At 37.3% G+C, this 72089-nt stretch overlaps 4 protein-coding genes and 1 long non-coding RNA gene across 7 annotated transcripts in view; 3 read left to right on the top strand and 2 right to left on the bottom strand.

The window, feature by feature from the left end:
- Positions 1-3282, top strand: part of LOC140837840 (uncharacterized) — a 3817-nt gene extending 535 nt beyond the window's left edge. Inside the window, exons 3-6 of one of the 3 annotated variants that reach the window (XM_073203935.1) lie at positions 433-522; positions 608-664; positions 811-2139; positions 2503-3282. In XM_073203935.1, the coding sequence (XP_073060036.1) occupies positions 1077-2135 (1059 nt within the window). In that variant the 5' untranslated portion in view covers positions 433-522; positions 608-664; positions 811-1076 and the 3' untranslated portion in view covers positions 2136-2139; positions 2503-3282. Of the gene's footprint in view, positions 1-432; positions 529-607; positions 665-810; positions 2140-2502 lie in introns of all 3 variants that reach the window. The other 2 variants (XM_073203934.1, XM_073203936.1) reach the window with 2 other exon arrangements.
- LOC140839094 (uncharacterized) lies at positions 2244-2666 on the top strand. The gene has a single exon (XM_073205728.1). The coding sequence runs from the start codon at positions 2244-2246 to the stop codon at positions 2664-2666; it is 423 nt and encodes a 140-aa protein (XP_073061829.1).
- Positions 3283-24236: 20954 nt separating the features above from the next.
- LOC140839339 (glucan endo-1,3-beta-glucosidase 12-like) lies at positions 24237-32890 on the bottom strand. The gene is made up of 3 exons (XM_073205976.1): positions 32607-32890; positions 24925-26154; positions 24237-24509 (listed from the first exon to the last, which is right to left on the bottom strand). Exons 1-3 carry the CDS (start codon positions 32770-32772, stop codon positions 24475-24477), a joined length of 1431 nt encoding a protein of 476 aa, XP_073062077.1. The 5' UTR covers positions 32773-32890; the 3' UTR covers positions 24237-24474.
- Positions 32891-36257: 3367 nt separating this feature from the next.
- Positions 36258-36731, top strand: LOC140837839 (uncharacterized). The gene is made up of 2 exons (XR_012119478.1): positions 36258-36301; positions 36375-36731. It is a non-coding gene; the product is annotated as an uncharacterized lncRNA (long non-coding RNA).
- A 14456-nt stretch (positions 36732-51187) lies between these two features.
- Positions 51188-51943, bottom strand: LOC140839093 (uncharacterized). The gene is made up of 2 exons (XM_073205727.1): positions 51707-51943; positions 51188-51526 (listed from the first exon to the last, which is right to left on the bottom strand). The coding sequence occupies exons 1-2, from the start codon at positions 51941-51943 to the stop codon at positions 51188-51190; spliced, it is 576 nt and encodes a 191-aa protein (XP_073061828.1).
- Between the last annotated feature and the right edge of the window lie 20146 nt (positions 51944-72089).

Here is a 72089-nt window from a genome sequence, read left to right as displayed (position 1 = left end):
AATTAAATTAATTTAATATAAGAATGAGTTAATATTATTGTACATAATACTAATGAAATTATAAATTATTTTGTTATGTTTTTTTAAAAAATTTATATATGAAATAGTGTTTAGTTACTCTTTAACTTTGGACACTTTAATATAATTTATATAATATTATTAAAAAAAAATTGTTGATGCAAAGTAATATAAGAAATTGATAATTCTAATTAAAATATTTTTATCCAACTATATATTTTGAAATAAGTTACTTAAAAGTTTAATATAAGTAACTTATATTAATTTTTGTTGTCATATATTAATTTTTTTTCACTCCGTTGTATTTTTTGTTAGGTATAAAGAATCTGTGATTCTTCTCCCTTTATAATTTGCGTCGATCGTGTAATTATTTGAATTCCTAATTTGACTTGATATTTTTCTGTTGAATCTTAGAATTTTAGAGAATTGCGCCGAGTATCAGTAATTCAGAATTTGATTTCGGAGAATTGTGCTGAGTAACAGAATTTGGGAGAATTGCGCCGAGTCTAAGTCGAATCTATATTTTTTCTTCCTATATTGAATTGTTTTTTTTTATATTGTATCTTATTTTTTTTTTAATTAATTGCAGATATTAAACTCCGGTAGCTCATTTCATTACAAATTCCGTACAACGACATTTGAAAAGGTAATTTCAATAATTTCTTATATTTTAATTGTATTATTTATGTTGTATTAATGTAATTATAATTTTTTTCAGTTGCATTTATTATTTTATATAATTTTGTTATATTTTATATTTTTAATATTAATTATGTTTTATATTTCTCACAGACATGGATACTGTCAGGGCCTTACTTTACGTAGGTGGGTATGTCATTATTGAATATGGTAGGGTTGGATATAGTATTCCCGTGACCAGGCCCATTAAAATCCCTCGCTCTACTACATTTTCCCAATTGGTGAATTATGTGCATCGGAAGCTGGAGATCGACCCATCAAAATTCTGCATCAAATTGTCATCGAAATATTGTTACAGCTCGTTGTCTCGTTACATTGAATAGCATGTCTTTATCACAGATGATGATAGTCTACAATTTATGTTTGAGTTGCCGACACTGGACTGCATGTACTTGTATGTTGATTCATCGCCAGTGTTACAGAACGTAAGTGATTACGATTTTGATGCATTCATGCCTGTAATAACGCAAGGTTTGGGAACAGTAGGTTTGAATGAAGCGGGACCTTCTATGTATCATGTCGATGAACAGTCAGCTCAGACCTACTCTGGGATCGACACTGGTCCTTGGGATCACCATATCACCACTCACACTGAAGAAGACTATGCATGGGGGATGAATAGAACTCGAGAATTGGATTTTTCCTCAGGGGGTTGGGATCATCATATCACGGGTCCATCAGTAGTTGATGTCGCATGGGGTTATAGTAGAACAGGTCAATTGGATGCAAATATTCCCGCCCAAATTACAGAACACATGCCTGAGCATGATGATTTATTCGGGGATAGTTCGCATCATGTCATGAATAGCGATGATGATTTGTATGCTACATCAAGTGACGGAGAAGATGATCATCATGTTGACAATGCAAATGAAGGGACATCGGCGCGTGTGTTAATGTCTGGAGCAACAATGACAGAGAACATTCCTATTGCACCGGAGCAACATTTACGTGAAATTCCTCAATTTTTCAATGAAGTCTATCATGAGCAAATTCCAGATTCATTTGGTAATCCTTCTGCATCACGAACAAACTTTTACAATCATGAAAGGCCAGAGCTCGGTGTAAAAATGGTTTTTAATAGCAAAGGTGAGTTAATAGCGTCTGTGAAGGATTTTTCTGTTCGGGTTTTGAGACGTGAATATATCGTTGTCGAAAGTTCTCCGACAATTTGGAAGGTCAAATCCAAGAACTGGTCCGAAGGTGGCAATTGTGGGTGGGGACTTCGAGCATCATTCAAAAAAAGTTTAGGCTACTTCATGATCACAAAATATGGCGGTGATCACACATGCATGTCTACCCAAGTCGGTATAGATCACCACAACCTTGACGTAAACATGATAGCCAATACACTTTTGGGAATCGTACGTTGTGATCCTGCATACGAAATCAAATATGTGCGAGAAAGTATTAAATAAAAATGTGGTTATGATATATTGTATGCTAAGGCAAGGCAGAGTTTGAAACGCGCGGTGGAGTTAGTCTATGGCATATGAGAAAGCTCTGTAACTTTGCTTCCTAAATATATGGGAGCTTTGTCGAAGTACAATCCAGGAACTGTCGTAGAATGGAAGCATCTTCGACCGTATGACCATCCACATAAAGTTTTGAACTTTGTGTTTTGGGCATTCAGACCATGTATAGATGGTTTCCGACATTGTCGCAACGTAATCAGTGTAGACGGTACCCATATGTACACCAAATATAGGCACAAACTACTCATAGCAGTAACATTGGATGCCAATAACCAGGTTTTTCCGCTAGCATTTGCGCTTGTTGACGAAGAAAATTATGAGTCTTGGCATTGGTTCCTCAGTAATGTTGCACGACATGTTACCAGAGGTTGTAGTGGTGTGTGCCTTATATCTGATAGACATGCGGGTATAACAAGTGCAGTTCAAGATCTCCTGACTTCAAGCCTCCTCTTGGTGTTCATCGTTTCTGTTTGAGGCATGTTTGCTCTAATTTCAACAGCAGGTTCAAAAACATTCATTTAAAAGACTTATGTTGGGAAGCAGGGATACAACACCAAGTTGCAAAATTTAATGCGACAATGGAGGCAATTAAAAAAAATAATGCAGCAGCTTTCACGTATTTGTCAAACATTCCAAAAGAAAAATGGTCATTGGCTCATGACGGTGGATGGCGCCGAGGGATAATGACGACGAATATGTCTGAGTGTATTAATGGTGTGTTGAAAGGGGCGTGTCGTCTTCCAATAACTGCGATAGTTGAGATGAGCTTTCAGCGTTGCGTGCATTATTTCATTGAACGGCGAGCTCGAAGTGATAAGATGCTGGAAAAAAATCAACCATGGACCGACTATGCATACTCTAAATTTGATATGTGGTCAAAAAAGTCAATTGAACATCGAGTTGTAAGATTTGACCAAAGGGATAAAACAGCATCCGTCGCGACAGGAGGAAGACCAGGTCGTCAACATCACGTACAAGCTGTGAACATTTCTACGCGTGATTGCACCTGTGGTAAATTCACAATATTTGGAATACCTTGTTCACATGTTATATGTGCAGCGAAATGGTTTGGTTTGAATCCCGCACAACTTGTACACCGCTCTGGTCTATGCATCTCAACGATATGAAAATTGTCGAAGTTAGTAACAGGTGGCGGAATACCCTGACGCATTCCGAACTGTCGGCTGGTCTATGCATCTCAACGATATGAAAATTAATCAATGCGCATGCCGACCGACATAGATGAATGCTATTTTCATCCAGAATTCTGCCAACCTCCAGAGACGCCATATCATAAACTGTTCATAGAAACTGAAGCAAATAAAATGAAAAAAGATTAGCAATTTCATAATATATAAATAATATTAAAATTGTAAAAAAATTTCAAATTCTAAACAAATAATTTATATATCTACCTGCCTTTTTTCCATCCTGTCAAGCATATCTCTCATTATACGGGCCGAATGATGGGCCGTGTGTGTCCAAGAAAATCCGCGTCCCCACCTGTAATTTAAAAAAGTACACAATATTTTCATTAAAAAAAAGAAGAAATAATAATATTAAATTTTAACTATTTTTTATTAGTACTGTGCGCCGTATGGTGGGAATGGTAGACCCTGCATCACATCCGCAGCCTGCTCTGCTGAAATAGATACTTGTTCAGCTCTATCAGGGCAAAGAAGAATAATCCTAGACCACACCCAAATCTGCAATAACATACAACAAAAATAGTCAAATCTTAAGAAAAAAAAGTACAAAAAACATAATGACCGTATAAATGCACAAATACCTGCAATATCTGAACTGGGCCACACAAATCGCCATTCAAACTCATTGATGTGTCGCACAACTCTCTATAAAGATATGCCAACACAGCAGAACCCCAGCTGTACATATTCACTAATTCTATGTCCTCAAGGAACTGCAAATACATAAGTTTCACAACAGCACCTTCCGAGTCCGGAAACATACATCCACCAATGATCATTAATGCAACACAACGAGAATATTGTGTCACCTCCTCTTCAGTGCTTTCGTCATTAACCATATTTGTAATGCCCGAGAATTTAATTACCGTAATCTGAAATGATTTGGATACGATTACCGTAATCTGAGATTAATCTGAAATGACTTATTGAATTAATCGCGATAATTATAGACGGAACGGATCGGACTAGAACACATGAGAAAGGCGTAAATGTGTGTGCCAAGAAAGAGCCCCGCGCACATGCGCTGTATGGATGGGCGCACATGCGCGGAGCTGGCCGAGGCTTGCGCGCACATGCGCGAGATAATGCGCGCACATGCGCGGCAAGGCCAGAACCAGTGGCGCATATGCGCGAAGATGTTGGCGCATATGCGCGGGAGGGCCAGTAGGGGTGGCGCATATGCGCGGAAATATTGGCGCATATGCGCGAGAAGGAAATTGCTAGTTCGAAGGAACTGGCGCATATGCGCGACTTTGTGCGCGCATATGCGCGAAACGTGCAAGACATGCACCTTGCCACTTGCCTTGCATGCATGAAATGTATATATATATGTATGTAAGAATCGAATTCTCCTCAGATTTCATTCAGAAATCGAGAGGTTAGGGGGAAAGCGTTGTTCTTCATTTTAAAATTTGATTTATGAGCGATTCGTCTATCTGAATTGAAATCCGACTTCGGTACTGTGTTTGTATCAACACAGGCTACAACTGGACGTAATTTTTGTTACGTTTAAACAAGATTTGAGTTTATGATATTGTCAGATTTGAATATGATTCAGATATGGTGTTTCTGCTACCGTAGACATTATAGAATTGAAGTCAGATTAAAGAACAGACTGTTTCTGTAATTGTTATGATTTTTGAAAGATATTGACTGAGATTTTATATCAGAATTGTGTTACTATTCAGAGTATGAATTATGTTGACACAGATTATGAATTCCAGTATTATATTTGTGATGTTCAGATTGACGGGGTTATTCAGATTGTATTGCTATGCCGTCGAAACATCAGTTGATTTAGATTAATCAGATTTCGATATGATTCAGATTGTATTGTGATAGCGATGATATGAATCAGATTATATCTTGTTCAGATATTGATCAGACTATATACTGAGTTGGGTATTGATCAGAACAGATTGTATATTGAGTTATTCACTAATACAGCGTATTCGATATTGTCATTTCAGATTCGAGATGGACAGATTTGAATACAGGACTTCGTCTTCATCAGACGGGGACGACAAAGGTATAATTCATGTGATATTCGGGAAGAAACAACTCAATCGAGATCATCCTTGAGTTGCCCAATAAATCACATACTATATTCTTGTTTATGTTTTATCTAATTATGCTTTATTTACAGATCATGTTGCATTGCATTAAGATGATTATGCTTGTTTACAGATTGTGTATTCATGCATTAAGATAGGAAAGTCTGCGAGATCATCCAGACTTCTAGATGTTCGGCGATATCACAGCTTAGGGGAAGATCACCGCCCCTATTGTAGATGCGGATACAGATCAGGCCGAAGTCTAGGAATAAGACGGACAGCACCTCGATTGGGAGGGTAGGTGACAGACAGTGCCGTCTTATTCACCCCGGGATCCCTAGAGTTATAGATCGAGTCAAGTCTAGACATGATTTGATTAGGACTTCATGCTTATATGGATGTGGCTCCTAGATCATGGGACCCATCGTTGTTGCTTTCAGTTGTACTAGCATGTTTTATGATTTAGATTGGTTATATGCATGTTTATCTGATTTGAACTGCATGCTTAATTTCATAGATTATGAAATATATTGTGCTTATACATGATCGCATGTTTTATGAATTAGTTGTTTATATACATGCTTACCATGTTTTAAACTGGGAATTATTCTCACCGGAGTTATCCGGCTGTTGTCTTGTTTTGTATGTGTGCATGACAACAGGTGGGGCTGGATCAGGGTCGAGATGACGATAAGAGAAGACGAGTTAGCGTGGTGATTCCGGACTTGTAGCAGACTTGGGTTATTACTTGAATTTAGTAATTGAACCTTAGACTTAGGTTGTACAGTATTGTACTTTTCTACTGAACTGTAGTTTTTATACAGATATGTATATTATATAGATGTCATTACCTTCCGCACTTTCTTTTAAAAAGAAAAATTTTTAGACCCTGTTTTATCAGAACTGATAATGAAATCCCAAAGATGATTAATAAGAAGATGATTAGCGTCCGGGTCCCCACAACAGGTGGTATCAGATCTGATAGTTCCTTTAGTGATAGATTCTTTTAGATATAGATCTTTTAGATTGAGATAGTCAGAACTGATAGATCTTTTAGATTGAGTTAGACTGAGATAGAAGAGAATGAGCGGGGTAGATTGAATTTTCTTTCCTTGCATGTGATTGCTAGCATGAGATTTATTTCAATGTTGACTACATTGTGGGTGCTAGCATGATTTATTGCTTTCCCTATTACATGTTGCTTGTTATCTGAGTTGATTGCAGCATGTAATTACTAAGCCTGGATCAGAACCGAGTCTGGATCAGAGGTATATGATCAGAGGAGGGCTGAGACCGATTGTATAGATTGTGTACTAATCTGTTTGATATTCAGATATACCGCCTCGAAGAATTTCAGAAAAGGGCAGTACTTCGTCTGAGCAGAGAGATGTATCAGAAACTCAGTTAGAAGAAAAGATGAAAGAATTTGAGTTATTACAGCCGCCGATTCTGAGTGGTACCGAGACATCTGAAGACTGTCAGAACTGGTTTGATGATATAGAAATCTTTTTTGATTTAATTGATTGTACAGATGAACAGAGGGTTAAAATGGTGCCTTACCAGTTACGAGAAGCCGCCAGGAGTTGGTGGATTACTAGTACAAGAATGTGGGCACAGAGAGGTACAGTAATTTCGTGGGAAATATTCAGAACTGAATTCTATCAAAGATTTTTCTCAGCTTCGTACCGAGAGGACAAGAAATTGGAGTTTGAGAATTTGAGCCAAGGACAGCTAAATATTGATGAATATATTGCTAAATTCTCGACTCTAATGCGTTTTGCTCCTCATCTAGCTGGAAATGATGAAGCTTTAGTAAATCAGTTCATCAGAGGGTTGAACTCAGAGGTAGTTGCATTTATGAATTTGCAACGACCTTATCATTTCGCTGATATCTTGAGTAGAGCAAAGAGAGCGGAGGCGAGTCTGATTAGACAATTGACAAGGTTGTGTGTGAAGCAACCCCAGACACAGCAATCCCCTCTTCGATATAATCACGGTGGTACGAGTGGAAAGCAAGATTTGCTGAAAGCTCAAAGGAAGCCATTCAAGAAGTTAGGAAGTGGATCCTCGAGTTCCAGTAGTTCTAGTCCGAGCTATACTGGAGTGTATTGAAGGAATTGCAGAGGAAGACATCCCACGGAGCTATGCCAGGGAGTTGCTGGTAGTTGTCGTATCTGTCGACAGCCGGGGCACTTTGCTAGAGTTTGTCCCCAGAGAGGTTTCCGAAAATTTCAGGGAGCAGGACCATCTGGATATGGTGATCGAAGAACAGCCCCAGGAGACACTTGATGATATAGTGACTGGTACTGTTACTCTATGATTATGTTGCATATGTATTGATGTATACTAATGCATTCATTACGAGTATCTTTGAAAGAACTGCATTGATATATGCTGTACCTGTTAAGTCTGGTTGTACTGTAGTATTGATTCCTGTATTCTGGGAAAAGAAAGATAGATATCAGAGATTTCTGTGACATGTTATATACTACAGTGAAATGAACCCGAGATTGGGTTAGATTATGATGTACTTGTGTTATATGATTTTGATTTCATTATTGACATGTAATGCTAAACAAGTACAGAAATATTGTGGAAGGTGTTCCAGAAATGGTAAGATTAAGATCAGATCTAGTTGAGAAATGAGGATTCTAGATCCAGAATTCCTTAGATCATTGTACTGTTATGACTCGATTATCACAGAAAGGAACAGATGGTATCCTTATGTGTTTGGTAGATATACTGAAATCGAGTCTAACGGTGACAGATTTGCCAGTGATAGATGAGTTGACTGATGTTTGTCAGATCAGATTTTAGATTTGCTTTCTATCAGAAAGGTAGATTTCAGAATTGAATCGATACCAGGTAATGGTTATATATTAGAATTCAGTACAGAATGATATTGAAGATTAAGAGAAGGGTACAGATTGCTAACTCTTAAATTCAGAGATATTCTGATGATTTTATGCTTGTTATATCTATGATATTTGATATGTTAACAGCATCTGATTGATTAAATGGAATATTTGAAGATTTTATTGAATATTCAGAGAACAATGATTATTGTATACAGAAATTAGTCAGGTATGAATCATAATTGAAACAGATTTTATTCAGAATATGTGATATCTGCAGTGGTATACCGAATTTTTTGCACAGTTGAGACAGAAATCAGCGACTGTAAACGACACAGGTAACAGATATATCAGAATTAGTAGAAATGTCAGAAAGTCAGAATTGCTGAGTTTTACAGATTTTCTTATTCTCTTATTCCCTTATTATGTTATATCTGCTTGCGTATTGTGATTGATCTAAATCAGTATTTGAGACATCTTATATTGTTGGGGAGCATATTTTAATTGCAGATGAGATATGGCAGATGATTTGGGCACTGTGAAGATTGATCAGTAGTCAGAATTATCAGTATTGCCAGCAATTGTTGTTTATGAGTTTTCTTAAACTCACTAGATCTGTATAGGTTGTTTGTATTTCGAATCTGATTGATATTACTGTGGTTTACATGTATGTTTGATACAGATTAGTGTAAACAGCCAGACATGTGATCAGAATGTTCAGAATTTGTTTGTAATAATCAGAACAGAGCATAAGTCAGAATAACAGATATTTGATTTTGTGTTATATGGGACTGATTATGCTATGATATCAGATGTTTCAGAATTGTTTATAGATTTTGATATTGATAGTCAGAGCCGAATACCAGGTAGGTATTTCTTCTTTAATTTATGATTATTTACTGATTTGTTTATACAAGATAGTTCGAATCTGAACTCACAGATAGTGTCAGAACCGCAAAGTAGTGGATTCAGTTGCCATTCAGATGATTGTGAATGTACGTTATTCGAACAAACAGTAGTGATATACACAGATCAGATCAGTTATAACAGAATTTGTACAGAAATGTTGGCAGAAATTGTACTGATAAGTCTGAATTGCTAACAGAAGAAGCTAGAAAGATAGAAATCAGAAAATTATTACAGAATTTGTGTATTTCTGAATAGAAATGGGAGTACATTTCTATGGCTTTCGTAATGAAATTACCGCCATTTTCTTTAGATTATGATATGATATGATTATGATTGACAGATTACTCAATCTATATCTATCAGTTTGTACCAGATTACGTACAAACAGAATCAGATGACATAGATCAATGTCAAAGAAATAGTCAGATTGAAGAGAATGCAAGAATTAGATGATATCAGATTGTGATTTTGATGGAGTTGTACTTGTGATAGATTATATCATAAGCTCTTGTGCAGATTTATTACATATTGACAGATAGTCAGAGTATATTACCAGATATGGACAGATAATTATAGAGCTTTGGTACTGGATGTTAGTACTAGTTGATATAGATTATTGTCATGATATGATTAACTATATGACAGTAGCTATCAAGATAGTTCAGAATGGATAGATTAAGAAACCAATGTCGGATGATGATGGTTGGTATTGGAAGATGAAGATTGATTATGTTCTAGATTGGGATAAACAGATGGGATAACAACTACGGGTGGTATTGTTTGGTTATAGACTGCAGATTGGCATATACGGATGTTGTATAGCCAGTAATATGGGATTGATTCGGCTAGTGAAATGAGTTTGGATGTTAAACTCTGTTATACAGTTCTTCTGATAGATTTGGTTTGATGATTGGTGAGTTCGAGGACGAACTCAGATCTAAGAGGGGGAGAAATGTAATGCCCGAGAATTTAATTACCGTAATCTGAAATGATTTGGATACGATTACCGTAATCTGAGATTAATCTGAAATGACTTATTGAATTAATCGCGATAATTATAGACGGAACGGATCGGACTAGAACACATGAGAAAGGTGTAAATGTGTGTGCCAAGAAAGAGCCCCGCGTACATGCGCTGTATGGATGGGCGCACATGCGCGGAGCTGGCCGAGGCTTGCGCGCACATGCGCGAGATAATGCGCGCACATGCGCGGCAAGGCCAGAACCAGTGGCGCATATGCGCGAAGATGTTGGCGCATATGCGCGGGAGGGCCAGTAGGGGTGGCGCATATGCGCGGAAATATTGGCGCATATGCGCGAGAAGGAAATTGCTAGTTCGAAGGAACTGGCGCATATGCGCGACTTTGTGCGCGCATATGCGCGAAACGTGCAAGACATGCACCTTGCCACTTGCCTTGCATGCATGAAATGTATATATATATATGTATGTAAGAATCGAATTCTCCTCAGATTTCATTCAGAAATCGAGAGATTAGGGGGAAAGCGTTGTTCTTCATTTTAAAATTTGATTTATGAGCGATTCGTCTATCTGAATTGAAATCCGACTTCGGTACTGTGTTTGTATCAACACAGGCTACAACTGGACGTAAGTTTTGTTACGTTTAAACAAGATTTGAGTTTATGATATTGTCAGATTTGAATATGATTCAGATATGGTGTTTCTGCTACCGTAGACATTATAGAATTGAAGTCAGATTAAAGAACAGACTGTTTCTGTAATTGTTATGATTTTTGAAAGATATTGACTGAGATTTTATATCAGAATTGTGTTACTATTCAGAGTATGAATTATGTTGACACAGATTATGAATTCCAGTATTATATTTGTGATGTTCAGATTGACGGGGTTATTCAGATTGTATTGCTATGCCGTCGAAACATCAGTTGATTTAGATTAATCAGATTTCGATATGATTCAGATTGTATTGTGATAGCGATGATATGAATCAGATTATATCTTGTTCAGATATTGATCAGACTGTATACTGAGTTGGGTATTGATCAGAACAGATTGTATATTGAGTTATTCACTAATACAGCGTATTCGATATTGTCATTTCAGATTCGAGATGGACAGATTTGAATACAGGACTTCGTCTTCATCAGACGGGGACGACAAAGGTATAATTCATGTGATATTCGGGAAGAAACAACTCAATCGAGATCATCCTTGAGTTGCCCAATAAATCACATACTATATTCTTGTTTATGTTTTATCTAATTATGCTTTATTTACAGATCATGTTGCATTGCATTAAGATGATTATGCTTGTTTACAGATTGTGTATTCATGCATTAAGATAGGAAAGTCTGCGAGATCATCCAGACTTCTAGATGTTCGGCGATATCACAGCTTAGGGGAAGATCACCGCCCCTATTGTAGATGCGGATACAGATCAGGCCGAAGTCTAGGAATAAGACGGACAGCACCTCGATTGGGAGGGTAGGTGACAGACAGTGCCGTCTTATTCACCCCGGGATCCCTAGAGTTATAGATCGAGTCAAGTCTAGACATGATTTGATTAGGACTTCATGCTTATATGGATGTGGCTCCTAGATCATGGGACCCATCGTTGTTGCTTTCAGTTGTACTAGCATGTTTTATGATTTAGATTGGTTATATGCATGTTTATCTGATTTGAACTGCATGCTTAATTTCATAGATTATGAAATATATTGTGCTTATACATGATCGCATGTTTTATGAATTAGTTGTTTATATACATGCTTACCATGTTTTAAACTGGGAATTATTCTCACCGGAGTTATCCGGCTGTTGTCTTGTTTTGTATGTGTGCATGACAACAGGTGGGGCTGGATCAGGGTCGAGATGACGATAAGAGAAGACGAGTTAGCGTGGTGATTCCGGACTTGTAGCACACTTGGGTTATTACTTGAATTTAGTAATTGAACCTTAGACTTAGGTTGTACAGTATTGTACTTTTCTACTGAACTGTAGTTTTTATACAGATATGTATATTATATAGATGCCATTACCTTCCGCACTTTCTTTTAAAAAGAAAAATTTTTAGACCCTGTTTTATCAGAACTGATAATGAAATCCCAAAGATGATTAATAAGAAGATGATTAGCGTCCGGGTCCCCACAATATTATTGAGGCAATGGTCTAGCAAAGCGGTCAGATAAAGATGTGCACCTTTAATCTGAGAAGATGTGGGCGTAAAACCCAACCAGGTAGCGCAGCGCTGTTGTAAAGTATGTTTATTCCACGCGGTATCTACACCAGTGATGGGAATGCCATCAATATTCAACCCCCAAATAATGGCAACGTCCTGCAGGGTGATTGTTGCCTCGCCCACGGTTAGGTGAAATGTGTGTGTCTCACGACGCCATCTCTCAACAATGGCTGTAAGCAAATGATTATCATAATATTTAATAGGACCACACTGAATGACACCATAGAAGCCCATGCGTGCAAGACATAGGCGGACACGGAGGTGAATCCCGGCATTATACAATCTCCAAAGACATTTGTCTGACCGGCGTGGCGAAATTATTGTATCCATATTTTCAGCGTTGATGTTAGTTGATATGTGTCTATCCCGCAAATACAACACATTCTCCGTATTTTCAGCCATCTTGCAAACAATAAATCATTAGTTAATATTTATTTGTTATAAAATATATACATTAGCAATAGTTATTTATTATAAAAAATATAACATGTAATTACAATAAATAAATTAGTAATACTTATTTATTATAATAATTACATTAGTAATAGTTATAAAACTTATACATTTATTGTAATTAAATTAAGTATACTAATTATTATATAATTAATATTATAAGTATTTGAATAAAAAATTTACTTCATGAAATTAATATATAGGTATTAATGTTATACGAATAATATTTTAATTATTCAGTATTAATATTTTAATACGTGATGCAATTAATATATAAGTAATAACAAAATTACGTGAGTCGTTTAATATTAATATATAAGTAATAAAATTATACAATATAAAAGTATTAATATTATTTTATAATTATAAATATATAAGTATGAAAATAGTTATTATTATACAATTGATATTATAATATTTTAAATAATATAATTTATATTACAACTAATTATAATTATACAATTAATACAGAGTTATTATTTACAATTTTTGTAAATAAATTAAGTATAGTTATTATTATTACTTAAATTAAAATTTCAACTTAGTTAAATAAACCTATAATTTGTCTAACAACAACACCGGAGCACTAGGGATTTTTCCTCAACAAAACCATAGCAGTATTTATATATTTTATCGAAAATTTTGTTGGTATTAAACGGTATTATCCTTTTTGTCAAAGCTTTATTTTCAATCGATGGATTTTTTTCTTCTAGATAATAATTAGAATAGAAAGATTGACAGTATTTTTTTTTTTCGCCCAAATATTGTGCTTCTAATTTCTATGTTGTGAAATTTAGCAATGTATCACTTCTCTGCTTAATTTTTTGTGTATAAATATATAACATAATCTAATTAACTTAGCTCTAATTATTTAATATCTATGTGGAATAATACTTATTTATAACATGTAATTCCAATAATATAATTTATAATTATTGTAATAAAATGTACAGTATAGTTATTATTATTACTTAAAATTATTACGATGCGGTCATAAAATTCTCGGTATCCAATAAGTAAAATAATACAATTAATAAAATAACTATTGTGATTACTTATAATTACTATAATTAACTGACAATAATAAATAAAATAATCAAAAAAAATTCAAATACTTGCGTACGTTTAATGCACTGAAGTCGTCGAACGAAATTCCCTCAAAATCGGAATTAGCTGAATGAAAGCGAGAAGAGGGAAAAAAAATTTGGAGCCAAAGCGAGAATAAGGAATGAGCTGAATGAAAAAAAATCGTCCAAGCTCCTCAATTTAAAGCCACGGATTCTTAGAATCCGTGACTTTAGTCACGGATTCTAACAATGGTTTTCCTTTTTTTTTTTAGATTTTTAATTTTTTTTTATATAAAAAAGGGATGAATCCGCTGCAGTGTGCAGCGGATTACAATAGATTTACAAAGTCTATAATTTTGCCATATTTTTATAATTATTATTTTAATTTACAATATTTTTTAAAAAAAGCATAAAAACGGGACCTCAGTCCAAGTTTTAAAACCAGTCGGTTAAGTTTGCGTTTGGGCTCGGGTTTACGTCTAGGAATACTTTTAAAAAAATGTTTTGGGACATTTTAATGAGTTTGGTAAGCTACGGGTTAATTTTAGAGGTCCAAGATTGAAACGATAATTTTTGGGTTTCCAGGGGCAAAATAGTCATTTTGCACCTGGGGTGAGATTTGGTCCTGGCAGCGCCCTGAGCACAAATCATGATATTTTTAAATGTTCATGCATCACGTTTACGATTTTTACGCTATTATAATAATTATGGTGCATGATTGGTTTAAAGGAATTAAGAGAGAAAAAGCGAGAAAGTGAAGAGCACTCCGTCTCCGTCGCGCCGCGTCGTTATTTCGTTTGTTTTCTGTCAAAACAAACCAAGGCATGTTTATATCTTCTTTCACTCTTCAATCAAGCCATATAGGTATTTTTAAATATCGCAAGTACATGATTTTAATGGAAGAAGATCGAAATTGTTCATATTTAATTATGTTGGTTAATTATATTACGTGAAAAATATTCATTTTGAGATTTATGCGATATTGCTTGTGGTCACTTTACTATCATGATTAAATCCGGTCTTCAGTTACCGGTCCGGTCGTCAGTTACCGATTATGAGAGCATTACTAAGTCCTGTCGCCAGTTACAGGCCCGGTCGCCAGTTATCGGTCAGTTCAGTTGTTTCACCCAGTACTGTGGCAGTGGTCTGATCAGACGTACATTGCTAAGTCATGTCGCCAGTTACCGGTCAGTTCAGTTCAGGGACCACATGCGTAGACCATAATCTCACCAGAAAATTATTACAGGCTATTTCAGTACAGGGCTCCAAGGAGCAAACATTTTCATTATGATTTTCAGTTCAGTTATGCACGTATTATAATTGCTCATGACAAGTTATTTTCACATTATGCCTCATGACATGATATTTTTATCCCATGCAAATTTTACTATATTATTTACTCGTTATTTACGATATATGCATGCTGAGTCTTTAGGCTCACTAGACTTGATTGTTGTAAGTACTGTTGATGTCGGGATCGAGGGCGGGGACCAGTGAGCCAGCTCGAGTCGGCAGTAGTGGGACCCGAGGACCTCATTTTTATTCAGCATTTACTATTTTATGATCAAACATTTTTTCACGTTGTTGGATTATTTTAAATTATTATTTTTATAAACAAACATTTACTTCCGCTGCCATTTCGAACATAAAACTTTATTTATCAGTTTATTTTATGAACGAGGTATTTTATTTATTTTAAAAAGAAAAATTTTAATTTTTCCGCAAATTTTCAAACATGAATTTTCGGGCCGTCATACATGTAGATTAATTTTTTTGGCTAATAATCATTGTCATATCTCAAAATTTTAAATTGTGTTATTCTAAAGCAATGACATGATGCTTATCGTGTTTAGTGTATTGATGTCGGCCACCAATCTTAATACATATTTAATTCTTTAATTTTCGAAAGCTATATATTATTATTTTTTAACATGTGATAAAAAAAATTTAAATCACATTCAATAAAATTAATGAGAAATACTTAATTTCGTCTAAATCCACATTCACAAGCAATTTTTTACATGACACTTGTTTGACACATTTGAATGATAACCATAACTATTTCATCGATATCTTTATCCAAATGAGTTGTGATTTTATTTACAAAATATTTTCATAATATACACAACAACCTATTATTTTGAAAGAAAAATGAAACATGTGGTCATAAGTAAATTATGTATAAATCAAAAAAGTTATTTAAGTAACATTTATTATGTGTATTCAAAATAATTTTAATAAATTTTATAAGGTGTCTTCTAATAATTAAGATGCTTACTTTCTTTAGAATTGATTTAATCATTTCATTACAGGAAATTTTATATCATCATGTATCTGTGAACTTTGTAATATAGAAGAAAATTATCACATAAGTAATACGTAATATTTAAAATTTTGTACAAATAGATGAATAATATTTTTTAATTCTCGATCATTAAAGACATATTTCAAAGTGTCTTGTCATTCTCGTTGTTTTCATATGTAGGTAGTTCATAACAACAAACAAATCTAAATTTAAACGAATTGAACATTACATTTTGGAAGGATTCAACTCATACATGGTGCTGAAAAGAGGAGTAATTTCAGAATTCAATCTTGGAGTAGATAAATTTAGTAAAATAAATAGAATAAAATTGATTTATAATATAATATGAAATATTGCATTATTTATAATTTTAAATTCAAATAAGAAATTTCAAGGGACAAAAATTATACATTGAATGTTTTTGACAGAATTATATCATACATTAACTCTTTCAAATTATGAAAATCTCGAATTGCATGCTTTGGGTGTCAAATATTTTTGATTATGAGGATAATATACAAGTTTATTGAGAGTAATTTAATGTTCATTTGAAACTATTTTGAATAGAGTCTCTTTTAATTTTTTGTCTTATTTAAATTTTTAAGAAGACAATTCAAGATATACAATATACATATTGTTTTGGAAGAAAACTACAACGCATTAATTCTTTAAAATTAAGGTAATTTCGAAATAATATTTAATTGAGATAAAAAAATTTATGATTATTAAATGTTAATTAAATTAATGTTCATTGGAAAACTTTCTTGTAGTGATAACTTTTAACACTCAACCAATTTTATTTTTAGAGAAATTAATTAAACTAATTAAATATTGTATTTCTTTTTTAGTAAGTAATTTGGGTAGTAAATTACTTAAAATAGAAAAATTTATTTTTGAATGATTTTACCTCATTAGTGATACTGAACATTTGCAATCATTTGTATTTTAAATTTATTTATACATTTTTAATTAAAATGATTGATGTAATCAATGCAGAATTTTTAATATAGTTTATGTTTTTAATAGAGTTTAGTTTTAACTTGAGTAAAAAAAAAAACATATAATACATAAATTATATTTGAATTAATATAAAATTTAATTAAATTCAAAATTGAATTATATGAATTGATATAATCAATGCAGACAATAATTGAAATGATAATTTATTACAGTAATAAATCTTTCTTTTTTTAGAAATGACATTTTGGCGGGAAATTACTATTTTTAGCAAAAACTCTGTTTATATATATATATATATATATATATAGATATAGATATAGATTTAAATAAAGAAAATAAAAAACATATAATTTACAAATCACATTTAAATTGATATAAAAATAATAAAATTCAAATTTGAATTAATAAAAAAATTGATATAATCAATGCAAATAATAATTGAATTTATCATTTATTGCATTACATCTATTTCGAGATTAATTATATTTATGTCTTTCTTTTTTTAGTAAGTAATTTTTGCGGGAACTTTCCTATTTTGACAAAAACTCTGCTTTTATATATATATATATATATATATATATATATATATATATATATATATATATATATATATATATATATATATAACGCACCTCCCATTGGAGCTTCTCCCCTGCGCCAGGGTTGGAGATGCCTTATGTAAAGACCCGAAAATACTTGCTTTGAAAATTTGCGGAAAATTAATTTTTTTTTTTTTAAAGAACTTAAATGGTCTCATTCATAAAATCACCTGATAAATCCAGTTCAAAGTTTAAAATATCGCAGCGGAAGAAAATACCGTTTGCCAAGAATCACAATTTAAAAAAATATCCAACGACTGATAAAATGTTTGCGGAATAAAATAACAACTGCTGCACTGAGGTCCTCGGGTGCCACTACTGCCGACTCAAGCTGGCTCACTGGTCCCCGCCCCCGGCCTTAGCCTCATCAGTACCTACAACAATCAAGTCTAGTGAGCCTAAAGACTCAGCATGCATATATCGCAGGTAACGAGTAAAATCTGAAGTAAAATATGCATGGGATAAAATATCATGTCATGAGACATGCTGAAAATAATCTGTACTGAGCAATTATATTACGTGCATAACTGAACTGAAAATCACAGTAAAAATATTTGCTCCTTGGAGCCCTGCACTGAAATAACGGGTAAAATTTTCTGTTGAGATTGTGTTTTACGCCTGTGGCCACTACACTAAGCTGAACTGATCGGTAACTGGCTACCGGGAAGTATGAAACTGAACTGAGCTGGCCGGTCACTGACGACCGGGTGGTACCAAACTGAACTGAGCGGTCACTGGCGACCGTATAAAATAATACTCCCACATAGTGAATGAACCACAAGCCATATCGCATAAATCTTAAAAATAATCATTTTCTATCTAATGCACGTAAAATAATTAACTGGCATAATGAAAATTCCTGTATATTTTACCAACTGGATTGGATTGGATCGTCCCCAGGCTCGCTGCAACCTAACTGTGCTATGAAAAATATCCAAATGCTAAAACTTGCCCAACTATGAAATTTACGTACAAAAGATGCGACTATGACGCCTAATGACTTCGTATTTAATCATGACTCTGAACCAAACCCGAACCAACACTGAACCGTCATTTAGTCATGATTAAAATACACTAAAAATACTGAAATAATGATCCTAAAATGATTAGGGTCGAAATCTAGGTGAAATGGAGGCCAAAAGATGAAACGCCCTTTCGAGAGTCAATTTGGCACATCGCACCATAAATTCTCGTACGACCTCAAAATGATCCGAATCACGAACGGTCGAAAACATGACCTTCTAACTCAATGGGGCACTGTCCAGTCCAAGGCCATAGGCTAAAAGCCGACCGAGAACTCGAACGAGCCTTCGCACCGACGCAGCAACTTGCTGTCAAATTCCAGCAGCTGTGCATGCGCTTTTCTTGTGTCGTTTTCGAGTCCGCCGGCCATTGGGGCGTGAACCACCGACCAGAGACTCTTACCAACATCTCAAGGAATGATTTGAACCATGGCTAAGGGCACATGACCGGCCACCATTCGAACCACACCAAGAAACAAGCCAATCGTCCCAGCCGAGAGCAATTCTGCGCGTGGGAAGGGCGTTGCTTTGTTTGCTGTCTTTCGTCGTTCCAGTGGCCATTTGATTGACCATGGCACGCTCTAGACATCTGGGGGCAAGGTGTAAACCGTGGCTAAGGGCCCTAGGCCAACCAAGATTCACACCAAGCCAACCAACTCGAAGTACACTTGCTGTCAAATGAAGGGGGCCGAGAAAGGGAGGGTTGTTCTTGCTTCGTGGGTCGTCTCGCGTCGTTCTAGTGGCCATTCGATTGCCCATGGCACGATCTAGACATCCCGTGGTAGGGTATGAACCGTGGCTAAGGGCCCTAGGCCAACCAAGATTCACACCAAGCCACCAAGAACTCGAAACATATGTGCTGTCACAAAATCAAAGGGGCCGAGAGGGTGGGCTGCTCTTGTATTTTATTTTAAAACCGATGCACCACGGACCAAGCCACCAAAAGGGCGACTTATTCACGTCTTAGACATGATAGGGGAGTGATCTAACCATGGCTATAGGCCCTTAGGGCAGCCAAGGTCGGATCCCTTCCCCATGACAGCAGAACAGATTTTCGAGACACAAAAGGGCAGTGGGGGAGTGCTGCTGTCATTTCGAGTTTCTAGCATGCTTGGGGCTGGATTTATTGGACCAACATGGTCTTGACACACCCTAGTATGTGTCTAGATGTAGCCTAGTGAGTCTGGAGTCGAGCCAATCACCTGAATACACAAAAACAAGCAAACCGTGAAGAGCATCATGAAACTCGAAAATTCTGCACTTTGTATTTTTCTGAAAACTCTTTATAGATTTCGGTTATGCTATGAAATGATGATCATGTAACGTTAAAAATATGCTAATAGGACTTGATTGAGGTTTGAAAGAAATAAATACATGCCTTGGATTTTTCGTTTGAAAGAAACGAACAAAACGACGGCGCGACGCGGAGGAGTGGAGCGCTCTTGCTAGCTTGTTCTTTCCTCAATTATTCTCTCTTGTTTTCCCCTTAGCCCTCACGATTTTTCTCTCTTGTTTGGGGTCTGGAAATCTCGAATAATGGAGGGGGAAATGGTTGAGGAGAAGAGGGAAGGTCCACAATTAAAGTGGGATAAAAATGGCTAGATCAAACCTTCTATCTCCTAGTTTGTTTGATCATTGATATCCAAAGATTTTCTTGGGATACTAGGAGTGTATAGGGTCGATGTTTAAGTCTAGGTGCAAGGGAGAATTAGTTTAAATTAAATCTTGCTAGTGATCTCAAAGATGGGGGAGGATATCCATCTAGAAAATTAAGGGGGAATAATTAAGGAATGCGTTGAATAATCACAATTAAATCCTTTCACATGGGGAGATGGCCGATTCTCCTATCAACAAATGGGATGGAATATTGCTTAGTCATAAATCAAATGTGGATTAAAATTGGTGAGGAATTCATCTCCCAAAAATGGATAAGGAAGGGATCAAGGAGTTGAGTTGTTAACAAATCTTTAAAAAATTAAATGAGAGGGCCGAAAATTGAAATAAAAGAGGAGGGAAAATATTTCTAGAACATTGTATTATAACTCTTTAGTGTTTTATCTACTCAATAAATATTTTAAAGAATTAAGAAATTAATTAATGAACCCAATCTACTACTTATCTCAACTTAATTTAAAAATAATTCCTCAAACTTCATTTCAACTTAAATTAATTTACTATCTAGCTAAATGAAGTTCTGGATATATTTTCTGAAGTCTTAAATTTATTTCTAAACTCCAACTCCGGTCCGGCTTCACTGAAATAACTGAAATGCTAAAAAAATCAAAATACTGAACTGAAATAATAAAATAATTAACTTTGAAGAAATGCATTTAAAATAATCATGCAATGAAGTCAATTAAATTTAAAAATCTAGAATTATGCATGGCTTATACGTAGACTGATTTACGGGTTCTACACCTTAAGTCCAGGGTTTCTCAAATCAGGGTTGGAGATGCCCTAAGTCCAGGGTTTCTCAAATTATTTATTTATAAAGGTTGATTTTTTGTTTCTTCCCCTTTAGACTTATGATATGATTGATTTTAGGAGGAAACAATAGGAACTGTGTTTTGTTGTTTGTCAATAATTATGTTGCTTTATTGTTTTATCCTGCCTTAGTAAGTGTTCTATAATGGGGATTGAATTATTATGTTTTGATGAGTTTAATCAAAATTGGAAAGTCTAAACCTCTACCAATCCGGGGAAGAGATTTGGTTCACGCATTAAATAAATTACATTCGCTAATTTCTTTAAAATATTCACTTTATGTTGTTGAGAAAATCCCAGATTTTCCCAATTATAATTTGGAGAGAATTTGATGGAGAAATCTTTTTTAATCAAAAACATCTTTATCATTATTTAAGAAAATGATGTTCGGATGTAAATTTTTTTAAGGAATTTTTTAGAGGCGCTTATTCATAAATCCAAAAAAAGGACATATAGGCAAAAACTTGTGTGAGATGGTCTCACGGGTTATATTTGTCAGACATATCTCTTATTTGGGTCACCCATGAAAAAGTATTACTTTTTATGCTAAAAGTATTACTTTTTATTTTGAATATGGGTAGGGTTGACCCGTCTCACAGATTATGATCCGTGAGATGGTCTAACATGAGACTCACTCATATGCCTTTACTTCTTTAGATCTTTCTTAGTATGTGGTTTCCATGTCGAAATTGACCTTCACTTTGTAAAATCCCACAATATTTGTTCAATCTAGTTTTCCAAAGTCAAGCGTATCTTGGTAAATAACCATTCAGTTGATGGGATCCTCTTTCATTTCGTAAGACTTAATGTTCCATGTTCAATTCCCTTCATTCCATATATTGATTGCTAAAGATATTGTTTATAGTTGTTTTTTTTTTCCATAGTTGCTAAAGACTAAATGTAATGCCCGAAAATTTGATTATTGTAATCGGAGATGATTTATTGATTATGAATTGATATGATTATGATTGGGCCATTCCGAGATCAGATTAAACAAAGCATATGATTTATGCATATTTTGTACAGAACTGCTGGCGCCCGAGCGGCAGAAAGTTACTGCCCGAGCGCCAATGCACCACAAGAAGGGATTTGGACAGAATGTCTCGTGACCGAGCGGTAGTTATTGACCGCCCGAGCGCGAGAGGATGATAAGATGAGAATCCGGGCAGAAGGTTCGGCGCCCGGGCGGTAATTTTTGACCGCCCGAGCGCCGATCAAAGAACATGAAAAGTGTGCCACGTAGCTTGGCATGCACTTGGGATAAAGCTTCGGGGAAAGAGGTGTAAAATCCTTACGCCTTTATATTTCGATCCGCCCGTCCAAACTTGAATCCGACTTCAGCATCGTGTTCCTCTCGTCGACAGCTACTATAGGACGTAAGTTTTATTGAATTCTGTTATCATTTGAAAATATGTTGTTGTAGGAATTTTATATGATTCATATATGGTGTTTTGGATATGTTAGACATCGTAGAATCGAAGTCAAATTAAGAAACGGACTGATTATGAAATTGTTATGAATTTTCTAGGGTATATTGATTTATACCAGACAGATTTGAATTGTGATTGGATTACGGATTGTATTGGATATGGGTTATGGATTGTAACTGTTATCTGGTGATGTGGTATTGACGGGGATACTGAGTTTGTACCGTTATGCCGTTGATTTTGAATTAAATCAAGATTGATCAGATTGTTATTGATTTGAAAGAAATATTGACATGAGATTATTGATATTGTCATTGCCAGACAGACTGCGAATTCAGGACTTCGACTGAGCCAGGAACCGACGAAAGAAAGGTATAAGTCAATGTGGTATTGGGAGATCGACTTGAGTCGGATTAGACTTGAGTTTCCCTAAATCACATACTTTACTTTATTGCATTGATATTTGCATTGATTTGACTGATGTACTTGTTTTCTTGAATTATAGATATCAGGTATCAGATGAGTAATCTTGTGACAGAAGTTCCTGATAGTGGTGGAATCGCCACGGGAACATTGCACGATGTCTCAAGATATTGATATTAGCGATAGAGCTACAGTCCATGACGGATAGATCAGGACACCGGATGTTGGTTATATCGAGTAATTAGGATTGGAATTCTTCTATTACGGAATTCGATATAGGAACACCTTATTTGATTATATCGAGTAATAGGAACATAGTTCCTTCTATTACGGAATTCGATATAGGAATACCACATTTGGAAACCGGGATCCCTAGACTAGGATTGAGTCTAGTCTGAATTGTAGAATTGTAATTATGTTTCAGATTTGGATACATATTACTGTTACCTGATTACATGCTTTATATTTGTTTATATGATTGCATGTATACATGATTTATACTGGGATATTTATATCTCACCGGAGTTATCCGGCTGTTGTCTTGTCTGTATGTGTACATGACAACAGGTGGGATAGGATCAGGGTCCAGGAGATGAGGAGAGATCGTGATAGAGTGGAGATTTCGGACTTGGATGTATATAGGGTTTGACACTTGATATTTAGATGTTGAACCTTAGTTTTACTGATTTGTAAACGGTAAAGGACTTGTACTTTATTTTATACTGATATGTATATTAGTTTGATTTCACTACGTTCCGCATTTTAAAAAAAAAATATTAGACCCTATTTTATAATTGATTAATTAGTCCCAATGATGATTAAGAACATGATTAGCGTCTGGGTCCCCACACTAATTTATTATTATTGTTATTAATAGTTTTTAAAAAATCAAATTACACATTTCTTAAAATAATTTTTCATTTTTACAGGATTATAAATACATAAAGCATGGACCATTCCATGTCAATTACCCATCGGTTGAGAATTATACATCAAAACAAGATATCATAAAAGAATGCACCACCAAAGTTGATAAACAATTAAATTAGCTAACACGATATGAACTCCTTCTGGAAACCTAATACCATAAATAAATAAATTTCTTTTATTTGTACATGAAATCAAGCGAACAAAGCAGGTGGATAAAAGTCAAAAAGTACACAAAACCAACCATATCTAATCCCCTTCTATGTTTCTACATATAAAAAATTGATTAAAAATAACTCCAAGAAAGGCTAACGCAACAAGCTAAAAAGGGGGGAGCTAATTCCCACCAATCTCTCTGCGTGAAATCTCGATTAGCCAGCGGTGGGGAACTTGCAGCTACCAAATTCTGCAAATATTGAATTAACCATTATTTTTTTAGCAATATTCAGAATTGTTATTGTATAATTAATGTACCATATGCATTAAATAAAATAAGGTAACAAATAGGTAATGAAAAATAATTGCAGATTGATCTTTCAAATTATTTGGTCCGATTCATAATTATAATAAAAAATAAAATTTGAGATATAAAAATTAATAATTTTCATAAATTGAATCAGGTTAAAATTTCGTCAAACAAAATTAGCTTACATAAAAGTTGAATGTACTAAAATCTAGTGAATAGAATGACAAGATTCTTTTTTCCTTAAATTATTTTATAATTTCTGAAATGGTGATAACATCTATCCGCCCAAAGCATATGAGTATTTTATTTATTTATATTGGGAAAAATGACAAATGTTTGGACAGAATAGACTTACTCGGAGACTGAGTAACGACGTAGGCGGCGCCGGAAAAATCGCAGGTCCAACTCCCCCGACCATTTCTCTGGTAAAAGCTGTTAAATGCATATGAGGCGTGTGCCACCAGGTTCTTCGGATTGTAGCAGGCTGCACCTGGCTGAATCGGCCGACAATCTGCGCCTCCTTCACCACAAGCATAATTCAGCGCCGCTTGCAATTTCTTCTCCCCCGCTTGTTCATTAGCCACGCACCACGTCTGCCCCACGGTACTAGTGGAGAAGTCCCCTGGGTCACCGCCTCTGCTCGGAGGCTTCGCCACCACCTGGCTTTTACTTTCGTTGTTCATGCTGAGGCCCTCCACCGTGAGAGGGATATCGTACACTTTTTGCTCATTCGGATAAAAGAGCCCGTAGTTCTTTTCGGAAGTGGGCCCGGTCTTCTGGTTCTCGTTGAAAAGGGCGAATAAATAGACGTCGAGTGGCTCATCGGGCCGAAGAGGGGTCCCTCCGCCAGTGAGCACTCTGCGCACCAGGTTCCCGTTGTAAGCAGCCGCATTTGGTTCACTTGCTCCCACTTCATTTTCGTCGCCTTTCGATGGCCACCCTGTTTCAGAAACAACCATCTTGACATCGTTGAATCCTAAAGCATTCATCGCCGCGAAAACGGCGTCAAGTTGGGCTTCGAACAAGCTTTTGTAAACAAGGCCATTGTTCTGGTCTACAACGCCGGAGTTGTTGCGGAACAAGGCGTAATCTAAAGAGATGGTGTCTGTATTCGCCACATACGCGAAAAATGGGTAGGCGTTCACCATTAGGTAGGAACCAGTCTGTTTAAGGAAATTCAACATGGGTTTGATGACAGGCTCTACGAGGTTTGATTTGAAAGAACCAGATGATGAAGGGTATGACGTTTGGAGCGCACTGAGGGCGATTGGGGATGAAACTTTGATTGACGAAGCTACACCATGCTTAACGAGTGAAGCATACACGTTTTTCATGGCTGGCACGAGGAAAACGGTAGTATTTTGTGGATCCACGAAAACTTCATTGCCAACAGCAATGGCCTGGATTTGCGTATTAGGATGGTATGCGAGGATATTGGATTGGACCCACGAGTCCGTAAAAGATTGACCCGCGGCAGCGGAGGCGAGCTGCTCGTTGGGAAGCGCTACAATCACAGAGATGCCGGAACCAGAGAGCGCGGAGAGGACGGTAGAATCTGTGTCATAGAGCTTAACTTTGGTGATACCTTCTGTTGGTATGATATTCTTTTGATTTGGGAAATCTCGGGATAGAAATGGGTGAACCAAATGGCTAGTAGAAAAATAGTCGAGGCAAGAGTTTGACTCTTTTTCCTTAAAACGATATTGCCCCGCCCCGATGCTTACGGTTGTTGGCAATTCGTTTCCCAAGATACAACGACTACGGCTTTAAAATAGTAGCACTACAAATTTCAAAGCCACACGAACTTGAGATGTTTAGAACGCTATCAAGATGGTATGCAAACTTTCTAATTTCGAATTCTAAGCGTTAAACTTAAAAATCCAATTCCAAGAGTTTATATCTTGCAAAACTTGGATTTAAGCGCAAATGCTTAAAAAACTCAAAACTAGAAGACAACTCTCAAATTTAATCCCAAAGTTCGAATTAAGCGTATAAGCTTAGAAAATTCAAACTCAAGATTTTATATCTTGAAAGTTTGAACTTTAAGCGCTAGTGCTTAAAATTCGCATAAAGAATTAAACTTGAGAGAGAAGGAGAAGAAGAGAAAATGAGCAATGAATGCAAATAAGAGATGTGCTATTTATAGAAAATGAAAAGCCTCCATTAAGTGATGCACCACTTCATATCATTGAATCAAAACCAATCTTGGCCATTCGGCCAAGACCAAATAGGCGCCTCTTAAAAGAGGCGCCACATTCACTGAATCACACGGCCAAATATGGCCGTGTGATTCCAATTTTTTATTTTTATAAAATAAATTATATATATATATATATATATATATTATATAATATTACAATATAATAATATATTATAATATAATAATATATTATATATTATAATAATATATATGTATATATATAATCCTTTCGATTCAATCTTTTCATTCGATAAAATTTGAACTCAATTAATTTCTCATTCACCCTTATTGGTAATCGAGAAATATTTCCGTTCGCTACGTAGCTCGTTCGAATTATTTTATCGATTCTAAATGAGTACAAAACTCATTTTTCTAACAATCCCCCACATGAATGAAAATTAATGCATGTGACTATGCTGACTCGACAAATAGCGTTCTAGCAAAATATTATTGCATTAGGATAGGTAGCTTTTGGCTTTGAACCTTCCTTAGTAAGATATAATCGGATTTACTTGGCAATTAGTGGACGTGATGCCTTGAACTATTCGCCGTTTTGTGTAAACCAAGACAATTATATTCACACAATAACATTTCTAACATTTCATTATGTTCTCACTGTTGGGTCCATTTCGGCCATTGACACCGCTTGGTTACGCGAGTGCTTTCCATATTTGAAGCGGCCACACTTCGCACTTACGCCGGTGATCTCCTAGGAGAGTATCCCACTATACTCCAACATACGTATTAGTATATCTTAGGAATCATTAAAGGTAAAACCTAGCCTCATACCCCTTTGTGGGTAACACCACTTATCATAGGAATAGGTAGGAGTTTTCTCCAAGGTGTTTCTACCAATCTTGTAATTTAGTTGTCCCTTTTGAACCTAGATCTTGGGATCTCCAGTCAACTAGGTTGGGTATCCACTACAAGATTTAATTTTGGGGTTTTAATCCCATTCCTCTTGATAGACAATTCATTTGATCTCTCGGTATACCTTTTGTAAGTGGATCCGCTAGATTCTCTTTTGATTTTACATAATCAATGGAGATAATGCCATTAGAGATCAATTGTCGTATGGTATTATGTCTACGACGGATGTGTCTAGACTTACCATTATATATAGTGTTTTGTGCCCTTCCAATTGCTGATTGACTATCACAATGGATTATTATTGAGGACACTGGCTTATTCCAACAAGGGATTTCTTCTAAGAAATTTCGAAGCCACTCGGCTTCTTCTCCAGCTTTGTCTAAAGCTATAAATTCTGATTCCATTGTGGATCGAGCAATGCATGTTTGCTTAGAAGACTTCCATGATATAGCCCCACCACCAATGGTAAATACGTAACCACTTGTGGATTTTGAATCATTTGTGTCAGATATCCAATTTGCGTCACTATAACCTTCTAGGACCGCGGGATATCTCGTATATTGTAATCCATAGTTTAAGGTGTATCTTAAATATTTAAGTACCCTTATTAATGCCTTCCAATGATCATTGCTAGGATTACTTGTAAATCTGCTGAGTTTGTTTACAGCATAAGCAATATCTGGACGAGTGCAGTTCATGAGATACATCAGACTGCCTATGATCTTCGAATACTCTAATTGAGATATGGGTTCACCTTTATTTTTGGAAAGATGCAAACTTGGATCTACAGGTGTTTTGATCAAGGACATATCATTCGCATTATATTTTTCCAATATTTTCTCAATATAGTGAGATTGCGACAAAACACGTCCTTCCGATGTTTTGGTGACTTTTATTCCCAAAATGACATCTACTTCTCCCATATCTTTCATATCGAAGTTTTTTGTTAACATCTTCTTAGTATTCTTGATGATATTGATATTGCTTCCCACAATTAACATATCATCGACGTACAAGCATACCATCACATATGCTTCAGGTGTGCCTTTGATGTAAATACATTTATCACACTCGTTAATTTTGAAGCCATTTGACAACATAGTTTTGTCAAATTTTTCATGCCATTGTTTTGGCGCTTGTTTAAGCCCATATAATGACTTAACGAGTCTACACACTTTTTTCTCTTGTCCAAGAACTATATACCCTTCGGGTTGTTCCATATATATTTCTTCCTCAAGTTCCCCATTGAGGAATGCCGTTTTCACATCCATTTGATGTATTTCTAGATTATGTAATGCCGCAATTGCTATCAATACACGAATAGATGTTATTCTCGTCACTGGCGAGTATGTATCAAAATAATCAAGACCTTCCATTTGTCTATATCCTTTGGCTACTAATCTAGCCTTATATTTTTCAATAGATCCATCGGTCTTGTATTTTCTTTTAAGAATCCACTTGCATCCTAATGGTTTATTTCCCGGAGGAAGGTCAACCAATTCCCATGTATGATTTTGCAAGATAGATTCTATCTCACTGTTCATTGCCTCCTTCCAAAAGGGGGCTTCAGGACTTGATAGTGCTTCACTAACTGTCCTTGGTTCATTTTCCAACATATAAGTTAGAAAATCAGGGCCAAAGGTCTTTGCTGTTTTAGCCCTCTTACTACGTCGTGGTTCTTGTTGTTCTTCTTGAACTCCACCGCTCGTAGTTTCATAAGTCCTTTTTCGAGAACTTATTTCCTTATTTTCTTTACAAGGAAATGTTGTTTCAAAGAAGACAGCATTCCTTGATTCAATAATTGTTCCTTCATGCACATCGCTTATTTCAGATTTATGTACCAAAAATCGATATGCACTACTATTATTTGCGTATCCAATAAATATGCAATCTACTGTCTTTGGTCCAATTTTTACTTGTTTTGGTTTTGGCACTTCAACTTTTGCCAAACACCCCCACACTTTTAAATATTTGTAGGAAGGCTTGTGGCCTTTCCATAATTCATAAGGAGTTTCGTCCTTAACTTTGTGTGGTATTTTATTAAGAATGTAGTTGGCTGAAAGGATTGCTTCCCCCCACAAGTTTTGGGGTAATCCTGAACTCAATAACATTGCGTTCATCATTTCTTTAAGAGTGCGATTTTTCCTTTCAGCAACACCATTTGATTGTGGTGAATATGGTGCAGTAGTTTGATGAATAATGCCACTTTCGCAACAAAATTCGTCAAATGGTGCTCCATATTCTCCACCTCTATCACTACGAATAATTTTTATTCGTTTAGTCAATTGGTTTTCAACCTCATTCTTATAGTGTTTAAACACTTCGAGAGCCTCATCTTTGCTATGTAGCAAATAGACATAACAATACCTTGTGCAATCATCAATGAAAGTAATGAAATACTTTTTTCCTCCTCTAGTTTGCACAAACTTCAAATCACATAAATCAGTGTGAATTAACTCTAGAGGAGTTGTATTTCTTTCCACGGATGGAAACGAGGCCTTTTTAAATTTTGCCTCAACACAAATCTCACATTTGTGTTTTTTGTTTATGTCAATTGAAGGCAATAAATTTAAATTTACTAGCTTACGTAGTGAATTATAACTTACATGACCCAAACGATCATGCCATAAATCACACGACTCAACCAAGTAAATTAAATTGGTACTTTTATTGCTTTCAATGGTACGAAGTACATTCATCGCATTCAGTTTGAAAAGGCTCTTTTCTAGATAGCCTTTTCCTACAAACATATCATTCTTAGATAGTACAAATTTGCTAGAATGAAACACTAGTCTAAATCCAGCCTTGACAAGTGCTGATCCCGACACAAGATTCTTTCGAATATCCGGAACATGTAGCACATCAATAAGAGTTAGTTCTTTGCCGGATGTCATCTTGAGCACCACTTTTCCAAGTCCCACGATTTTTGACGTAGTAGAGTTACCCATGAAGAGTTGTCGTCCACTAATCGGGGTATAGGTAGAGAACATCTCCTTTTCGGCACAAACATGCCTTGTTGCTCCTGTATCAATGAACCATTCTTTTGGATTGTCCACTAGATTGGATTCAAACACAACAGCAGAAAGCATGAGATCCGTCATGTCATTTGACAATTTCTCATCTTCGGTGATGTTCACTTGGTCCCTTGACTTCTTTTGATTACCTCGGCAATCTCGTGCCAAATGGTTAGGCTTGCCACAATTGTAACAATTGCCTTTAAACTTTTTGGTCTTTCCTTTCTTTGGACCATTTCCTTGGTGCTTTCTTTTCTTGCTAGCATTTTGTTCCACCAAATTTGCTCTCGCCTCAAAGTTGCTCTTTCCGGCCTTCCTTTCGGATGCCCTGTTGTCCTCCTCAATTCTTAGGCGCACAATCAAGTCTTCAAGATTCATCTCTTTGCGTTTATGCTTGAGATAATTCTTAAAATCTTTCCACATAGGAGGCAACTTTTCAATCATGGCCGCCACTTGGAATGAATCACTAAGAGTCATTCCTTCCGAATGAATTTCTTGCAGAATTACTTGTAACTCTTGCACTTGGGCCATAATTGATTTGGAATCAATCATCTTGAAATCCAAGAATCGTCCGACAATGAATTTCTTCAAGCCGGCATCCTCGGATCTATACTTCTTGTCAAGTGACTCCCACAATTCTTTTGATGTTTTCACTTGACAATACACGTTGTATAGTGCATTGTCTAGTCCATTCAAAATATAGTTTTTGCATAGGAAGTCGCTATGATTCCATGCATCAACGGCTGCCCTCTTTTGAGTATCTTGTTCTCCTTCATCAACAGTAGGTGGATCTTCTTTGAGGAATTTCGCCAAAGCTAAGGTGGTCAAGTAGAAGAGCATTTTTTGTTGCCACCGCTTGAAATCAACACCATGGAACTTTTCAGGTTTTTCTCCATGATGGACAGTTGGAGGAGTCGTTGTACTTGTTGAGGCCATTTTAGTTCAAATATCGTTTTAAGATTGTTGGTATGATATTCTTTTGATTTGGGAAATCTCGGGATAGAAATGGGTGAACCAAATGGCTAGTAGAAAAATAGTCGAGGCAAGAGTTTGACTCTTTTTCCTTAAAACGATATTGCCCCGCCCCGATGCTTACGGTTGTTGGCAATTCGTTTCCCAAGATACAACGACTACGGCTTTAAAATAGTAGCACTACAAATTTCAAAGCCACACGAACTTGAGATGTTTAGAACGCTATCAAGATGGTATGCAAACTTTCTAATTTCGAATTCTAAGCGTTAAACTTAAAAATCCAATTCCAAGAGTTTATATCTTGCAAAACTTGGATTTAAGCGCAAATGCTTAAAAAACTCAAAACTAGAAGACAACTCTCAAATTTAATCCCAAAGTTCGAATTAAGCGTATAAGCTTAGAAAATTCAAACTCAAGATTTTATATCTTGAAAGTTTGAACTTTAAGCGCTAGTGCTTAAAATTCGCATAAAGAATTAAACTTGAGAGAGAAGGAGAAGAAGAGAAAATGAGCAATGAATGCAAATAAGAGATGTGCTATTTATAGAAAATGAAAAGCCTCCATTAAGTGATGCACCACTTCATATCATTGAATCAAAACCAATCTTGGCCATTCGGCCAAGACCAAATAGGCGCCTCTTAAAAGAGGCGCCACATTCACTGAATCACACGGCCAAATATGGCCGTGTGATTCCAATTTTTTATTTTTATAAAATAAATTATATATATATATATATATATATATATTATATAATATTACAATATAATAATATATTATAATATAATAATATATTATATATTATAATAATATATATGTATATATATAATCCTTTCGATTCAATCTTTTCATTCGATAAAATTTGAACTCAATTAATTTCTCATTCACCCTTATTGGTAATCGAGAAATATTTCCGTTCGCTACGTAGCTCGTTCGAATTATTTTATCGATTCTAAATGAGTACAAAACTCATTTTTCTAACACCTTCTCCTCGGAGGAGTTTCACCACTTGGGGGGGCGACGGGAGGTTGTCGGCGATACGGCCGTAGTTGATTCCTACGGCGCCGGAGTCGCAAATTCCATATCGTAGAAAAGGGAGTATGAATAACAGTGAAAAGAGAGAATCGGAGAAGCGAATTGGGAATTCCATAATCTGGATTCGGAGAGAGCGGAGGGTGGAGAGATTTCGTGGTAATGGAGAAGATTTATATAGAGTTTGTGGGGAAACAGGGGCAATGGAGTAGTAGTAGTGGGCGAAATGGGCTTCGAAAAGTGAAAACTCTTTCTTGTTACTTTGTGGGGAAAAAGTATATTTAATAGGAATAAGATTTATTTTTATTTCCTTATTATTTTAGGAAAAATAATATTATTGTTGTCTATGCAAATTGTATTGGATACTAACAAAAATATAATTTGGAGAAGAGAATAAAAATAAAATGATAATGTTTCATTTTTGCTTCAATTTTTAGTTTATATTCATCCGTTTATCTTTACTTTAAAATAAAAGATAAATATTTTTTCATATGTTGAGTTGACAAATAAAATCAGCCGATGAATAAAAATTGGATTTTTTGCCATGTAATCATTAATAAAAAGTACATTTAATGTTGGCTTAATAGCGTTTGAACGTTTTTATTTTATTTATTATACTCCCTCGGTTAACGTTAAGGAATAATGTTTATGATTATTAGTTTATGAAATTGCTACATTACGTGAATACACCTCAAATGATATTAATTAATAACAATCCACTCCAACATTATTCTTTTTATTTGTTATATTCTAAATTTTCCTTAGACTCGTCGGAGACCTCTGAAACAACTAAATTTGGATGGAGATCTCTGAAAGAAAATTCTGTTTTTCAAAATTCGATCTCGTCTTTTTTTAGTACTTGGAAATTATTTTTAGCTATTATGAAAATATTAATATATTTTTTTAAAAAAACAAATATTTTTTTTTGTTGATCCACTGTAGAATTTTAATTGGGCAGGTTTGTACATTGCAAAGTTGGCTAATTGACTACGTAAATGACAAATAGGTGATAAGGAATGAATGCAATCATATAGCAAAATATGAACGTTCGACTTGCCAGTCAAGCATGTTCATTTGGTTATTGTATAATAAATGTGGGCCATGTGATGCAATTATTTGATAGATAATAGTTTCCAACGGATAGGATAGAATATGTTGGACAAAATGAATTATAATTGTTTTCAATTTGATGTTGCAAAATAAAATTATTCCATGTTATATTTTTTTTGGGTATATCCCATGTCATTTTAACGGGGCTGGAACGTATCATTCAGGTTATTTGAAAATACACTGCATACAAGATACGACCGTTTTGAGATTTATCCGGCTTTCTCACATTCGAGATACAATTGAATTTTAAAAATTCACAAGATAACTTAATTTTGACAATCAAAATATTATTGGACATTGTGTGATTCAAATTTATGCATAGTATGTTTTGAGCTATTAACTTTATATTCTAAAATACGAAACATCGAACTATTCTAAATTTTAAACGAAGATAGTCTTTTTTGTAAATCCCTACGAGTGATCTACTAGATTAGCTATCGTTCTTCGATCTCAATATTAGGTCAATGATCAAAGCTATATTTTTCTTCTGATTCGCACAAGAGAAATTTTAAATTTGCATTGAGATAAAATAGTTGAAATCAGACTACTCCAGCAGGGAAACAGTAGCTTGCAGAGGCGGCGACACGGGTTGTTGTGATGGTGGTGTTCAGTCGAGACCTTTGTCCAGAATGAGAATGATGATCGATTTTTAGAGTTGGAGAGAGAAAAAAATCTAACATCTTAATATGACATGATGTCATATTTATTTGAATCCAAAAAGTTCGAATATGGAACAAATATTTGTCGAGTCGGCTTGAAAAGCTCGCGAACTGACTCGGTTCGTTTATCTCATAGTCAAAATTATTAATTAACATTTATTAGCATATTCTAAATTTTCTAATTAAATAATCATGATTTCATTATAATCCTCGGTTGACTATCTGACAGTGTCTATGTAACGAGGATACAAATCTCGTTATTATAATGAAAATATAAAATTTTGAATATCAAAATTTTACACAAACTCATTTTTTACGCCTGCTTATTTTGAAACTCTTTTACCAAACTAAATTAGGCAATTGCACTATCATCACAAATTTAGCATTCATGCTAAATTTCACAACTTTCAAATACAGAATATATTTATAAACTCTTTATAAGTTATCTGTTTGATCTAACATCAAACTTACAGTTTCCAAATTCAACTCATATAATTTAGCTATCTCAAGGGAAACATGTAATTCAATTGTAACGCACCATACTTTTACAACTAAAAGAATTTGCGGAAAAATTTGAAATTTTCTTAAACATAACATAACCTTCAAAGTTTGCCATAAAATATCTCAACCAAGTCCCCCATAAGACATGGTTGCTCAAAATAACTACAATAAAATTTGCTCACAGTGTTTCCCTCAAAACATGAAATCAGAGTAATTTAATATTTGCATAAAAACATAAACATTGCGGTCCTCGGGTTAGCGTCCCGCTCAGTCCAAGCCTGCCCCTTGGTCGCCACCTCCTGTCTCCTCATCAACTTACTCACCTGTATCGATCAAGTCTAGTGAGTCTAAAGACTCAACACGTATAAACTGGGAAATAGCGAGTACTACAAAATAAAACCGCATGCAACTTTAAAAATAGAACATACATACTTGAACTTGAATTTAACATGCTTGAAACTTGAACATCGTGAGCTTAACTTAGACGTGCCATCAACATGAGCTTTTCTTAAACATTCTCGTAACATAAACTTGAGCGTATAAAGCATATATAATTTTTGCGTAGGGCATGTTTCAAAGCAAGTGACCCATCACATAATAAGGCCTGATCAGACACACCACAATACTGGGCTGACAGGGACGTATCCACTGCCGCATACATAAGATCCCCGTTCATAAGTTTAACGGGTGGATTGGTCCCTGTTCATAAGTTTAACGCTTTCCAATCTCGATCTGAACCCGTTCATAAGTTTAACGGGGCGGAGAGGTCCTCGGCCACGTTCACCGACTTCCAAACCCATTCATACATTTGGTCACAAAGCAATTAGCATACCTCAAAACTTTAAAAAATGTTTTTCTTTTGCACGTCATCATACTTTCTTGGCGTTGAGGGATTCGTTGGATCTCGTTTGGGACCGTTGCTGCAACATGCTAACATGAGCTAAGAAGTTTAATTTGTGTGACTTGGACGTAAACATCATGCCTATACCTAAGCTCAATCGCTTACTTAGGACATGCTAAACTTCCTATGACTCGACCATGTAAATCAGTGCACTAAACCCAGACACCAAACCTCAAAGCATACATCAATATTTTTCCCAAAATAAGCAGTACCCGGACCCCGTGCCTGGGTCCGTGTACATAGGGCTGGGATCGGGTAGGGACCCGTCCCGTAACCCCCTAACCCGATCCCCGTCCCGATAAAAATGGGGAATAAAAAAAGATTCCCGATCCCGTACCCGACAAATATCGGGACACGAATGTTCGGGATCCCGATTGGTCGGGATCGGGTCGGTAAGGGAGACAAAATCCCGATAAATATTTTTAATTTATGTCCTGAAAAGAAAGCCCTCAAATCGTGTTTAGCTTCTGATTCAGGTACTAAATATCAAGAGAACACTTTTTTTTCATTTAGATTTTTCTGCTCATCTACATGTTCATGAATTCATAGGGAGCAAGAAAAATAATCAGGCGAAGAAGAACAAGAAGAAGAACAATGTGAAATTCGCGGAAGATGTGAAAGATTCAAGCACGGAAATCAACGGTGAGTCGTACAGAAATGAACAGACAAAATTCGGAGAAATTCGAAAGAGTTGCGGTAATGAAATTCAGAAAATTCCTGCAAATCATGTAGCTTTGTACAGTGGGATTCTCAAGGATCGTGTGTACAGAATGCAGTATTCTCACTGAATTTTCATTATTATGACCAAGAGTGAGTCATTCATTCTGTTCATTTTTTATTTTCATCGTTTCATTTTATTATTATTGTTGTTAGATATGAGAAATAAAATTTGAAGAATGTTTTAAATATTTGCACTTTTTAATATGACCTAGAGTTTGATCCGATTTATATTTATAAAAAAATATATTTTAAGTATAAAATTTTATATTTTTTAAATCAAATTAATAAGATTCATTTATGTTTTATTTTTTTGACGGATAAAATCAAATGTAGTTTGTCATCGTAAAATATACCTAATATAAATATAAAATTACTAAAACGTTTTAGTATTATGATTGTATTTGAAGTAAATTACTAAGATATGCGTAAGTGAAACAATATTTTTCATATATCTTAAAAAGTAAATGATGGATACACAAAAATACATTCTATACTATTCTTGATTTTTTTTAAAATTTATTTTCGTTTTCCATTTGTTCTCTAACTACAAATATACTAACTAATTTAAGAATATATACATATAAGTTAATAAAATATTAAATATATATAAAATAACCCAAATAAGTATAAATATTATGTATAGATTAAATTTAAAAAAATATTTTAATTCAATAAATAAATTTAGTATTTTAGTCTCTTTTTAAAATAAAATTAAATATTTAAATTTATTAATATATTCGGGTCGGGTCGGGTCGGGAATCCCGTCGGGTATATCCTATATTCCTGATCCCTTTCCCGATTCTGAGCGGGTCGGGAAAAATCCCGACGATTCGGGTCGGGAAAACTTCGGGTCGGGAAAATTTCGGATCGGGCCCGGGTCGGAAGTCGGGAAGGGTCGGGAATTTTCTGATTTTTGCCAGCCCTACGTGTACATACTGTAAAATGTGTCGTGAAGAAAAGGAAGGACACGGACCCCGTGTATAGGTCCGGGTATGGGTCCGTGTAGACACTGGAAAAAGGCACTCCGGAAGAACAAAGGCACGGACCCCGTGTAGAGGTCCAGGTAAGGGTCCGTGTAACTGCGCAAATTTTGACACCAAGGAGAAACAATGGCACGGACCCCGTGTCAGGGTCCGTCCCCGGGTCCGTGTACCTGCGGACGTGCCAACACGTGAAAATTCTGAACCTGATATGCTTAACACCTAAACTCGGTCGTACGGACTACGAATAGACACCACGAGACACTTCTTAGAATACTAAGGCATTATGTCAAACCCAAGTGAACAATAAAAATAACCCCAAGAGTAACAATCCACAACCAACAACACCGTTCGGACTTCGACACCAACTTTCTTTCTACGACGCTTAATTCAACTTGGTGCCTAACAACGCGAAACCACACGTTAATAACCATCCCAACATCATATAAAAAGTACCTATAGCAGCAGCGATCACCCGTCAAGCTCCAACGAAGCCTGCAAAAATAGAACTTCAAGGATACATCAATATCGTAACTTTTCTGAAAACGCAGTTTGAGCAGTCTCACGAAAAATGCCATAACTCACTCAATTTTCGTCCAAAAATTTCTAATTTTATATCAAATCGAAGGTATCAAAAAGTTCTACATTTTTCGCGTTGAAAGATTTCCCAAAATCTTGACTGAAAATTCGTAGTAACTCAAAATACAGTGAAAAACGGGATTTCAGATCTAAAAACTCTTTCAAAACGCATCGATAAATTTCCTGCTCAAACTACTACACATTATACGTGGATTTTACGCATAAAAACAATGCAACACATACTATGACATGATCGACGCAGAAAAGAGAGATTATACGTGTCTTTTGATATTTAAAAATACCGATACGACGATATCGAAGCGAAGACGGTGCGAGGCTCGATCCGGGACGATTGTGGCACTAAAATCTTGCAATAAAACCAACGAGAACCTGCTGGAAAATCGAATGGAAGGGGGCGGCTGCTTTCACCTCTTAGAACCCTAGTTTTCTCCTCTCAAAATAATAAAAATCTGATTTGTGAAAGTGTGTGTGTTAAGCGATTTTTAATGTGTGTGTGTGTGTGTGTGTGTGTGTGTGTGTTAAGGTAGTAATTAGGGAATAAACTTGATTAACAAAAATATAACAACTAATTAAAATCCTAACCTTCCTCTAACTTTTAATAATATCTCTAGATATGAAATAGAATATACAAGTGGCAAATATTTAAAAGTTACCATCATAAAAATTCACCTAATCAAGATATTAGGCTTTTAAAATACTAAAACTCTATAATTTATTTAAAATGCCCCAACTTCAACTTAAAATAAAATACCACATTTAAAATTTGCCAACTCGTCACCGGTCTCTTTTCCTCGGTCCCGCCTCGAATAATCGCCTGAAACGTTAAACTCGAAAGACATTTTAACGTGCATCATATAAACATAAATAATTTAAAATAATGCATTCAAATAAATCGTGCATGGCTTAAAACTCATTTTAAAATTAATTAAATGGTTTAATAATTAAATAAATGCATGTGTTATACGTGTACTGAATTTGGGCTCTACATCAATAGTTGTGTAACACTTAATAGTTTAGAAATACAGATAGCTTTGAGTTCTCAACTTTATATAATTCTGGACATCACTTGTCCTTATTCGTGCTTACTTAATTAGCCATATTTTTTCTCATCGACCTCTTGAAGAACGTCAGAACTCAAATCTGATCGCAATCATCGGATCATATTAAGAGCGTTAGCGTCTAGTAGCTTCACCTCATGATCTATTAAGTATTACTGATATTGTCTGCAAGAACTAGTAAGTTATGGTTAGTTATACTATGATCATTTCCACACATATATCCCCATTGAATATGCGATTATTAGTATATCGAGATTTGAAAATAAGTTCGATAATGATGTGATGTATCTTTGAGTTATCATAGTGGCATCGTATGTGCGAATAAGGAAACACATTTTTATAATGCATATGTCTTACTCAAGCCAAAGATTTCCTGCATCAAATCACATATGATCTCCACATATGATGTTACCTATGAATCTTCGACTATAATACATTGGCTCTTATGTTTGTCAAAACTAAACTCAATCTCCCCACCTGATGATTCTCGTGGAGTTGGTAAACAAATCAAAGTTTAATACTAGTACATAGAGCCTCCATATTGTCCAAAGTCAATGATTAATTTTGTATAACCATAACCGCGGATTAATTCACTCGATAAATTATAACCACTTGAAAAGTTCGAGAGATGAATATATGGAAGAATTAATATGATATATGATTGATAATTTTGTAAATTAGATAGATTAGAGATTTCTAATCAAATACATCACACAATGATGCATTGACCGTCTGGTCATATGTATTCAATTGTGAGATATGTAATTCAAAATCCATAAGATGTAATTTATCTATTCTATTATCTGATGACCATCTTTTGTTTTTAAAATTATCCTTATACAAATATTTTTCCTCATGACAACTTATTTTCAATATTACCTATTCAAATAGCATTATAACATCTCAATAATTTTGTAAATTATTAATAAATTAAAAATAAAATTAAGCATTAATAATAAAAATTAAAATATGTCATCTAGAGGATACCATCTTTTGTTTCCAAAATTATCTTTACACCAATATTTTTTCTCAATATTGCAATTGCAACTTATTTTCATTATTACTCATTCAAATTGCATTATGACTCCTCACTAATTTCTGTCAATTAGTATTTAATTAAACATAAAATTAAATATTTAATAAATTTTTTAAAAATTATATAAATTATGATTATAATTTTATACAAAACGTTTGTGTATAATTTACTAGTTTTTAATAAAAATTGGTGACATGAGAGTGAGGTCAGCCCACAAGGTCCAAACCTATCATCAGCAACTCACCTCTTTTTATATAAAATACAAACCTCATTAATAATTAATTTTTTTAACCATTAGGGATATAGTAGAAGAAGTAGGAACATATTTATTCAGGAAAGAAAATGAAAACGAGAATGTAATATTTGAGATAAATAGTACAAATTAAATTGAAATGTAATTTTTTTTTTAAAAAATATTATATATAAAATCTGACAGATATTTTAGTTGGGTGGGCAAGTAAAATAAAAAACAAGAAAGTCAAAACTAGAAGAAGATCTAATTCAAAAGCAATCAATTTGGTTCACACCAAAATTATTGGGGTACCTAGCACAGTTGGGAATCGATTGAATCAACGCGGCAAAGAGAAGCCGACTTATCATAGAATAATATTATATTATATACAACAACCTAATATCTTTGGCTCTTTAAATGATATCTCACGAGTCATGCCGTCGACATCTATCAATTATCATGAATTATTTTAACTAATAAATTATTCATTTCTCCCCACACACACACACACACACAAATATAAATATAAATATAAATATAAATATAAATAAATCTAATTTATATTAGTATATCTCTACAAGTTTATTTTTTAAAATTACTTCTAATAATTTATAATCTTTTAAAGATGATATTTAAAATACGATAAATGTCCTAATATACTCAATTAAACTTATGTAAACTGTCTCCGACATTGCCAATATATGTTACAAATTCAAATGTAATTGTAGAACGTCTTAAAATTGGATACTGCATGTAATTTATCCAATTAAACATATTATAAATTCATTGCGTTGAAGTAAAGTTATGTGCCAAGCATTATAATACGGAACGTAAATCATTAAAACAAGGGTTGAATAAATCTTCCTTGACGGATGCTACTATGCTTTCTCCTAGTTAGGTTAATTATGGTAGGGTAGATCGGGCGAGCTGTGTAGGCGATTCATCGGGTCAGGTAAGTTCTTCTCAAATACATTGGAGACCCGACAGATGGTAGCCGAACTGAATAATCTGCACACTTTAATAACAAAAAACGTTAGCGGGACGCCGTAAGGTTTTCCGGAATAGCCACTCCGACGCTCAAGTTAGTCAAATGTGTTTCGCAAAAGAAATGAATTATATAGAATGTATATTTAGCACCCGTGCAAAATTTTTAAGTGAATATAATACTTTAAGATCAAGTAAACCTAAGTATTTATAAGAGAAAATGTAATGATGACCTTGATTTCAATGTTCGGTTGCTACTTATATCAAGATGGTTGCCAATGCCCTGCCTTCTGACACTGCCGCATCTGACAGTCCATACTGCCTCTAGTCCAATCATATCATGCTTACGTGCACTGATGACATGCCAATGATTTTGAAGCATGGCACCCCTACAATTGTGGACCCAGAATTGACATGTGTACCTAGGTGATTGGGTAGATGATCATGGTGTGAGAATGAGAACCTGAGACCCCTGATCCTCTAAGTCTTATTACATTGCCTGAGCTAAGTCGAGGGCTCGGGTTACTTGAAAATGTGCTGGTCTGATCAGCATCCCCGATGTTACAAACCCAAGTGTGGTCTATAAAAGAGCGCTCCCTTACCCAATTTGGCTTTTACGCTGGCTTCTCTAATCATTTTGATCCATCCCCAACCCAAGTTTCATGATGATCCGATGACCCAGGTTCTTCCGTGGGTATCACCTTTCCCTTCTTAAATATTTGGGCTAGAGTCTCGCTCGCTATCTCAAGTGGTTAAATAGCACTCGGACGAGAAATTAGTTGATATTTTGAATTGGAGCGGGATAGGGATGATGTTATCATGATGTAAGCCCTAGCAATAAAAAAGAAAAATGTCTGACATATGTCGCTTCGTATTCTGGACCCATGTGTTCAACTACCCAATGAAATTTCCGATTTACATCTCGTTCGTTCGCTCATCCTAAGATCTTTGGTTGAGATCACTTTCACCCGAATTTTGTTATGGACCGCTTCACACCATCTCACACTTTTTGCGTCCTCTGCTACTCTCCCTCGAATCTGCCTCTTTCGGCCAGCCTTCCATACCTATCATCTACTCGTGAGTTTTTTTTGTCATGTCAAATTCTACTTTCTCAACCTCTGGAGCAAACGTTCATTCCTCATCTGGGTATAAATCTGTGGCGGTACGCTCCTTTACTCTTCCAATTTCTCCTCGTTCGTCTGCCATTTCCAAAAAACTCTTTCTCGCCTTTACCAAATCTAAAAAATCAAAAAAGTTACCCACCAGTCTGATGGGCATTCTCGAGCCCTGGATAAGGGTAAGGGTAAAGCACTAGCCTTGCCAAAAACTGATAAGGATGAGGTCTCGATTGCTACCTGGTTTTCTACTATGGTAGTTCTCTTCGCCTTGGGGTTCAAAGAGGACCTTGGAGTCCTCTGGTCTATCCCCTCCTCTAACTCCAACCTTATTCCCGATCCCTTGGACCGGGCTGACCAACTTCCGGAGGCTTTTTAGACTTTTGTTTGGGACTAGGTCCGGAGTCGCCTTCAGTTCTCCATTTACTCTTACTACATCGAGGTGACCCACTTTTTCGGTGTTCTTATAAATCAACTACACCCAAACTCCTGTTGCGTATTTTCGCTACCGTAAGTATACGGTGTCAAGTTTTAGTACTTGTTTGAGTACAGATATCGATCCCACGAAGAGTAATTATTTAAAATTGTATCCTAAGTACCATAATTGACACAGTTCAACTTTATTTAGAAAAAAATCAAAGAATTGGTGTATAATCAATTCAGAGAAACTAACAATTTGTGTAATTCTAGCACACAATAGAAATTCAATGAGTAAATAAATCTAGAGATATGATTTCATCTGGTTTCCCCTATGCTAAATCAAAATTAATTAACATGTTATTAAATTGCATCGTATTTATTAACCAAGAACTCACAATATTTTCTATTCCCTTTTTCAAGTGATAAATAGAACTGTATTACCTATTACTGATTTTAATATGTCTATTCAAAATCATGTAACACGTAATAAATGCACACAAGGTTCTCTTATGGATTCGCCAAAGTTATACGTCTTTTGCACGTTATAAACATCTGACGATGCGATTTTCCCTGTCCTAATTTCGATCATCTCTCTCGAGTGTTAGATCTCAATTATTAGATCAGTCGAATTATGGCCAGTAATTCAAAAGCATTAATGAAAAGAAATCACAAATAAACACGATGAATTAATTCATGAAAATTCAAAACATCAATAACATGGGTTCAACCAAGACTACATCAATCTCTAGATAATGGAATTAGTTCATACTCGAATCTAAATTAATACAAAACCTGTTTTTATTCATTAAAAACATAAAATTAAAGAACCGAATTAAGAACGTGTTGGCGAGAGATGAAAGTGCGTCTCCGTGTCCGGATCCAGCGTTTTCTATCTCTATTCTTCGCGTCCCGTGCTCCGTGAATACTCAATTTTTCTCCTTTTTCGAGTGATATGTCGGCTGTGACAAGAATTTTCGGAACCCTCAAAAATGCCCACGATGAAACCTATTTATTGCTGGATATCGCGTCGCGAGCATTGGCGCGCCCAACACTCGCGCATATGCGTGGGTGCTTCTGAGTATCAGTCTATGCGCGCCATTGCGCGGAGCCTTCTGCCTGTATCGCGCATGTGCGCGCCTTGAGTGGCGCATATGCGCAAAACTCACTGCCATAGTCGCGCATGTGTGCCGATGCATTGCCCTCAGCTCTTGCTTTTCTCACACTTCTTCTCATAAGCGCCATTTTAATTCATTTTCACGCCCATGTCGTAGTCGTACCTAAATTCCTGCAATCACACAAAAAATAACAAAAACACATAATTCTGCCCAAGAAAACTAACAATCTATAAGAATTGTAAGGATAATTTAAGTGCACAAAATGCACTTATCAAACCCCCCCAAACTTAAAGTTTTGCTAGTCCCGAGCAAAATAAAATAAAACATTAACTAACTAGACTCAACACCTAAAGAAAATAACTGACGGACAAGAATTGTGGAAAAAAAGGATAACCACTAGCCTCAGAGATTACAGTCCCCATCATATTGAATCAAACACATGCCACATTACTCACAGTTCACGTGCGTGTGTGTTCTGCTATTCTCGTTTACCCACTCCAAAAGCAAAGATAAGTTCATAACTTTTCATTTCATAAAATTTTGGACTCCTCGACACACATGTAATTAGCAAAATCATTGAGACACACATTTATCTTCACAAATCAACATGACTTATAGGGTAACATTTGGCTAAATAAAGTGGTAATATGGAGACAATAATTAACCAAATAAAATCCAATATCATGAGATGCGCACATGTACACAGTCAAATTTTGTGTCTATCGACAGCATTTTTCAAGTGTCCGTAGGCTTAACTTTGACAACTCTTCTCCACTAGTATATTGGGTACGTGTGACTCGGTTAATAGGTCTTTTAAGCTTATAACGTTAGGCTATGGTTAATGGCTACAAATGAAGGTAGGGAATCAAAAGTGAGAGAAACCAACCAATTTATTTTTCAACACGCTTCTCCTTCTTCCTCTTATTTCACAGCCACTTGCTTTACCACAACATATTCATCATTTTGTCCTCTTTTTCACATCAATACGTCATACTCTTTTATTTTGTATGCAACTTTTTCCTTCTCCCTTTCTCAACATTTCTCCCTTTTTTTCAATGATATTCTTATATGCGCACAAAGGAGAAGAACTTTTGTAGTGATACACATGTTCGTTTTCTCTCAGTTTTCGGTAGGTAATAGTGTATGTGCTCAAAAGTTGGTAGTTGACGTAAGGATTTAGAATTGATATGAATGGGGGCTTTTGTGTGCCTTGGCACACTCCATTCGATTTTCATTAAGCTCAAACATAGGACACTAGGGTATAATATGATGTTATGGGTAGGCTTGAAAGGCTCAAACGTTCCAAAAGTCGCCTAAATCATCTTTAAGTCATAAAATACCCGTATCTCTCCTCGAAGAGTGGCAAACCAAGTTCTAGACTGCTTTCTATGTATAAACGATCTTTATTTTAATAATATTTGAAATTATTATTTTGGCACATCTTTATCTGTATACCCATGTTAGTTGCATAGATAAAGCCCTTGAATATGCAAATAGTAGAAAGAATATGAGATGCTCATAGGATGAATATCATGAAACTCATATTTGGAATACTGTATATTCTAAACAGTTCCTAGTCGATTCAGCCGCCGCTAAGAAGGATATAGGCCGCTCGAGTTCGAGACTAGTATCTGCGATGTGAGTACCATGTTTCATTGGTAGGGGACATTGTGATGTCCGAGCATGCAGATAGGTGCTCCTGGTAGAGAGCACTGAACAACCCTCCATAAAGGACTTTCCAAGTGGTTCTCACTTATCTAGTGGAAACGTCCTAGTTTATGGTTGTACACCATTAGTCCTTATGACCCGAGACAACATTGAGACTCTATGTGCTAGCATTACACTTTGACTTGTTTACCGACTCTCAAGAGGTCATCAGGTGGCAAGGTTGGGTGTTCTGTCGAAACATATAGGAGTCGATGCATTGTAGTCGGGGATTCACCGCTTACCTCGGGTATGGATATCCTATGTGTATGTAGTATGAAATCTCTGATCAGAGTATGGTGGTAATTATGAAAGGGGTTTCATAGATTACACCATCGATGCAACTACAACATGACACATAGTATCGATTCATTGACAACTCTCGATATACCAATGGTTGTCGAATCGGTCGGGATATATGAGTTGAAGGGACCGTACTGTACGCTAACCATAATTGAATGGTTCTTGCAGGCACTATCATTTGATAACTAGGGAATCATGTAAGCGATGCTGCTAGGCGTTTAACATGATTGGTTGGGTACTATCAGACTTGAGTTCTGACGTTCTTGTTATCAAAGAGTTGATAACTAAGAATGGAGCAATTGGGGTATGCTCGTATAAGGACATGTTTAGTCCGAATCACATGGAGATGTGAACCCACGGCTAGTTGTATCAATGAACCATTGAGGGTCACACAAGTTCTAACTTTCTAGATCCCGTTGAGAAGTAAAATAGTTCAATGTGTTGAACGGCTTATAAAGGAGTTTATAAGCGTAAATAGAATAGAAGTATGACTTCTATAAGGAGAATGTAACATTTAATTTGAGGAAGTGTTCCTAAATTAAAAGTTGGCCAAACGAGTAATGTATTTGAAAATTATGATTTTCATATACATTATTATGGACTAAATTAAATTAATTCAAGTGTTGAATTAATTAAACACTAGTGGACCTAGTAGAGTTCAAATGATTAAATTAATTCAAGTGTTGGATTAATTAAGAAACATTGGGCCTTGTAGAGCCCAATTAGAAATAATTATTAAACTAGTGGGCTTGAGTAAAATCAAGTAATGTTTAAATGGTCTCAAATGTGTTTGAGACATTTAAATAAAAGTCCATGAGCCTTGTAATTGTTACAAGCCCAAATAGAATGTGCATGGGGAGGTGAAGAGTTGGGAGACAATTTTTTCAATGTTCAAAGCTTGGCATGCAACCTTTTGGCTTTAACTTTTTCCCCAACCAAGAAAAGTCTTCCCTTCTCTCCTCCCCACCCTTTTTGGACGAAAATTTGAAGCCAAAATTCTCCAATTTTTCTTTCTTCAATTGTTGATGAAAGAACACACTTCTCAAAGAAAAATACTCTAATTTTTCTAGTGCAAAATTAGAGTGGATCTAGCTTGTTGGTGGTGGACCTAATTTTGAAGGAAAGATTCAAGAACAAGGTGAAGCTTGTAGATTGTCATCCTTTGAAGAGCCAGGTTGTTTACAACTTGGTTGGAGCCATTACATCAATATTTGAGATTGATAGGTAACGATTTCTCAACACCCTATGAATGTCATAGTTTGTTTTTGTATATGCTACACCTAGTACATACGGTGGCCGAATTTTTCCATGTAAAAACCGAAATTTTTGAGCTTCCGTTGTGCATTTCGGTCACCTAAAATCGATCCCTTTCACATGCAACTCAATAACAAGTAATCAACATGTAGGTTTTGGAGTCCATCCATACATTCCAAATCCCAAATCACATGAGCACTCTTTTAGCATCGGATGTATCAACAATCATAGCAATCATGAGTTAATGTGTAAACAGTTAAGTAAAGATAGCATGCATTTAGATTCGTAATCATGGGACAACATGTGTTTCGAGTCAACTCTCATCATTGTTTGGTTATCACCTTAATTCCACAATTCTAAACAAAAAATTAGCGACTAAAAAGGGACATAAAGACTAAATTAACTATTATTTTTAAAAATAAATGAACATCAAAATTAAACACTAAAGCATCATCAAAATTAAACACTAAAGTATCAAATCAACTCAAATCACCCCCCAAACTTAAAATATACATTGTCCTCAATGTATAAACAAGAAAGAATGGGACAATCATACCTCCCACGACGAGCGTCAGTGCTCGCCGTCAACATCATCAACATCTTCGTCCATGTGTTGGGGTGGAGCCTGTGGAGTAGGTCTTGGATACTGTGGTGGCCATGCAGGTGGCTGGGAAAACATGGGATCCTCTGTACCTATAGGTGGGAACCGCTGAGCAAGCATGGAGGTGAAGTCCATCATGTACCCCATGAAGTGGTCGGTGCGGTACTGAAGCGAATTCAGCACCTGGCGTTGCTCGACGAGTAACTGCCTCTGATCCTGCATCTCATTTTCTAGTCGCCTCAATCTGTCTCCCCTGCGCTCTCTGGTTGCTGCAGGTGGTGGTGGAAGCCGTGACTTTGGGGGTTCCTCTTCGTCCGAGAACTCATGGGGAACATAGGACGCGGCTCCAAAGAAAGCAACAATAGGAGCCTTCGACTTAAGCACTTGTTCATCAGGCGACCAGGAGATGCCGGCCAGTCTGCATAGCTCGGTAACAATGTGAGGGCATGGAAGGGCGACCGTGGCTAATCCTGTGCCGGCTCTCATGATCGATCCATATATTATTTTCCCCAAGTCAACAGATTTACTCACCAAAATAGCAAAGACAAGTGCAACTTTGTCTTTGGTTACGTCATGGTAGTGCGAGGATGGGAGAACCCGGGCCAATATGAACGATGTCCACGCACTTGCATTGGGGCCCATATCAGATTTCTTTAGGGAAATCGGAGCACTCGAGCTCATTTTACATGTGGCACCTGCCTGACATACGGTCCGAATGACCGCTGAATAATTAACCCCATCTTCTAGGAATTCACCGTACTCGTCTTCTTCGAGGCTTGGCATCTGATAGATCATATTTATCGTTTGAGAATCAAACGATACTAATTTACCTCGCACCAGTACTTTCGACTCGTCATGCCGTATCCGAAGATTGGCATAGAACTCTCGCACAATAGAAATCACATAATCTAGAGGAGGGTGAGCAAATTCAACCCATTGTCTCCGTTCCAGTTCATTCACAATCATACCACGCGCTATCGATAAATTAAATTCCCTCTCCGAGATGATAGACCGAGTCATCGAGCTCTCATACACTTGCTGGGCTCCTCATTCCAAAATCTGTGAGAGTCGAAGCTTGAAGAGGAGGAGGCGCCCTTCTTTGATTTCTTCTTCTGTGCCATCTCAATTAAAAAATGCTTACAACCACACTTTAAATTCAACAAACGAAAAGCACTAATCACTGATAATCACGCCAACGTGCGTAGCAGATATAATCTCATCCACCAACTATCCGGTTAGCAATATACCGTGCACATCCAATCACGAAATGATTTAGAATAAATCGAAGTATCCACTTCACAAGATCACAAGTTCCTCAACTAGATCGACATAAATTCCAACTATGCTCAAGATGTGAACAATAATCTGAATAAAATTTTACTTGAGCGAGAAAACGACGGGAGATCGGAGTGTAGGCAGAAATTGGGTTGTGGTCAGAACATTGGTCGGCGTCGGTGATTGGAGGCGGTGGCGGTGATCGATTTTCTTAAGGAGGCGGCGCTGTGAATTTGCGGAAGAGAGTGTGGCTGTGTTGTGTTGTGTTAAACCGAGCCGCGATGCCCTCATTTTTTTTCTTAAATTAGGTCGCATGCATATGCGCGTCTTAGAGCGGCACATATGCGCGCAACTCACTGTCTCAAGTTCTTCGAATCTGGATATCGCGCATGTGCGCGCCTTGAACGGCGCATGTGCGCCGAGTCCACTGCCTATAGCGCGCATGTGCGCGCCTTGAGTGGCGCATATGCGCCGAACCTTCTGCCAAAGTGGCGCATGTGCGCGAAAATAAATCGCGCATATGCGCGATGCACTGTGTCGATACGCCTTTCGCATTTCCTCTTTTTTTTTTTTATTTTTTTTAAATTACCTGCAAAAATAAAACGATTCAAATTAATACTCGAATAGGGAAAATTAAAAGTAATAACTATGAAATTGAAATAAAATAATAAACGTAAAACGAATGCAAAAATAAATAAATGTGGGTTGCCTCCCACACAGCGCTCGTTTTAACGTCATCAGCATGACTTTCTCCTGTTCATGGTGGGTCGTATGATTTCTTGGATGGCCTTATTTCCACCAGCTGACTTTCAACTTCCATGGTCATTTTTCCTCGTTTCACGTCAATGATAGCTCCAACAGCAGCCAATAATGGTCGTCCTAGAATGACGTGAACGTCCTGACTATTCTCCATATCTAGTACCAAGAATTCTGCTAGAGCTTTCAATTTGTCAATCTTCAGTTCAACATCTTCCACAATACCCAATGGCACCTTCACCAATTTATTTACCAGCTGCAAGCTTAATTCGGTGGATCTCATCTTGCTCAATCCAAGTTTCTCGTAGAGAGAACTTGGCACATTATATTTATACTTGCTCCTGAGTCACGGATAGCTTTTTCTAATAAATGACACCCTCTATTTCACATGGTACAATAAATTCACCGGGATCTAGCAATTTCTGAGGAGGATTTCTTCGTGTTTCTTCGGTAACTTCACCTTCCACCTGATCTACAAACTCATTATTAGTGTGTATGTTCTTGAGATCTTCAAGACCTTTTTTCTTTTGAAATTCAGCTTGTAATTGTAAAAAACGCTGGGGGTAGGGAAGTAAAGAAATATCAATGCATTGATTTAAATCATACCTCTCAGATTTCTTACCTCGGGCTCTTTTGGTTGGATTTAGCTTTTCATCCCAAAAAAGTGTGAGGTCAACCTCCTTCTCTTCTCTGCCTACCACACAAATCTCTTCATGATGTATAAAAATGGCATTCACCTCTGTCAGATTTGGGTTTGCAGTCTTTTGAACTGCGCTTGACGGTTGAGACGTTAGTTGCTTCGTTATCTGCCCCACTTGCGATTCAAGGATTTTCAAGGTAGCACCAATACTTACCATGTGGGTTTCTAGGTTGTCAAGCCTAGACTCAGTCCTAGCCATTCTCTTGCCAGATTCAGCAACAAAACTCCCAACTAAATCCTCAAATGATGGCTTCCCTTCCCCATTTGATGTATTGAACCCCGATGGAGGATTCAATACATTCTTATTATTTTCATATGAAAATTCTCATGATTTCTCAATCCAAGATGATAAGTATTAGGGGGAGGGTTACCTCGATATCCTCCATAGCCTCCAAAGTTCTTGTTGTTGATGTATTGGACTTCTTCAGGAAAATATGATTCTTCAACAACAACTGGTGGTCCCTCAGTGTTTGATGTACCCACTTTATTCATAGTCGCTATCTGTGTAGTCAATGCTGATACTTGCGCAGTGAGTGATGTGATAGGGTCCACAACATACACTCCAGCAGTCTCTGTACTCCTGGCCTCTCAGACGGCCATTGGTAGCTGTTAATAGTCATCTGCTCAAGCAAGTCGTAGGATTGAGCAGGAGATTTGGCAAATATCGTGCCACCTGCTGCTGCATCCACTGTTGTCCGTGTCTGACCATTCAAACCGTTATAGAAAAGCTCAATCTGGACCCAGTCTTCAAAACCATGATTAGGGCACCTCCGCAATAACTCTTTGTACCTTTCCCACGCCTCATAAAGCTGCTCAAAGTTAGTTTGCCTGAAAGTACTGATCTCAATCTTCAATGGTGCAGACTTAGCTGGGGGAAAATATTTAGAAAGAAATTTTGTCGCCAGCTCCTGCCATGTAGTGATACTTCCAAAAGGAAGTGATTGGAGCCATCCTCTTGCCTGGTCCCTGAGAGAAAATGGAAACAAGCGCAATCTAATAATATCATGAGAAACATTATTAATTTTTACCGTATCCGTGATCTCCAGGAATGTACTTAAATGAACATGAGGATCAGAAGTGGCAGTTCCAGCAAATTGGTTCTGTTGAACAATATTTATCAGTACAGGCTTCAAATCGAAATTGTTTTCGTTTATGGTCCCTCTTGCAATACCAGAGTAATGATTGTTGATCACTGGTCTGAAGTGGTCTCTGATAGGTATGGCGTCTGGCGGGTTATATCTTGCGTCCTCTTTGTTTTCAGCCATTGTTTGGATTTCTTCCCTTCTCGCTTTTCTTAGTCTCCTCGCAGTTCTTTCGATCTTCGGATCAAAGATAAGCAAATCATGGCTGTGCGATCTTAGCATGCACTGCAAAACAGAAAAGATTCTAACGTAACAAAATAAATAAATAAAATAAAATCTAAATTAAAGTCAAGCCTACTTATTAACGATATTAGTATGCAATTAAACAGTTTACTCCCCGGCAACGGCGCCAAAAACTTGTTGCGTATTTTCACTACCGCAAGTATATGGTTTCAAGTTTTAGTACTGGTTTTAGTACAGATATCGATCCCACGAAGAGTAATTATTTAAAATTGTATACTAATTACCATAATTGACATAGTTCAACTTTATTTAGAAAAAAATAAAAGAGTTGATGTATAATCAATTCAGAGAAACAAACAATTTGTGTAATTCTAGCACAAAGTCGAAATTCAATGAGTAAATAAATCTAGAGATATGATTTCATCTGGTTTTCCCTATGCTAAATCAAAATTAATTAACATGTTATTAAATTGCATCGTATTTATTAACCAAGAACTCACAATATTTTCTATTCCCTTTTTCCAGTGATAAATAGAATTGTATTACCTATTACTGATTTTAATATGTCTATTCAAAATCATGTAACACGTAATAAATGCACACAAGGTTCTCTTATGGATTCGCCCAAGTTATACGTCTTTTGCACGTTATAAACATCTGACGATGCGATTTACCCTGTCCTAATTTCGATCACCTCTCTCGAGTGTTAGATCTCAATTATTAGATCAGTCGAATTATGGCCAGTAATTCAAAAGAATTAATGACAAGAAATCACAAATAAACACGATGAATTAGTTCATGAAAATTCAAAACATCAATAACATGGGTTCAACCAAGACATCAATCTCTAGATAATAGAATTAGTTCATACTCGAATCTTAATTAAAACAAAACCTGCTTGTATTCATTAAAAACATAAAAGTAAAGAACCGAATTAAAAATGTGTTGGCGAGAGATGAAAGTGCGTCTCTGTGCTCGGATCCAGCGTTTTCTATCTCTGTTCTTCGCATCCCGTGCTCCGTGAGTACTCACTTTTTCTCCTTTTTCGAGTGATATGTCGGCTGTGACAAGAATTTTCGGAACCCTAAAAAATGCACACGACGAAACCTATTTATTGCTGGATATCGCGCCGCGAGCATTAGCGCGCCCAAGACTCGCGCATATGCGCGGGTGCTTCTGAGTATCGGCCTTCTTCTTGCGCGCCAAATGCGCGGAGCCTTCTGCCTGTATCGCGCATGTGCGCGTCTTGAGTGGCGCATATCCGCAAAACTCACTGACATAGTCGCGCATGTGCGCGAAAATAATTCGCGCATGTGCGCCGATGCATTGCCCTCAGCTCTTGCTTTTCTCACACTTCTTCTCATAAGCGCCATTTTAATTCATTTTCACGCCCATGTCGTAGTCGTACCTCAATTCCTGCAATCACACCAAAAATAACAAAAACGCATAATTCTGCCTAAGAAAACTAACAATCTATAAGAACTGTAAGGATAATTTAAGTGCACAAAATGCACATATCAACTCCTTCCATATAATGGTCTCGGCCTACATGATTTTTAAAATGAAAACCTCCTTATCAACCCCCATCCTTCATTACTATTTCATTTGTTGATTTAATGAGAGACTTTCACTTTAACTGCCTGGATCAACAAAAGTTTCATTGATGATATCCCTTCTTCTCTAAATGAATGGAAAAGTCAGTTCTTATATGTTAGTCTTCCCTCCTCTCCCAAGTTTCCAATAGGGTTTTGTGAGGCCCGAGGCCGAAGAAGGCGGGGGGTGATCGCCGGTGCCATCTGTTGCACGGACAATGAGCGGCTCCTGGCAGGCTTCTAGGTGGAGAGAACATGAATGAACCGACCCACATGGGAATGAGAGGGATTCCGAGACTGTTCAATGTAATGGACTGTACAGTTGAAGAGGGCTTAAAAGATTTGATTTGTACTACTCATATCCCGAAGGTGCATCTTCTTTTCGGTAGCTCATCACATAAGAACTCCAAAGTTAAGCGTGCTTGACTTGGGGTAATTTTGGGATGGGTGACCCCTTGGGAAGTTTCCTAGGGTGCGTGTGAGTGATGACATAAGCACGTTGGAAAGACCCGTCTTGATACAGTGAGGACAGTCGTCGAATCTGGGCCGTTACAATTGGTATCAGAGCCGACCTCTCTTAGTATGGTGTGGTTCGGGGATGAACCAAGTGGAAGCTGGTGGGCATGTGAGGCCCGGGGCCGAAGAGGGCGGGGGGTGATCTCCGGTGCCATCGGTTGCATGGACAATGAGAGACTCCTGGCAGGATTCTAGGTGGAGGGAACATGAATGAACCGACCCACATGGAATGAGAGGGATTCCGAGAATGTTCAATGTAATGGACTGTACAGTTGAAGGGGGCTTAAAAGATTTGATTTGTACTACTCATATCACGAAGGTGCATCTTCTTTTCGGTAGCTCATCACATAAGAACTCCAAAGTTAAGCGTGCTTGACTTGGGGCAATTTTGGGATGGGTGACCTCCTAGAAGTTTCCTAGGGTGCGTGTGAGTGAGGACATAAGCACGTTGGAAAGACTCGTATTGATATAGGGAGGACAGTCGTCAAATCTGAGCGTTATAGGTTTCTTCCAATCTACCTTCCTAGCCCGAACTCCCCAAGTCATATAAATATGAAAAACCTTATAACCGGAGCCAAGATCTCGTAGAAGAAAAGCAGAAGTTCTCCTCTTCACTGCTGATTTCATAGGTGAATCTTGTGGCGTACAGGTTGGATACCCGAGCTGAGGACCCTGTTGATTGATGAATTCGACGCCTCGGGTACTCATCCCGATACCATTTTCTTCCCTTTATTTTCTATTAACTTTAAATATTCTGTTGTTAACACTTTTATTTTGCAGATTGTCCCGAGATGCAGGAAGCCTTTGCCAAGAGACGGGCTGCTGAGAAAGTGGCCTAGGAAAAGAAATGGGTTGCTCAGAAAGTTGATACAGAGAAAAAGCACTTGATAAGAGGGTGGCCGACGAAGCCCAAGCAGCTGTTGAGGCCCAGGATGCTGAAGAGAAAATGTTTGTTGACAATAGGGAGAGGAAGCGATCAAGAATTCCATCAGAGAGGGGATGGTTGCTGAGGCCCCAGTGGAGGAATGAGATCCCAGGCAACCCGATCCCCCTTGAACGATCGAGGATGCAATCCCCCTTATTCGATGAAAGAGAAAGGCTATTGGTGATCCTAAGACAACCATCCTCACTGGCACCGATGAGGGGGCATAAGACTCCGTTCGAGAGGCCTCGTACTCTACCCAGACTACCCCGCAGCAGCACCAACCAAATCCCCAGGAGCTCGGCTTAACCTCTTCCTAGATTTTGGTAAGTCATATTTCCAGGTACTTCATGTTCCTTAAGTAATTATTTTTTTCTCTTTGTTTTAGCTTTTTCTTATGCAGGGCCTTCGGATACTGATATATGCCTATGAAGAGGTCGTTTCTATGGCCAAACAAGAAGCAGGTCGTGATCGAGCTGCTAGTAAACTTCATGTTCAGTTCAAGGATGAACTGGATTGGGACGGTTGTACACCATGAGACGATATCTGAGCTCAGGACGATATCTGAGGTAGTTTATCATCAGTTAGAAGAGTCCCAGGCGAGCCTTCAGAAAGCCCAGATGGAGAATGTGGCGGCAGTTGCCAAGGAAGACATATTGAGGGCCGAGCTCTCAACTTCAGAGGTGCGAGTCTGATCTTTGGCCAAGATCTTGATAGGCACAAGGCCTGGACCGATAAAGCCTACGCTGCTCTAGTTGTCCATCTAAAATCTGAGGATGAACGACGGAATTCCTTTCTAAAGTTCCAAGAGTTCAGAGCGGTGGTGGAAGATAAGGCTTATTCCTTCTTCCAGATCGATTTCATTAAGTGCCGGAAGCAGTTTGAAGAGGCTGGCCTTCTCTCACCAGATAAAGAAGGCTTCCAAACATTGACTTGGCCATTGGCTCGTTCCTTCAGGATGAAGAAGGGGCAGGAAGGAGGGAATAAGCTTGTAAAAATTTCTTTTCTTTTTTTCATTTCCAGCCTCAAGACTGTAAGGTCCAAAATTAAGACGACGTAACTCAACTGCATGCAAACTTAGGAATTATGAAAAATGGTTAATTAATTTATTTTAATTGCTAAATTGATTATGTGACATGAATGATTTGATGTCAAATAGGATTTTATGTTCATTATGCATAAAGCTGTATTTTTAAGGTTTATTCGAGTTGCGATCGAGGAACGGAGACCGAAGGCTGAAAAATAGTAAAATAATTTTTTTTAAATAATTGTTTTAATTATTTAAAATAGGGTTGATGCTTTTTCATATTTTTGAAAATAAAGGGTTTTGAGGTGAATTTATACGGCGGGACGTAAATTTTATCGGCGTTGGTTTTTCAACAAAAATACAAAATTTTTGGCAACCAGGCTATTAAATTCACAAACTTTATTTAAACAAAATTATTTTAATATTTAATTAAGCACTAATGAGCCTAATTGTATGCTTAATGGGCCTAAACTTAATTAATGATTAATTAACAATTTAATGTACAAAACCCCACCCCAAACCCCATTCAACTCACACCACATTTCAGAAAATTCTCCCCACACTCTTGTCAGGGCACACACAAAATATTGAAGGAGAAATTTTCGAAAAATTCAAGGAAACAACCATGGTTTTGAAGATAAATCAACCTAAGGTCTCCTACATCAAAAGTTCTTTGTATCGTCAACGTATAATCGTGCGTTTAAAATGCAAAGGCATGAAATACATCTCCTTTTATTGTCTATCACATCGTACTATCGTTTTTAATTATGTTGTACGAAAAACATGGTGTTCTTATTATTATTTTCGGAATTTTGCATATACATGAGTTAAACTAATGGTTTTATGTTCCAAACCATGTTCTATATGTGTCAAGGGGGGGCTGCCGTGATGTTTGGATATGAACAAGTGATGTTTCTTCATGATTTTAAGGGTCCTAAGACATCACCATACACGTTAAACAACAAGTAAACAAAAGAAGGAGAAGATTTTCCTGTCATGGGGTTAGGTGATCGGGTCTCATGTATAAGGGGTTGGCTTGGTCTTGGTTATGGTCAGGGCTAGCCAGGGACGGGGTTTAGTCGAGGGAAGAGTCCTAGCCATGCTAGGACTCGAGTAAGAGGGCTGGGAGGAGTCCTTGCTAACAAGGACTCCTACCCGAGAGCCCTAGTGTAGCGCGCAGGCTTGCACAGCTTGTGCAGGGTGGTGGGTTCGGTCCAGGGCTCAGGGGATGGGCTAGGGCGAGTCTTTAGGGTCCTAGGAGGGTGTGTAATTGGTTGGTTTAGGGTCTGGGCTCTCTAGTAGGGACCTAGACACGAAAACATAGAGTCCATGTATTTAGGGAGTTCTCGAATACAGCTCTTTGGGTTGGAATGCTTTGGTTTCAGGTTGTGGTTTCATAGGGGTCCTAGTGGTCCAAAGGGTCCTTGAGGGTCCAGGGGAGGCGTGGCCCAAAGATGGCTCAGGGTGGCTCGAGCTTTACGCGGTGCAAACGCGAGGGTGGCTCGGGTATGGCTTAGGCGTGAGGTTTGGGTTTTCTTGTTAGAGTAGGTGTACGTCGAGACAAGTGTTGGCCGAGTATTCACAATGAAACTCTATATATAAACAATTTTTATTTTAATAATATTTGAAATTAGTGTTTTGGCACATCTTTATCTGTATACCCATGTTAGTCGCATAGATAAAGTCCTTGAATATACAAATAGTAGAAAGAATATGAGATGCTCATATGATAAGTATCATGAAACTCATATTTGGAATACTGTATATTCTAAACAATTTCTAATCAATTCAGCCGCCTCTAAGAAGGATATAGGCCGCTTGAGTTCGATACTAGTATTTGCGATTTGAGTGCTATGTTTCATTGATATGGGACATTGTGATGTTCGAACATGCAGATAGGTGCTCCTTGTAGAGTGCACTGAACAACCTGTTTGACTTAGTGCACGTCGAGCCAAGTTTTGGCCGAGTGTTCACAATGAAACTCTATGTATAAACAATATTTATTTTAATAATATTTGAAATTATTGTTTTGGCACTTCTTTATCTGTATACACATGCTAGTTGCATAGATAAAACCCTTGAATATACAAATAGTAGAAAGAATATGAGATGCTCATATGATGAGTATCAGGAAACTCATATTTGCAATACTGTATATTCTAAATAGTTCCTAGTCGATTCAGCCGCCGCTAAGAAGGATATAGGCCGCTCGAGTTTGAGACTAGTATCTGTGATGTGAGTACCATGTTTCATTGGTAGGGGACATTGTGATGTCCGAGCATGCAGAGAGGTGCTCATGGTAGAGTGCACTGAACAACACTCCATAAAGGACTTTCCAAGTTGTTCTCACTTATCGAGTGGAAACGTCCTAGTTTATGGTTGTACACCATTAGTCCTTATGACCCGGGACAACATTGAGACTCTATGTGCTAGCATTACACTTTGACATGTTTACCGACTCTCATGGGGTCATCAGATGGCAAGGTTCGGTGTTTTGTCGAAACATATAGGAGTCGATGCATTGTACTCGGGGATTCACCGCTTACCTTCGGGTATGTATATCCTATGTGATCTCATGTGTATGTAGTTTGAAATCTCTGATCAGAGTATGGTGGTAATTATGAAAGGGGTTTCATAGATTACACCATCAATGCAACTACGACATAACACATGGTATCGATTCATTGACAACTCTCGATATGTCAATGGTTGTCGAATCGGTCGGGATATATGAGTTGAAGGGACCGTACTGTACGCTAACCATAATTGAATGGTTCTTGCAGGCACTATCATTTGATACCTAGGGAATCATGTAAGCGATGCTGCTAGACGTTTAACATGATTGGTTGGGTACTATCAGACTTGAGTTTATCAAGGAGTTGATAATTAAGAATGGAGCAATTGAGGTATGCTCGTATAAGGACATGTTTAGTCCGAATCACATGAAGATGTGAACCCACGGCTAGTTGTATCAATGAACCATTGAGGGCCACACAAGTGCTAGCTTTCTAGATCACGTTGAGAAGTAAAATAGTTCAATGTGTTGAACGGCTTATAAAGGACTTTATAAGCGTAAAGAAAATAGAAATATGACTTCTATAAGGAGAATGTAACTTTTAATTTGAGGAAGTGTTCATAAATTAAAAGTTGGCCAAATAAATAATATATTTGAAAATTGTGATTTTCACAAACATTATTATGGACTTAATTAAATTAATTCAAGTGTTGAATTAATTAAACACTAATGGGCCTAGTAGAGTCCAAATAATTAAATTAATTCAAGTGTTGAATTAATTAAATCATATTGGGTCTTGTAGAGCCCAATAGTAAAATAATTATTCAACTAGTGGCTTGAGTAAATTCAAGTAATGTTTAATTATTCTCAAATTTGTTTGAGATAATTAAATTAAGTCCATGGGGTTTTAGTTGTTAAAAAAGAAATAAAATTACATGCATGGGAGGTGAAGGGTTGGAGATTACTTTTTCAATCTCCAAGGCTTGGCATTCTAAAAGTGGTTTTAGCTTTTCCCACAACCAAGACAACTCATCCTCCTCCCATTACACAATGAGATGGCCGAAATTTTGATGATAATCTGCCTTAATTTTTCTCTCATTTTTCTTCTTCAATTGTTGAGGGAAGAAAACACTTCTCTTTGAAAAATCTTTTTATTTTCTAGTGCAAAATAAGAGGGGATTCTAGCTAGTTGGTGGTGGGCCTAATTTTGGAGCAAGGAGAGCTTGAAGATTTTCTTGCCATCAAGAGCTTAGTTGTATATCAACTAAGTTGGAGCCAACATCAATCTCTTAAGATTGATAGGTATATTTTCTAAACACCCTATGTATGTCATATTGTGTTTTTGTATTTGCTACACACTTTGTTGGGTGCTCGGTTTTCTTGCTCTTGAAAATGTATGATTTTCGTTTTTAAACTTCCGATGCGCAACCGGAACTGTAACCGATCCCCTTTCAAGTGGTATCATGAGCTAAGGTTACAATTTTAGTATAGCAAATACATGATATTATGTTGATGCCCAAACCGCCCGAAAAACCGGCCTTCGAAAAGTTGTTTTGATTGTCTCATATGGTTAGAAATGGGCAGCCCCCTTGGGCTGCCTGAACATCCCCATATTTTCAAAAGTAATTTTTTTTTTGTAAGTTGGCCGGAATCTGGCGACAGAGCTCCAGCGACGGGGATGACGACTAGTGTTTTCAAAAGTGTTTTGGAATATCAAAGTGTCATGAGCCTTGAAGTTGTTGGGCCATTAGTTGGCTAATACAATTTGTGAATTTAAATGAGCCAAAATGTTTTTGGTGAAAAATGATTGCTTGGACCCTTAAGTTTAAATCCACAAAATTTGTGCATATTATCTCATGAAATAAATAATTGAAGTTGGAATTTAATTATTTATAGTAAATTGTGATTTACAAGAAATTAGGTTATAAATAAATTAATTAGAAAGTAGAGAAAGGTGTTTGTATACTTTGTTAATTTAGTTTATAATCGTGGCAGTTAGTGATTGGATCAAGATATATAATATTGGATCAAATAATTATTGTGATAATTAATTGATGGTGTATGATATGTGATATTATGTATGAATGATGATCAAAAGCCCAAGCCCAATTTGCTAGGCGTATGCTAGGATATTTTGTGTTGAATGATTGTAATAATTATGAAATTTATAAAGTGGGCTTGGTTTATAGCCCGTTCCCACCCCCCATGAGATGTATCCCTATTTTCCATGGATATTTATTTGTAAATATTAGTATAGTGGAAGATCAAGATTGGAAGATGGTGGTCTTGATGATTATGAAGATCGAAGATATGTAAATATTGGAAGCATATGTAATAGTTGCATTTGTATCCCATGCATTTCCCTAGGATTGGACCTAGGCCTGTGTTTATCTCACACAGGCCATTAGTTTTGGGGCAATTGATCATCCCTGTTTTGTTTATTGTTTATAATATATGCATAATATGTTATAAATAATGAGTATGTGCGTTATTATTATGATAATAACAAAGTTGCATGAATCCGGCAAACATACGATCAAACATGACTAGCTTTTAAATAAAATTAATGATGAGACCTTTCAAAATTAAAAACCCTCATTTTGAATAAGATTCAAAATTAATATCAAGCCCGAAAAGGGGAATTATAAATTTGTTTATAATTTCCATGTCTTCCATCGACAATGGGTGCATGATGAACGCTACGCGTGCTCGGGGCTCGGCTCATATTATTGGAGGGGCCCTGGGTGCCGGAAAGCTGTGACATCAATTAAAATGGTGATGTGAACTACGTGGAACATCGTTGGGTAAGGCTTGAAACGTAAGATGAACGACGTCATATTATTGGGTCCTAATCAAACGTGAGTCAAAAGTTTACGTAGAGGGTTGCATGATGATGCAATTGGAAACTACCTTTTAGGAATTGTGATTGGATGATATTATTTCGAGATCATAATTCGCTAATTGGACCTTGCGTACCTACTGAGGAAAGGAGTTTCCCGTTTTCACTAGAGGGTAGTGAAAAATTTCAAAACAGTGGGAGCGAAAATTTATAAAGTAAAAGTCCATACTTTATATCTTACTAAATATTTTAAAATAGTCATTAACATTTATCTGTTTTACTTTTCATTACTTTTTGACAATGTCTTCGTTTCGCAATCCGCTATCTGTAATACTCGACAAACACGTATTAACTGGACTTAATTACCTCAATTGGCTAAGAAATCTGAAAATCGTCTTGAATTCGTAAAAGATATCTTGGGTATTTGATACCGGCTGTGGCTCACATCTCTGTAATGAGTTATAGATGATGGGAAGAAGTAGAAGGCTTAGGGAAGATGAGACCTTCTTGAGGATGGGCAATGCAGCAAGAGTTGCTGCCAAGGCCAAAGGAGATGTTTATTTGCTGTTGAACAATGATTTTAAGTTAATTTTAAGATATGTTTTGTTTGTACCAGATTTTGTGAAAAACATTGTTTCCATTTCTATGCTAGATAAAGATGGATATTCTTGTTTATTTAGCAAAGGTGTTTGCAACATTTACAAGAATGAATGTTTAATTGGTACTGGAGAACTTGAAAACAATCTCTATAACTTAAAATTGAAAAATATTCCACTAAACAATGTCCAAGCTATAACAACAACAAACGAGCGAAAACAAGATACTCTAAATTCTGCACAATTATGGCATGCTCGATTAGGACATATTTCCCTAAGAAGGATGAACAAGCTAGTGGGAGTGGACATGTTTGATATGTCTATTATTAATGCTCTCACGACTTGTGAATCCTGTCTGAAAGGAAAGATGACCAAAATTCCCTTTAAGGGCCATGTGGAGCGATCCAAAGGGTTATTGGATTTGATCCATACCGATGTGTGCAGTCCGCTTAGCATCACCACTAAGCATGGACATGCCTACTTCATCACCTTTACCGATGACTTTTCGAGGTATGTGTATGTGTATTTGATGAAATACAAGTCTGAAGCCTTTGAAAGGTTAAAAGAATTCAGAAGTGAAGTACAGAAACAGTTGGGACGAAGCATCAAGACACTTCGATCGGATCGAGGTGGTGAGTACTTGAGTGCCGAGTTCCAAGAGTATCTTAGGGAGAATGAGATTCTCTCGCAGTGGACTCCGCCCGCTACACCGCAGTTGAATGGTGTTTCGGAGCGTCGTAACCGGACTTTGATGGACATGTTTCAGTCTATGATGGGGTTCACGGAGTTGCCGCCATCGTTTTGGGGATATGCACTTGAGACAGCGGCACTGTTGTTGAACAATGTCCATTCAAAGGCAGTTGACAAGACACCATATGAGATATGAATGGGTAAGCCACCCAAATATTCTTATCTTAGAATAAGAGGGTGCCCTGCTTATATGAAGCAGGTAGTGGGAGATAAATTGGATAGTCGATCCATTTTATTTTACTTTGTGGGATGTCCAAGGAATTCAGTTGGATATTACTTCTATCATCCCCAAGAAACAAAGGTGTTTGTTTTTAGCAATACAACCTTTTTGGAAAATGAATTTCTATTGGATAGAAAAAGGGAGATGATAGAACTCGAAGAGATTCGAGAGACACCCACAATTATAGAACCCACACCCGAAGAGCCAAGAGAGGAGATACAAGCTCCTAGAAGATCCGAGAGAGTCTCGAGACCACCTATGAGGTATGGTCTGCTTCTTGAAGAAGGCCATGATGAGCCTAACCATGGATGTGATCCAAGGACCGTCAAGGAAGCGTTATCTGATGCCGATTCATCCAAGTGGTTTGAAGTGATGGAATCTGAGATGAATTCCATGCATTCGAACCAAGTGTTGGAATCCCGTGGATCCACCTGAGGGAATTGTTCCCGTAGGGTGTAAATGGATTTACAAGAGGAAACTTGGGGCGGATGGGAAGGTATTGACCTTCAAGGCGCGATTGGTGGCAAAAGGATATACTCAAAGACAAGGAGTTGACTTTGAGGAAACCTTTTCTTCAGTTGCAATGTTCAAGTCTATAAGGATATTGCTAGCCATAGCTGCATGGTATGACTATGAGATATGGCAGATGGATGTCAAGACAGCCTTTATTAATGGGGATATTAAGGAGGAGATTTACATGTCTCAACCTGAGGGGTTTACATCTATCTGAAGTGAGCATATGGTATGCAAACTTCAGAGATCTATTTATGGTCTAAAGCAGGCATCTAGGAGTTGGAACCTTAGATTCGATAGTACAATCAAAGAGTTTGGTTTTACTAAGAATCCTGAGGAACCCTGTGTGTATAAGAAGGTCAGTGGGAGTGTTGTGACATTCTTGGTGCTTTATGTTGATGACATTCTACTCATTGTGGATGATGTAGGAATGTTGCAATCAACTAAAATATGGTTAGCAAGTAAGTTCTCGATGGACTCAATAACCTCAAAAGGTTCTAGCGGTAGCACTGCGGGATGATCTGGAGATTTGAAGCCGTGGGTGTTGCATTGGATGTTGCCGGAGTTGGGGCAACATCCTCTATATGACCTATTTCGCTGCGAAAATCTTTAGGGTCAAAACCTTTTCCTGCCATTGTTTAGATTGTTAGTGAAAGAAAATGATTAGTGCAGGAAATCGAGAGAAATTGTGTGAAGAGAACACGAAAATTCGAGAAGAAATTATGCTGATAAGGATGAATTAGGCGGTGTAAATCAAGAGTATAAACATGAACTTTCAGTGCAAGGGTAACAAAAAAAACCAGTAACTGCCTTTAATCTAACGGTAAAAAATGAAACGGAAAAATCTAGCCGTTAACCCTTTCATGCAATTTCTGAGATGATTTTCGCACAATATCTTTTCAAAATTTCCAGAATTAAACCCACATCGAATTCTGCTCCACTAGAAACCAAGGATCACATAAATTAGAAATTTTCGCAAAGTCTGGATTTTCACCGAATTTTACTTTGTTGAAATACTCATGTCCTTTTGGCACATCAATATTCACGATGATATGTTTATGCATGACCTATTTATGCCTAATAACAGAATGTAACAAAAATAGAAACATGAAACAAGTATGAGATATGTTTACAGATGAGGTGTTGTCACAAATGTTGGCAACATCTTCGTCAACACGTCCAATTCCTGAAAATAATTTTGATTTTTCCTCACACTTAGAGACTTAATTATTTTCTGATGATAGAAGTGGTAGCTCCCACACTAGAAGAACGATCTTCTTTTGGACTCCTCTAGGTAGATTTTTCCAATTTCTTCTATTTTAACTTCTGTATGAAATTCAGAAGAGGTAGCTCCACACTAAAAGCATAGCTTTCATTGGACTCTTTTAGGTAGCTTTTTCCAACATTTTCTTCTGATACAGATCATTTTTAGCAATCTTATCAACCTACCCAAATCATTTTTCACATGGGACAAACTCATGACGTACATGATTATCCTTCACTACTAAGTGACATAGTTAGAATATTTTGCATGTCCAAGTGTGTTAAATAAGATAGAATAAGGAATTGTAAGTATAAGAAAAGATTAAGCAACATCATTCCAACACGTCATATCACAGAATGCATGAAAATGCAGAATGTCTAAGTCCTAAAAATGCACATGCATGTTATATGTTGTCCGAGATGTTGTAACATCTGGGAAAACATCTATAAATGATCAGGCAGAACACATTCTGAGAGATTTCTTAAGGTTGGAAAGCCTCTCAAAGTCTAATGCTTTTGTGAATATGTCAGCCAATTGGTTATTTGTATCAACAAATTCCATCCGAATCAAACCTTTCTCTACTAGATCTCGAATGAAGTGATGTCGAATGTCAATGTGCTTAGTACGAGAGTGTTGTACTGGGTTTTTTGAAATGTTAATTGCACTATAATTGTCACAATACACAACTAAGGGTTCACTCTTTAAGTCCATAATCTTCTATCATTTGATTCATCCACAAGAGCAGAGTGCAACCACTTCCTGCTGCCACATATTCAGATTCAGAAGTTGAAAGTGAAACATCGTTCTGTTTTCTACTATGCCATGAAATCAAGTTATTACCAAGATAAAAGCAGCCTCCAAAAGTACTTTTTCTATCATTTAAATCCCCAGTCCAATCAGCATCTGAGAACCCTACTTGATTTGAGTTGGTTTCGTGTGTATACCATAATCCTAAGTCAATGGTTCATGCTATGTATCGCAAGATATGTTTTACGGCTTTTAAGTGAGAAATATTAGGATTAGATTGGTATCTAGCACACCAAACATAAACATTAAGTTAGGGCGACTAGCAGTCAAGTACAAGAGACTTCCTATGATGCTGCGATATAGGGTGTTGTCAACACTTTCAGCAACATCGTCTTTGGATAATTTTTCTTTTGAGATCAAAGGTGTCTTCATGTGCTTGGTGTTATCATTAACAAATTTCTTTATCAGATTTTTGGCATATGTACTTTGGCATAAAAAGATGCCATCATGAATTTGGTTGATTAGCAAGCCAAGAAAGAAATGAAATTCACCAACCATGCTCATTTCAAATGTAGTACACATGCATTTAACAAAATCATTAGCATGCTTTTGGGATGAAGAACCGAAAATGATATCATCAAATAGATTTGACAAATAAGGATCTCACCTTTGGATTTTTGAATAAAAAGAGACTTATCTACCGCACCTCGCTTGAATCCAACTTCGGGTAGGTATTCTGTAGTGACCCGTTCCAGAATCACCTACTAGGCAAGAACTAAGCATGCAATTAACCTAATTAACAATAATCAGAGATAACAGCGGAAATAGTCAACAAAAATAGTTATACAACCCAATCGAAGTCTAGAATAACTCAAAATAAAATATCCAATACAACCATATCGAATCAAAACAATACCGATAAACTAAACCAACCAGCTACTCAACGTCCTCCTCCTGCTCCTCCTGAGCTGTCCAACCTGAGGCCTGCCCCGTGGGAATGGGGTGTCCAAGAATAAACAAAACCGAGGACGTGAGCGATAAGAACGCCCAGTACAAAAGTATGAGTATACAGACCTATATGAAATGCACATGCTATGATCATGATACCGGGGTAGTCAAGAAACAGGAGTCACAAAAGGATCTCAACAATGCTCAGTCTAGAGGCGCCAAGTGGATAGTGCCGCGCGGTACACCTCTGGGTCACTGCATCCACTACAAGACAGACGTGGACCTAAAATGTCCCGGACCACCGAAGCCCTCCCGACCCGTCGGCCACTGTGTACTCTCGGTGTCCATGCGTCCACAAGACAGGGCTGAGCGGCCCCAAGATATAGCTTATCTCGAAAGAGATACAGCTCAACAGTAAAGGCTATCTCGAAGGAGATACGGCTCAACATGAAATGCAACGTGCAGTAATAACCGTGACATAATAACATGCATCATATGACATATAACAATGCAGCAAATACTCATGCAACACATATATGAATGTATACTCAACCAGGATATCTCGGATAGTACTTTCGTACCTCTATCACAGCAAGCCTAGCCTTACGCAACACCGCTAATCAGGTCTAGAACAAGCCTACGCATCAAAAGCATACCCAATGAACAATACTACCATGCTCAACTAGCAAAACCAGTACTCCCTAGTACTACCAAAGGTTTAGGGTTTACCTTCGTCCGTCGACAGCCCTTTGATGTCGATTGCCTCGAAACTCAGGCGCCGCTACGCTACTACTCCTGGCAGCTCTTGGCTATCGCTCGACCAACAACTAACCCTAGAAACCTTCCAAATCCTCTCAACTATGAGGCAAAACTCAAGAAATTGGCAAGTCAAAAATGAGAAATCCGAGCACTATTTATAGGCCATGTTCGGATCCTCCGAACAACACTTCGGAACGTCCGAACGCTACGTGTCCATTGGCTCTTGACAGCTCATGATCGGATCCTCCGATCATACACTTCGGACCGTCCGAACATGCACGTGTCCAGCTGCTCTTGACACCTCATGATCGGATCCACCGAACCCACTTCGGACCTTCCGAACTCTTCGGTGCTTCCGAACCATCTTCGGTCCGTCCGATCATGACTCGGTCAAAATTACACATTAAACCTTGTTAATCACCATTACTCCGTTAATTACCCAATTTAGAATTCGGGCTACTACATTCTCCCCCCCTTAAAAAGATTTCGTCCTCGAAATCTAGGCAAGAGAATAAAACACCATTGTAATACACTGCAAATATTCTTTATTACAACTGTATAACAATTACATCCCAGGCTGATCCTGGTTCAGCGCAAAAACCTGACCTTGGGCACGAGGTCGAAGATTCGAACTACCCACTACCTGACCCTGTCTCCTCTGCTGAACAGTCGTCTGGGATCCAGAACCAGATCCTGCTCCACCTCGCAGCTGAGGACAATTCTTCTTGAGATGACCCATCTCTCCGCACTGAAAACAAGCTCCTGCTGCTAATCGGCATTGCTCCGATGGATGGTTCTTCCCACAATGCGCACAAGAATCCTTCTTCTCACCAAAGCGAACAACACCGCTAGACCTTGATCCAGATCCAGAAGAAGAAGAACCAGATTTCTTGAAAGACTGAGGTCGAGGGCTCAAAACACTCGGAGGTCTAGAAGAAAGAATAGCCCTACCACGCTGGAGACTGATCTCTGCTTGACGACACCGGTTCACCAACCCATCGTACGAAGTAGGATTATCACAGACAGTGACTCGATCAAAGATCTCCTGGTTAAGGCCCTGAAGGAAATGATCGTACTTGGCTTCAGAACTGCCACTGATATGAGGCGCAAAGGGTAACAACTCGAAGAATTTCTGCTGATACTCATCAACAGACATACTCCCCTGCTTAAGGTTCAGGAGCTCAATCGTCTTGGCCTGGCGAAGGGCTGGAGGAAAGTACAGCTGCATGAACGCTGCACGGAAATCGACCCAAGTCGCTCTACCCTGCGACTGAACTATCGGCGCAGAAGTCGATCGCCACCACCTGCGAGCACGGCCCTCGAGAAGAAAACTAAGGGTCTCTATCTTCTGCTCCTCGGTGCACTGGAATGCACGGAAACAACTCTCCATGCGCTCTATCCAATCCTCAGCATCATCAGGAGTCTCTCCACCAACTAGAGGCTTAGGCCCCAACTGAATGAAACGATGCATATCGAAACGCCTAGGACCATCCCGACGATGACGATGCTCACGATGACGTCTATGATCGTCCTGGTCACCCCATCGACCTACACTCCCCTGACTACTCCCGTCATCAAAATGGTCAGCCATCGCTACAAGATAGAATAGGGAAAATGGTAAAATGGTCAACGGAAATCCCAAAACAGAATCTATATCCCAAAATCGTATGCATGCTCTGATACCATAAATGTAGTGACCCGTTCCAGAATCACCTACTAGGCAAGAACTAAGCATGCAATTAACCTAATTAACAATAATCAGAGATAACAGCGGAAATAGTCAACAAAAATAGTTATACAACCCAATCGAAGTCTAGAATAACTCAAAATAAAATATCCAATACAACCATATCGAATCAAAACAATACCGATAAACTAAACCAACCAGCTACTCAACGTCCTCCTCCTGCTCCTCCTGAGCTGTCCAACCTGAGGCCTGCCCCGTGGGAATGGGGTGTCCAAGAATAAACAAAACCGAGGACGTGAGCGATAAGAACGCCCAGTACAAAAGTATGAGTATACAGACCTATATGAAATGCACATGCTATGATCATGATACCGGGGTAGTCAAGAAACAGGAGTCACAAAAGGATCTCAACAATGCTCAGTCTAGAGGCGCCAAGTGGATAGTGCCGCGCGGTACACCTCTGGGTCACTGCATCCACTACAAGACAGACGTGGACCTAAAATGTCCCGGACCACCGAAGCCCTCCCGACCCGTCGGCCACTGTGTACTCTCGGTGTCCATGCGTCCACAAGACAGGGCTGAGCGGCCCCAAGATATAGCTTATCTCGAAAGAGATACAGCTCAACAGTAAAGGCTATCTCGAAGGAGATACGGCTCAACATGAAATGCAACGTGCAGTAATAACCGTGACATAATAACATGCATCATATGACATATAACAATGCAGCAAATACTCATGCAACACATATATGAATGTATACTCAACCAGGATATCTCGGATAGTACTTTCGTACCTCTATCACAGCAAGCCTAGCCTTACGCAACACCGCTAATCAGGTCTAGAACAAGCCTACGCATCAAAAGCATACCCAATGAACAATACTACCATGCTCAACTAGCAAAACCAGTACTCCCTAGTACTACCAAAGGTTTAGGGTTTACCTTCGTCCGTCGACAGCCCTTTGATGTCGATTGCCTCGAAACTCAGGCGCCGCTACGCTACTACTCCTGGCAGCTCTTGGCTATCGCTCGACCAACAACTAACCCTAGAAACCTTCCAAATCCTCTCAACTATGAGGCAAAACTCAAGAAATTGGCAAGTCAAAAATGAGAAATCCGAGCACTATTTATAGGCCATGTTCGGATCCTCCGAACAACACTTCGGAACGTCCGAACGCTACGTGTCCATTGGCTCTTGACAGCTCATGATCGGATCCTCCGATCATACACTTCGGACCGTCCGAACATGCACGTGTCCAGCTGCTCTTGACACCTCATGATCGGATCCACCGAACCCACTTCGGACCTTCCGAACACTTCGGTGCTTCCGAACCATCTTCGGTCCGTCCGATCATGACTCGGTCAAAATTACACATTAAACCTTCTTAATCACCATTACTCCGTTAATTACCCAATTTAGAATTCGGGCTACTACATATTCAGTCAGTCTGCCATACCAAGCACGAGGTGCTTGCTTCAAACCATAGAGAGCCTTTTTCAACTTGTACACATGATCCAGATTATATGGATCTTAAAATCCTTTAGGCTGTCTAATATATACTTCTTCACACAAGAAACCATTCAAAAATGCACTTTTGACGTCCATTTTAAACAGTGTTATTTTCATGTAGCATGCAATGGCTAGCAAAAGTCGGATTGACTCAATGCGGGCAACAGAAGCAAAGGTCTCATCAAAGTCAACCCTTTCAACCTCAGTGTGTACCCTTGAGCAACCAACCTTGCTTTGTTTCGAATGATGTTTCCTAACTCATCAGTTTTATTTTTAAAAACCCACTTTGTTCCAATTATATTGCCATAGTCAAGAGGTGGAACTAAATTCCAAACATCATTTCGAACGAACTTTTCAAGCTCATCATGCATAGCATTGATCCAAAATTCATCTTTTAATGCTTCGACAACATTTTTAGGTTCAATTTGAGATACAAAACATGAAAATCTAACCTGTGAGTACATGGTACTCATGCATACTTGTCCAACCATATTTCGGTAGTCGACTTTCTCTTTCTTTCGAGTTTGGACATATTCATGCATCCTTCCAATGATTTGAGATGATGGATGGTTCTTATGGATTTTGCTTGGAATACACGGACCATCATCTACTGCCTCATCATCGCTGTGAGCATCTTCTTGTGATTCGTTGACTTCAGTGTCACATGTTGGTCCTAGTTCTTAAGTTAAACATGCGATAAGCTCGACTATTAGTGGCATATCCCAAAAACAAACATTTATCACTCTTTGAATCGAACTTAGCAAGTTGATCCATGTCATTCAAAGTGTAAAAGACACATCCAAAAACATGAAAGTATTTTAGATTTGGCTTCTTTCCCATGATAATTTCATAAGAGGTCATGTTTGAGCCACTTCTTAAATACACCCTATTTGAGATATGATCCGCCGTGTTAAGGGCTTCTACCCAAAAATGTTTTGCAATGTTCTTCGAAGTTAGCATTACTCTTGCCATTTCTTGCAAAGTCACGTTCTTGCGTTCGGCAATGCCATTTTGTTGTGGGGCTTTTGGTGCTGAAAATTCATGTGAAATACCTTTCCTGTCACAGACGGATGAGAAAAAAGTATTTTCAAATTCTTTACCGTGATCAGTTCTAATCCTTTTTACCTTCAGGTTATGGAAGTTGGTGATTCTTGTGATCAAATTTTTGAATACATCGAAAGTATCTGATTTCTCTCTAATAAAACTAACCCATGAAAACCGTGAGAAATCATCAACACACACAAAAGAATATTTCTTACCTCCGAGGCTTTCAACTTCCATAAGACCCATAAGGTCCATATGTAGTAACTCCAAACAGTGTGTTGTCCCAGATGTTGGCAACACTGGGTGCAACACGCGGGTCTGTTTACATTTTTGACACTCTCCGCACACATATGATATACTAGAAGAGAGATTAGGCATACCTCGCATTGCATCGTACTTACTCAAGTTCTTTAAGGTTTTGAAGTTTGCATGTCCGAGTTTTTGATGCCAAAGGTCAAGTTCGGTGATTTTCACATGTTTGAATGAAAGATCTTCACCTATTTGGTAGCAATTGTCTGAAGACCTTGTACATATCATAATGCAAACGTTAGTTTCATCAAAAACTTCAAACATATGTTTATAAAACTTGACAAGAAAATTATCATCACACAACTGGCTTATGCTTAATAAGATTTGA

Source organism: Primulina eburnea, chromosome 8 (assembly GCF_022965805.1).
Source record: "Primulina eburnea isolate SZY01 chromosome 8, ASM2296580v1, whole genome shotgun sequence".
NCBI lineage: Eukaryota > Viridiplantae > Streptophyta > Magnoliopsida > Lamiales > Gesneriaceae > Primulina > Primulina eburnea.
This window is presented reverse-complemented; position numbering and strand designations above follow the sequence as displayed.

Bases quoted from the DNA above. Each gene is read 5' to 3' on its own strand.
- LOC140839094 (XM_073205728.1), top strand. From the start codon at position 2,244: ATGGGAGCTTTGTCGAAGTACAATCCAGGAACTGTCGTAGAATGGAAG.
- LOC140839093 (XM_073205727.1), bottom strand. From the start codon at position 51,943: ATGGCTGAAAACAAAGAGGACGCAAGATATAACCCGCCAGACGCCATA. The intron at 51,527-51,706 runs GTAAAAATTAAT...GCACCATTGAAG, and splicing joins TCCTGGAGATCACGGATACG to ATTGAGATCAGTACTTTCAG.
- LOC140839339 (XM_073205976.1), bottom strand. From the start codon at position 32,772: ATGGAATTCCCAATTCGCTTCTCCGATTCTCTCTTTTCACTGTTATTC. The intron at 26,155-32,606 runs GTGTTAGAAAAA...TACCAACAGAAG, and splicing joins GAAACTCCTCCGAGGAGAAG to GTATCACCAAAGTTAAGCTC. The intron at 24,510-24,924 runs GTAAGTCTATTC...CAATATTTGCAG, and splicing joins CGTCGTTACTCAGTCTCCGA to AATTTGGTAGCTGCAAGTTC.